The sequence below is a fragment of the Macrobrachium nipponense genome, chromosome 11 (genome assembly GCF_015104395.2).
Source record: "Macrobrachium nipponense isolate FS-2020 chromosome 11, ASM1510439v2, whole genome shotgun sequence".
Lineage (NCBI taxonomy): Eukaryota > Metazoa > Arthropoda > Malacostraca > Decapoda > Palaemonidae > Macrobrachium > Macrobrachium nipponense.
In genome coordinates this window covers 79,312,019-79,384,107 of record NC_061087.1, presented here as the reverse complement: position 1 = coordinate 79,384,107, position 72,089 = coordinate 79,312,019, and the positions used below count along the sequence as shown (strand labels likewise).

At 36.6% G+C, this 72,089-nt stretch overlaps 10 non-coding genes across 10 annotated transcripts; all 10 read left to right on the top strand.

Annotated features, from left to right (window-relative positions):
• The first annotated feature begins 19,482 nt into the window (after positions 1 to 19,482).
• Positions 19,483 to 19,554, top strand: Trnae-uuc (transfer RNA glutamic acid (anticodon UUC)). The gene has a single exon. It is a non-coding gene; the product is annotated as a tRNA-Glu (tRNA).
• A 388-nt stretch (positions 19,555 to 19,942) lies between these two features.
• Trnae-cuc (transfer RNA glutamic acid (anticodon CUC)) lies at positions 19,943 to 20,014 on the top strand. Its single transcript has one exon. It is a non-coding gene; the product is annotated as a tRNA-Glu (tRNA).
• Positions 20,015 to 20,518: 504 nt separating this feature from the next.
• Positions 20,519 to 20,590, top strand: Trnae-uuc (transfer RNA glutamic acid (anticodon UUC)). The gene has a single exon. It is a non-coding gene; the product is annotated as a tRNA-Glu (tRNA).
• A 4,020-nt stretch (positions 20,591 to 24,610) lies between these two features.
• Trnae-cuc (transfer RNA glutamic acid (anticodon CUC)) lies at positions 24,611 to 24,682 on the top strand. The gene has a single exon. It is a non-coding gene; the product is annotated as a tRNA-Glu (tRNA).
• A 7,947-nt stretch (positions 24,683 to 32,629) lies between these two features.
• On the top strand, positions 32,630 to 32,701 carry Trnae-uuc (transfer RNA glutamic acid (anticodon UUC)). Its single transcript has one exon. It is a non-coding gene; the product is annotated as a tRNA-Glu (tRNA).
• A 377-nt stretch (positions 32,702 to 33,078) lies between these two features.
• Positions 33,079 to 33,150, top strand: Trnae-cuc (transfer RNA glutamic acid (anticodon CUC)). The gene has a single exon. It is a non-coding gene; the product is annotated as a tRNA-Glu (tRNA).
• Positions 33,151 to 34,464: 1,314 nt separating this feature from the next.
• On the top strand, positions 34,465 to 34,536 carry Trnae-uuc (transfer RNA glutamic acid (anticodon UUC)). Its single transcript has one exon. It is a non-coding gene; the product is annotated as a tRNA-Glu (tRNA).
• Positions 34,537 to 37,043: 2,507 nt separating this feature from the next.
• On the top strand, positions 37,044 to 37,115 carry Trnae-cuc (transfer RNA glutamic acid (anticodon CUC)). Its single transcript has one exon. It is a non-coding gene; the product is annotated as a tRNA-Glu (tRNA).
• Positions 37,116 to 38,441: 1,326 nt separating this feature from the next.
• On the top strand, positions 38,442 to 38,513 carry Trnae-uuc (transfer RNA glutamic acid (anticodon UUC)). Its single transcript has one exon. It is a non-coding gene; the product is annotated as a tRNA-Glu (tRNA).
• A 1,653-nt stretch (positions 38,514 to 40,166) lies between these two features.
• Trnae-cuc (transfer RNA glutamic acid (anticodon CUC)) lies at positions 40,167 to 40,238 on the top strand. The gene has a single exon. It is a non-coding gene; the product is annotated as a tRNA-Glu (tRNA).
• The last annotated feature ends 31,851 nt before the right edge of the window (positions 40,239 to 72,089 follow it).

The following is a 72,089-nucleotide window of genomic DNA, read 5'->3' as shown; positions in this document are numbered from 1 at the left end:
ACGCTCACGAGATTATAATAATAATAGTAATAATAATAGTAATAATAATAGTAATAATAATAATAATAATAATAATAATAATAATAATAATAATAATAAGTACACTAATGCCAGTGTGCATAGTTATAAAAATAATATATACGATAATATATTGCTTAAGCAATGATGATAAGAAGATTGCAGTAAAAAGATAAATTGCTATTGCAGTTCATTTATACTAAAGTAGCATACCGTAATTTATGCTTATGAATTAACTATCAAATGTGATAACACAAAGAAATTCAAAGTAATAGCGTTTACGTACATGTATTGAGTCATCTTAGAATTTAAATAATATACCGGAGATAAACACACGATGAAAAGAATAACTTGCAGTAAAGCAACGTATTTAACTGGCATTTACAAAATCGATATTCACTGCAGCAGTATTAAAATAAAGACCTGGATATGTTTAAGTAAAGAACTGGTTAATATTTCTTTAATAATCCCGAAAAAATACAATTTAACATAATATGCATGGTAAAATAATAATTTGAAAAGTATTTGCAAAATTACTAAACGAATAACGCACAACAGAAACAAATTTAAAGCCGATTTTGGTTCACTAACCTTGAAAACTGGTAACGAATACAATACATGATGCTGTAATCAATACGAAATATCTGTAAAATATTGCAATAAAAAATTTGCAGCAGAAGGCAATTAAACCTCTCAAGAATTATAAAAATTACACAATTCTCTCCCCCATAACAGCTGCCTCTTAAAAGAAATACATGCGAGTACGAACATGGGAAAAAATTGGAGTGCTTCTCAGTAAGTGCCAGTCAAAACACCTTTGGATTAGTTTTCATCCTGACAAGCCATTGAGTTGAGCTCATCGCTGCAATCATTAGGGGCAGTGGGACATGCATTAAAGAATTAGGCGGACGAGGAGATGTGTCACATATGCCTTGTGTATAGATCATCATCATCTCTCTATCGCTTTGTACCTTCTACCCACCTTCTGCCCCATCTTTACGCCTCTTTCTCTGACCAACTCCTCACATTCCCTTACTCCTACCCATGGACATACCCCAGCCTGGCCATCTCATCCTCCACATGCCCTTTTCCTTGCTCAGACTGTACATCCATTTAACCTTTTCTCCCGCAGATCACAACCATCTGTCACGAAACATAAACGCCATTTTCATATGATCTTTATTTGTTTTTCATCGTCGTTTTTCGAAAGGGCGAGGCAGTTACAGAGGCCATTAATTTCGTCCACTCATAAAGCGAGGGGCAGGATGATGATGACGACGACGATGATGATGATGTCGTGGAGACAGACCCCGTCACAAGAGAAGGAAGTCACGCGATGACAGTGAGAGATCTGGATGGAAGTGTCAACAACAGTGATTGGTCGTGGGAGGGAAGGAGTGCCGGGGGGGGGGGGGGGGGGGGGGGGGGGGATGTGAGTTGTAGGGTAGGGGTATGTGAGTAGGGGGACGGAGGGGAGGGGGGAAAAGACGGGAAGAAGGGAGGCGAAGCATGTATACGCGACAAGAGACTGATATTTTCATTTGCCAGTTTCACTGGGTCGTATGACAAGGATGTTCTCGAGCACGGATTGTTTGTTGCTTCGTTTAAGATGCTTCCATCAGTTTCTTGGCTAATTGTTATTGTTTTTTTTTCGTGAAAGGCAAGATTGCGTTGTTGTGACTTGTCTTTCATCATCTTATAATAACAGTTTCATCTCATATTTATTGACGAATCGGTACAGTTACGGTGAAGACTATGTAATATACATACTAGATGATAATAATAATGCAAACTATGCCATATCGTAAAAATCATAAGTATGGGAGGACAAGTGGCAGCGCTGGAATTAGATAATGTTAGTAAAGATTAAACACCATTGATAATAAAGAAAAAAATTGCATATGCATCAGTATTAGAAGCTTTCCATGAAATCAGTGATAAATGAAGACGAGTATTACGTCCATTTAATTTTATTTTTATTTTTATTTATTTTTATTTTCAACTTGAACTTCCGGATTTCGTTTTTGTTGGCAGTATTAGAAGTCGCATCATAAATTTAACATCGAATCAAATTAAGCGAAACTTCTAAATTACTTTAATTTTTATTTACCATCATTCTTTTGGCGTGCAGGTTTGGTACGATGTAGTTAATGTTATTGAAGAATATTACAATATAATAAAAACTAAATAGATGAAGAATTTAAAAGTGAATCAGAATTACTGCTACAAACCTAATGAATCTTATTATTAATATTTTATCATTATTTAGGTTGCAGACTTAGCACGCATGTTTATCGTCGTAGAAGAATCACCAGGGATTAATGAAAATACTAACATCTTTGTTAAAAACTTAAAAAAAACTTGGGTTATAATATCAGCAGCCGTCATGAAATATTTACAAGCAAGTCACAGACTTGTTTCAAATTTATTATCTATCGCTAGCTATTTTAGTTCACAGTTTCTGTATCTCAAAGTTATTGGCACAGCCAAATCACGAGAGATGTGGAAGGACCAACAAAATCAAGGAAACGAAGAGGCCACCGCGACCATAATATGAACCGGGTGGTGATTTAGACCTTCAGGGGGAAGCTGGCTACCTTGTAGAAGCTTAGGGCGAACTACCTTATCTCTCTCGACATCAAAGATGCCGCTGTTTTTGTAATCTTGAATTCATGGACATCTGCGACTCGTGATTCCCTTGTCGCTTATCTCCTTTCGGTAATTTAGTTTTTTTGCCTCTTCTTTTGCGTTTTATGTCTTATTTTTACTTTGGTGCTCTTGTTCCTTCCCCAACCTAATATTAATCTCTTACGCTTTCCCTTTGTTACGTTGTCTCATATCCCATGGGTATTGCAGTAGTTTAGGCCAATTATATATATATATTTATATATATTTATATATATATATATAATATATATATACTATATATATATATATATCATATATATATATATATATATATATATATATATATATATATATATATATATTATATATATATATATATCTATATATATATATATACTATATATATATATATATATATAAAACTATCATATATATATATATATATATATATATATATATATATATATATTATATATATATATATATATATATCTATATAGATATATATATATATATATTATTTTCTTTTTTCTTATTTTCAAATCTTTTCTCTATCTCTCTCTCTCTCTCTCTCTGTCCTTTATGTCTCATCATTTGGGGTCATTATCTGAAATATAAGCAATAATGTTTATGGATTCCTGCCTCATTCCTTTAATACACAATCGTAGCCAGCGTCGGCAGGCAATTCCGTTAATGCAACTTTTTTTGTTTTGTTTTTTGTTTTATTGTTCTCTTGTTACTTTTGTGGTTATGTTTAGTGTACTACTGAAAAGACTTCAAGTTTTTTCTGGCTGCGTCTTTTATTATAGTAGCAAAAATACGTGCAATTTTTCTTTTCTTCGAGATGAACATTTAAATTTTTTGCCATTTCTCTCATAAAGTTCATGTTTCTATATATTTCCTAAAGCTATTGCAGTGTTTCTTATCACTATTTTCGTTATTTCGGAACTCTCTCTCTCTCTCTCTCTCTCTCTCTCTCTCTCTCTCTCTCTCTCTCTCTCTCTCTCTCTCTCTGCTATTGTTTGTAGCTGCTATATTCATTTGCTCCCATAAGCAGGTCTCTGTTTGATTTTTAGCCTTCGAACTTTGTCAACCCATCCAAATCTCTCTCTCTCTCTCTCTCTCTCTCTCTCTCTCTCTCTCTCTCTCTCTCTCTCTCTCTCTCTCTCTCTCTCTTTGACAGTAGTAGAGCAATACGTATACTCTCCTTAGATTTCCAAAAGGCCTTTGATAAAGTTCAACACGAGAAACTAATGACAAAAGTTAGAGCTTTAGTAGGAGACAGCAGACTGGATAGAAGACTGGCTACAGAGTCGTAATAAACGGTGAAGAATCAGAATGGCAAGGGGTGATGTGACAAGCGGAGTTCCTCAGGGTTCTGTCCTTGGCCCGCTCTTGTTTTTGATTTACACTAATGACATTGATGTAGGCTTAACTAGCAGGTTAACTAAATTTGCAGATGACACCACGCTAGGTGTAAATGCAGCAGACCCATATACAGTTGAAATATTAAGAAGTGAACTAAGGAAAATAAGAGAGTCATTATTACCAAGGGCTTAAAATCCACAAAAAGCCCAAATAAAGGCACAGAAACTAGTGGAATATTCAAGACGCAGTTCAATCACAGAAACTAGGAAACGATGTTGAAGCACTACAAATCAATAGCGTTAGACCTCATCTTCATATGCATAATATATACGACTTAGGAACACAACGATTGCGAGGACATCTAATAGAAACATTCAAAATACTGAAAGGCATAATGAAAGTAAACAGTAACCTCTTCACATTAAACGGAAACTAGAACTGAAGAGATACAACACATCTCATTGTGAGAACTTCTTTACTTACAAGATATGTGACACATAAAATAAACTGCCTCCAGAAGTTGTAAACAGCAGCAGTGAGGAAGAGTTCAAAAGAAAGTTATACAAAATCATTAGGACACTGAATAGTAAAACCTGCTCCTTGAGATGAGTGAGCACGTGAAGTCTCCTCGGATGGACTAATAGTCTTTGAGACATCCTAATCTCTCTCTCTCTCTCTCTCTCTCTCTCTCTCTCTCTCTCTCTCTCTCTCTCCGTACAATACCCCCCAAAATTTTTTCAGCTCCAACATGAAAGATTGATATAAAGCATTAAACACTCTCGCTGTCTCTCTCAGAAAGCTCATGTAAAACAGAGAGAGGAAACTCAGATTTTCAGCCCGAAAGTATGAAATAAAACAGTACTACACGGTCGTGGTCTGAACGTTCAGCCGTGTATTCTCTGTGTAGAAAAATCAGTGGAGGTCAATTCAAAGGGAGATAAAACGGAAGGAGAAAATCCAGGCAACGATGTCTACCTCCAAGAATCGTGTTTCATTCGACTCCTGAAGGGAACTGGTGCCTAATGTTTTCCTTGCCTATTCCAATCGTTACAAATCGTTTTAATCTCTATTGTTTCCCTTTGCGTGATATATATATATATATATATATATATATATATATATATATATATATATATATATATATATATTGAGAGGTCGACGGTTCGTGCCTGTCGGTCAGCAATTCTATTATCGCTTAATAAATGTGAAAATATTAATTCCGGGGTAGAGCGAATTAGATATTAAAGGATATTTGTAGTTCGATATATGTATATGAATCACGGTAATGTGATATGACGTGTATATATTATATATATATATATATATATATATATATATATATATATATATATATATATATATAGATAGATAGATAGATAGATAGATAGATGATAGATTAGATAGATTAGATAGATAGATATATATATATATATAATATATATATATATATATATATATATATATCCTATATATATATATATAATCTATATATATATATATATATATATATAAATATCTATATATATATATCTATATATATATATATAATATATCTTATATATATATTGATATATATATATATATTAATATATATATATATATATATATATATATATATATATATATAACGATATATATATATAATATATATATATGATATATTAATATATATAATATATTTATATATATATATATATTATATATATATATATATAATAAGTATATATATATATATATATATATATATATACAGACATTATACATATACTATATACATTTACATATACACATATATACATATGAATACATATATATACATATATACATATATATGTATATATATATATATATATATATATATATATATATATATATATATAGTAAACCTTCTTAATAGGCTTTTTTTAGACGCAAGTCCAACAAATGCAATGATCTCCCGACCACATAAAAAGCAAGACTTGGTTTGCTTTGAAAAGAATAAAAAGAAATAAAATAATACTTATAAATCACTGTTACATAGCAATGCGCATTGTACAAAATGCTGTTAGATTTCCAAGTGAAAATGTAAACAGTTTTATAGTTAAAACAATATTAGATTAAGGTTGGGTCTTATCCAGAAACCTTTAACATGACAGATTTTAATGGCATATAGTGAGCATATTTACACACACACACATATAAATATATATTTGTATATATATATATATATATATATATATATATATATATATATATATATATATATATATATATATATATATATATATATATATATATATCTATATATATATATATAGAGAGAGAGAGAGAGAGAGAGAGAGAGAGAGAGAGAGAGAGAGAGAGAGAGAGACTTGAAACTTATGTACAGTAATAGTTTTCGGCGATGTCCGTAAATGACTTAGGAACGTGCCTAAGGTATCTAAAACCCATCACTTTAGTTCATCTTCTTAATGGGTGTCGCAGACTGAACTCTCCCCTGCACCCCTCACCTACCCCTTACCCCTGTATCCCTCTCTTACACCTAGGACTCCGAAAATCCTGCGATCATCGGAATTACCTTCATCATCCCTCACTGCCATCGTCGAATTCCCTTCTTCTCGTTGTGTTGTTAGTGATAAATGCCGTCCTTAATATTCGCCGAGATCTCCGTGACGCCTAGGATACTGTCCAGTTTCCCACTTGCAAAATATTTCAGCCACAGAGAGAGAGAGAGAGAGAGAGAGAGAGAGAGAGAGAGAGAGAGAGAGAGAGAGAGAGAGAGGGCGCTTATTGGTTTTAGCGTATGTTTGTACGTGTGGTGATTTGTTTACTTAGAGATTGTATATTTAATGAAACGATAAAATCAAGTATGCTTTTGTGTTGGTGTAGAACGTTTTTATTTATGTTCATATACAATTTGGCCTGCGCGCGTGTGTGTGTATGTTTTAGAGATTACCCAAACCTGCATTATTCCTCATCTATTGGCACCGTTTAGAAGAAAGGTTAATTTTATGAATGATTCTAAACCCTTTGTGCCCTGGGTTCATTAGGAATAATGAACATGGATTATCACCTCAATCGAACATTTGGGTTAAGCCTCTCTCTCTCTCTCTCTCTCTCTCTCTCTCTCTCTCTCTCACATACACACTCATACAGCTTTTTTCTGATTTGAGTTCGTTTATGTAAATCGCAGCGGCTTAACAACTGAAGTAATTTGATTCTTCGCATATTGTAGAAATATGAGATATTAATGGTTTCATACTTTATCGTAAGATCATTTTCATTCTGTCGAAAGTAAGTCGAAATACAGACTTTTGTATACATATGGAAGGATGGATATGTTTGTTTGAGAAACTGTTCACATCATAATGTTTATATATAATATATATATGTATATATATATATATATATATATAGATATATATATATATATATATACACATATATATAATTAGCATGTGTATAAAAATTTTTCCAGGTTTCTAAACAGATCACAAGCGTCTTTGCTCGATAGCTACCTATGGTAATTTGGCCAGGGGGATTATTTTTTGAATAATCATTTGAAAAACTGACCGGCGCTTCCCTCCTCCCTAACCCCCTTTCCCCCTCCCACCTCTTGGGGAGGAGAATATAGAACAGATCGCCTGCATTTTGAAGCTGATATGATCAACTAAATGACCTTTTGTGTCGCTCAAAATTAGGACTGGGAAGTAAGTCCCCTTTATCTATCTTCCGGCCCTCCTCTGTTTCCACTTCCCGGGACAAACAACAAGGGCGGCACAACCCTTCAGCGCCATTTGATGCCAATTTGGGAAATAACCTTTCTTCGTATTCCGCAAATGGAGCTTAATTCACATTTGTCTTGTCCGGTTATTTATTGACCCAATCATCGTCCGAGCTTTCTCTCTCTCTCTCTCTCTCTCTCTCTCTCTCTCTCTCTTAAACTTTTTACGTGCTCTTAATCACCTCCTTCACCCTTTGCTTTTACATTCCTGCTTAATCCCCTTTACGTCATCTCTCTCTCTCTCTCTCTCTCTCTCTCTCTCTCTCTCTCTCTCTCTCTCCCCTCTTCTATGGAATCCTCTTCATCTCCTGTATTTACATTTCTTCTGTTCCCCTTTCACCCGCATATCTTTGTTCCCACGAATTTTTCTTCGTCTTTCCTTCATTAATCTTACTTATTCCACCTCCTCTTTGTGTGCGCGCTTCCGCTGCTAAAATATATAGTGGTTTGTCTTTGCTTCCGTCTGCATAATTAGAGCTTTTTTTTTTTTTAATCGTTTCGTCCATTTGCTATTCCGATAATTATGGCATTTTTATCCCGTTTTATGAAATAATGTTCACATCATAATTGGTCTTAATTAGTTTCACAGATACGGGGAAGGGGAGCTCTTTTCGTACATATTAGTACCCGATGTTCAAACACGACCCATACCAACACACACATACATACATACATATACATGTTAATATTATAATATATATATATATATATATATATATATATAATATATATATATATATATATATTTATGTATGTATATATAGAATTTTATTTGTTTAAAAACGTATTACCACTAAATTGAAATCATAAAAATAGAAATATGAAAATTAAAACAATAAAATAAAAATATGAATTTACAGTAGAAGTAGACCTCTGACAAAAGTTACCTTTTTGCCAAGGAGGTCTATTTCATTGTAACTTCATATTTTTATTTTATCGTTTTAATTTAGTGTAATGTACACACACACACACACACACACACACACACACACACACACACACACACATATATATATATACACACACACACACACATATATATATATATATATATATATATATATATATATATATATATATACATAATCGCTGCTAACCTTTTGATCCTTAGAAAGCAACGAAACCACAGCTGAACAAACTAAAGTTCAAGTTGAACGTTAGTTATCACCTTATGTTCATAGGGGTACATATTCCGAATGCTCAGTGGCCTGTATACAGCTAAGTATCCCTTTTAGCATATTCATAGTAGTATTAGAAGCCCTTAAATGTTAATAGAAAAATATCCGAAGGAAAGATAATGACTAATTGAAATGTAATATTCCATCTTGTAATGAGGAAAATTTAGTACTATATTCAATTTACGTTATATTATTTAGTTTACGGGTACAGGATACGGGGCTAGTTCTAATTCCTATATGTAGTAATTTATGTTCTATTATATGCTTTGAAAATAGAGGGAATAAATGTCCGGTACCCTGCCCCTATTTTGCACTTAGTCATATGCAGAAGAGAACTTTCATAACGTATACAAATAGTCCATTTACTCATCTCCGTTCATGTCGTTACATAGATATGCCTTACAAGAGGATGAAATGGAAACAATTTTCCAAGATTCTCTCTCTCTCTCTCTCTCTTCACATGGCACAGATGATCATGAACCAGTGTGGAAGAGTTTAAAAGAAAGCTATGTAAAATCATTAAGACACTGAATGAACAGTAAAATCTCTTCCTAGAGATAGGTGAGTATACGATGTCTCCTCGGATGGACTAATAAGTCTTTGAGACATCCTAATCCTTGTAATTCCTTGTAACACTCTCTCATCAGTTTACCGCTATTTTTCATGGAATGATTGTTAGTGAACAAGTACGATGGGTTGATGAATTCAGCATGATGAATATATTTTTTTACATACTCTTGTGTTTTACCTGAAACTAAAATAAACAAAACTAAGGAAGGTCAGCACAGAACAACTGAAATCCGGATCGGACAGAACCGCATCGGAGAAAGTAAAGGTATTCTTGTAACATGTTCTTTGACAAGGGACAGTAGCTGACAATACAGTGATACTAAGTTCAATTGTTTCCTATCCTGGCAAATTTTAGAAGACTGGCATATGGTATGTCTTAATGATCTGATTAGTATTTGTTAGCATTTGTGTTAAACATATCTCATAGCGTGATGGGTTGACTTTTCATTCGTCGTCCAGAACCTCTCATATTGCATTATAAATAATTTTTTTTCTTTTTAGAACTACTTTTCGAAACTAGATCGCATTACAAAAAGCTTTTATGTATTACGTTAATAGGTTACTTTTTGTTTCGTCTGTTGTGATCTTGATAGTGGTTCTCAGTATGTGATCCAATACTTTGTTTGAGGGCATTCGTAACTTTCCAAGTGTCCCCGATGTGACAGTTGCCTTTGTTACAAAGTACCAGATATAATACTTCTAAAAAGGATGACGATATAAAATTCCATGGACTTTCTTGCCATCTGAAAGTGAAATCATTTCTTCTGATTATTTTCTTTAAAAATGCAAGAATTTCGCTCTCTCTCTCTCTCTCTCTCTCTCTCTCTCTCTCTCTCTCTCTCTCTCTCTCTCTCTCTCCTATATATATATATATATATATATATATATATATATATATATATATATATATGTATGTTTATTATATAAACACCTTATCTATTTTCTCTGTCTGTCCGTCTACCACTCATTTACGAGAACTTCTTTGAAGTCCATTGAGGCGTCACTACCAAACGCCGATCTTTATCGAATTCAATAGATTTCGGTAGGCCTACGGCTTGAAATGACCTCTGACCTTAATTTCCGAGCGTTTGCACATCACACGAGCGTCAATTGACTGATTGGCCTTTCGGAGCCACTCGTGTATGAGATCCATCAAAAAGCAGGGGTAGTATGAGGAAGACGCTTGATTAAAATCACCCTGGGAAATCTTCTGGATGCTGAAGGTACCATCTGGGTGACCCTGGAGAAGGAGGAGGAGGGGGAGAAGGAAGGGAGGGAAAAGAGAGATTATTATCTGGAGTGATCTTTTTTTAAGGTGAATTTGACATTGCAATATCGTTATGTTTATCGTCGTTGACCGTTCGGTTTGCATTAGCATGTAGGCTCTGCCATTACGGGTCCGTGTCCAAATACAGTATAATGGTAAAGGGTACGTGATTCTTATCGTGAACCTTAGGACTCTGATCAATAACCGAGACAGTAAAGACATAATAATACATTTTAAAACTTTATTGCCACGTCATCATTTCTACGAAATATTCGGACTTGTTTATGGAAACGTAAGACACAATTGTGCAACCAACTTCAGGTCATCTGGCCACTTTAGTTTTTATTTTTTTTTAATGGAAGGTAAGCGCAAGGTTTAAAATCCCCGTGAAATGTTAATGAACGTGTGAAGCATTACCGGAAAGTGTTGAACAGAGGACAATTGACTTCACAGAAAGTATAATTGCCTGACTTCATTTTGCTTATATTTGGAAGACAGAAAACTGAATTTTCTCTCTTGCGATAATCTGGCTCTCTAGTTTTTACATAAAGTAAATGACTTTTTCCATATTGCCTTGAAATGATGAAATTGAAAACGAAATATATTTTAGTAACTTGTTTTCCCTGGAATAATTTGCCCTGTATGATAGCTTATCAACTTGTTTGTACTTGATAATAAATGAATATTTAAGGTTATTGTGAGATCTTGAACCACTCGAAAGCTTCTGAAATAGTCTCATCTGGAAATCATTGGATGGTGATCTGAACACCTTCGTGATGCATGGAAATTTAAGATAAGTTTCAGATAACTACGAGATGTTAAAATGAAGCTTATTTAAACTTAGCCTTTTAAGTTTTAAAACTATTTGATCTTATAAAATAGTTATGTGATAATAGGTTCCGTTTCTAAATTTTATTGGTAAAGCACCTTTAAGAGTTTAGATGTGTTTCTGTATCGTGAAGAATTTGAAGTTTTTGCTGCAGAACGATGAAATAACATTACGTGCAATCACGGTAACGTGAAAGCTTTTTGGAAGGTTTTGATACATTACTCTGAAATGGTGAACAAAGTGAAATAGACATCAAAGCAAGATATCGTAGAACCTATTTTCTTTTTAATATAAAATGGCAAGATTCGATTCCCATTTGCCTTTGATCTTGTGATGTAAAAGGAAAATCTAGGATAGCGGAAAAATGCTGACACTAATTAATGCAGGTCTTGGGATGGGATGGTTTCAGAAATCGTGATTTCTGATGGGTTTCGGGAACAGTTTCAGGTCGAGACAAATACCCCCCACCCCGCCGCCCCCCATTAATTAGGGTTAAAAAATGCAACCTTTCCCCGTCCCCATCCCCACACCACCTCCATACCCCCACCCTACCCCCAACTCCACAAAGCGATCTTTATCTTTCTTGAAATCTGGTCACTTGTTTTTCAGTCTGAAGGACAACCGTCCGTTATTTCGTCCAAAAATCATGATGAAACAAACATACACAAACATAACTTTTGAGTCAGTGGTCAAATTAAAAGTCTAGAAAATATGAAATGGTTTTAAAAAGTTGATTATGGGAGACTTAATTCTATGTCCTTGAACACACTAGGGTGAGATTTTATTACTACGGTAGGGTATAAATAATAGCTTATAAAAAAAGAAGAAACGCAAGGATCACAGCAATATAAATGTTTTGCGTTGTTTTGTTACTATTATATGCAAATTATCGTAATATTGTTGTATCATTTAAAGTTATCTTAGTTTGGCTTTCATAAATTAATTATTTCTCTATAAGGAATTCATAATTTTATTCACATTCACTTGCTCTTTAGGTATGTTTGTTAAATATATTCCTTTGTTTTAAACTGCCAATTGTGTACATAATATTAGCAACGAAGAACAGTGAGGGTAAAATGAGAATCGATGGTCTGACGCCTCGTTTTCTTTTAGCACTTACGTATCATATAGAACAAAAGCATTTTATCATTACGTCATCTTGATTACGATAAATTAAATCAATACCATATGGTAAGAATTTCTGCATTAATGTTTCTGCAGACTGAAGATTTTCAGTGTAAAGCTTATCCAAAAATCTTAAGAAATTGAGAAGTTTTGGGTCATTGTCTCTAGTGCAAAACAATTTGGAAAAGGGACAAGTATATTTAAATGTAGTGTTAACAATACCGAAGAAATACGCTCGATCGGCGTTGGTATAAAACCAAGGGGCAAAACCCTTTAGGGGATTAGTGTTGTCAGTGCAACTCACGTGATAAGCAGTAGGTATTACTAAAGCGTGTTTGGTTCATCCCTTCCTTAGATGCACCTAATTTTTTAACCTTTTACTTTACCTGTGTTTCAGCTTCTTTTCTTTACCCTAACTGTCCAACATCGTTAACAATTACCTATTAATGCCACTGTAGTTTTTCTCCTAGTTCCCCCATTGTACTTAACTATTATTTTCTGACACTCTTTATCTTGCTGTCCAGCCACTCTAACTTCCTCTTCTTACTGTCTTAATGCTAACTGGTCGAAAGTGCCCCGTTGCTTAGCTTACCAGCCTGAATTTGATCAAATCAACTTCATAAAACGAAGCAAAATCCTGATCCGAAAATAAAAAAAAAGGAAAATAAAAAAAGATGAAGGATAGCCCTTAATCACTTTATGTACAACAGAGGTTTTGGGGTTATGGCTGCGAAAGATTAAGGAGCGATTTGATAAATGATCCATTTCAGGATTACGGCGGATCAGGGTTGGGGGAAAAGGGAGCGGGGAGTTTAATGACCTAAAAAGTATCACTTAATTTATCTGGCTCAGGTGGGCGTAACAATGTGGCTGCGCTTTCCTTCTTTTCTCGTTCTTTTTTCCACCGTGTGAGAAAATCAACGCTTTAGCAGTTTTCTTATAATAATGAGGTAGCATTTTTTATCTCCTTCATAACTTAAGAGGAAAACGCTTTACTTGCAACGCTATAGCTGTTTGAGTTTTCCTCGATTATTTTTATGTATAGGAAAGAAAAATGGGAGTAAATTGCTTAGTTTAGACTTATTTCCCGTTTGTTAAAGTATGGGTTGACATTTGATAATTTTTTTAATGCCAAAGAAATTTAACAGTAGTATTACGGTATGTCTGGTTTTGTCTGGCAATGTATTTCCTCTCTGCTTACTTAACATAGCAATTTTAAACAGTTTATCTACCTTTCTATTTGGTTTGTCTTTGACATGATAAAAACCATAAAACAACCTTGTTATTTCTGTGTTGTATTTAAACATACTAAAAAAGATAGTATTATTCTTAACTTATGATGTTAGAGAAAGCAATGGTTTTTCTTTGAAAGTAAAGATATTCGTTGACTTGTTTCTAATCACGCCAATCTCTCAGAACATCATTTATTGCCCAGTGATAATAATTCGCAGACATCCTTATATCGTATGTTGTTTTACGAGGAGTAAATGAAAACGAATTTTTAAATGTTTTTATTCTTTTACTTTAAATAAGAGTTAAGTGACAGTAATATTCATTTAGCTCCCGTGAAGGCTTGAACTTTCATCTAAGTTACGTGATGTTCACTCCGCGTTGCCGTCAGTGCTACGTACGAGTGAAAGCTTCGTTCCTCCCTTTCCGAAAACCGTGCCAACTGAGTGCCTACCGGCTGCCAGACGTTTAGCATACTTTCATAGAAAACTCTCTCAGGCCAGAGAGGTGGAATTTAAGTCACCTAATTACGTAATATTATAAGTCAGAAAATATTCATATAATTGGCGATTGATTATGGGAAACCGATAAGTGAAATTTTTTTTTTTATTATTTTCCCCACTCTCACACGCCGTAATAGAAGTAATTTTAGTCCCGTCCTTACGTATGTATGTACGTGAGAAGAATGTTTATCTAGCCGATGATGATATTTGCAGGAAGGAAATAATTGAAGAAAATAGTATTTCACTTGCAGGATCGAGTTAACTTTCGAACAATGCACGTAACTATGCACAGAAATCGTACGATATCGTTTTGTATAAAAGTTTGATTAATGCTATCAGCAGGTAAGCGCATGATCTCCGAACTTGAGAACGTGAATAAGATTGGAATTAAATAATCTCAAAGCAGTTATGGTTTTTGCCAGTAAATCTAGTTGATGCTGTCATATTTTTTCAATCATAATCAGTCCTTACAATACCCTAATGTAAAATGCATAAAACTATGGAACGTATCTTTTCATAAATTTTTCCCAATAGTCATGGGTAGAAGCCTCACTTATGAGACCTTTTTCAAAACATACTGCTCTTTTATATGCGGTTTTATGGGAGATGGGGTAAGCTTCAACGGTTTCACTAGTCTTGTGAAGTATAAAAATGCTTGGTCAATAGTGTAAATATTAAAAGCTACATATATAAGTTAGGTTAACGCCATTTGAAGTGATTTTAGGGTAAATTCAGAGAGAACATATCAAACGCCATTATGCATCATCCGGTTGTGAAACGAATGAAGTATAACTGTTCAATTTCACCACATTCAAGCACGCGCGTCTTTAGATGAGTAAGGGCAATGTCCAAAAATAATTCTTAAGTTACTCATGGCATCTATTTCGTCACCCCTAGACGCTGCACCTTTTTCAACAGAACTCCCGAGAACAGAGAAACTCATCTTGCGCACACTTGTGTTTTTTTATTGAGCTTTGGAACTTACGTATCTTATAAGTTTCGATCCTGCTAATGAAATCATAAAACGGCAAGTCTAGTTAAAAATTCTAAAAGTGATTTCAGAAATATGCAGTGTGTATTTCGTTCATTTCAGTACTCGAAGGAAACAAAATGACCCCACAAATAAACACAGATAATTTCTAATGCTGTGAGTAAAATATATAGAATGTGATTTTTTAAATGCGAAGAATGACATTCCAAATAAATAAATAAAAATTATGATTAAATGTGATAAAAACAAAACTTATTTTCATCCAAAAAGTGGTACACAGGGTACGGATCACGCTGGACGGTGAGTAACAACAACCATTAGAAGAGAGAGAGCGAGAGAGAGAGAGAGAGAGAGAGAGAGAGAGAGAGAGAGAGAGAGAGAGAGAGAGAGAGAGAGAGTGAGTATGGGGACCATTTTTGCAGAAGACACGTACGGAATAATGATTTTGCTTGAAAAATAACTTTCATTAGAGGGCTATCACGAACGGTTGGGAATTACTGTCGATGTGAGAAAGAAAATACTTTGTCATATTATTTTACAGTTACTTAATACTAATTAGTAAATTAGCTTTATGTTTACCAACACATTAGTTTTCATCTTCATACCCTAAATAAATTAGTATGCCTCATTATTTATCGTTTCATTGCAAAGCACAAATTAATGGCTTAAAAATGCATGCAAATTGCGAACCATTATGCAATCGACATAAATACACCTTTATGGATTATTGTAGTTAATTTTAAGAATTATCTACTTGTAAGATCATTACATTGAAATCAGTTGATGTTGCGCACTTGTAATGGTGCTATCAGTATCAGAGGAAATTTTTTTAGAAAACTGATATCTAATGAAAATGAAAGTAGATGATAGATACGAGACCTTTTAATACATAATGTTATTTGGTCATATGATACCTTATAGTAAGTAATCTTATGTGGTCTAATGGCTAGGATACCTGGCTTTCAACCAGGAGGTCCGGGTTTGATTCCCGGCATCGGAACACATTTTCTGCATGATTAACATTTCATGAAGTAAAAGCATAGGTGCTGGAGATTTGTACTCATGGTCTAATCAGTCGCTGGTGCTTGGAATCGTTGTCTTTCACACAAGTGATCCGAGTTCTTTGTCAGACATGGAATGACTGCAGGAATGATTACTGCACCCATTAAGTTCCTTATGGTTTAGTGGCCAATGATATCTGACTTACTCTCTAGAAGTGTATGTTTGAAGCAATTTATTTTCTTCAGATGAAGGCTTTTGCTGCTGTGCATGACCCTGGATGCATAGGCATGAATGTAGGAATAGGAAAGTTATTTCATGAGATATTTGTACCTGAAGAAGCAAAGGATTTCGTTATACTCGTAAGCGACATGAACTATATAAGGAATCAGTCTTATGTAGTCTAGCGGTTAGGATACCTGGCTTTCACCAAAGGGGTCCGTGTTCGATTCGCGTCATATGAATGTGTTTTATGAGAGATTAACATCTAATGAAACACAAAGCATACTCATTAGTGGTTTCTATTTGCAATCTAATCAGTCGCTAGTGATTAAAATCCTTGGCTTTCACCCAAGTGATCTGGGTACTTCAGCAGATGTGCATTGGTAGCAGGAACGGTTTCTGCACCTCAGTCCCATTTGATCATGTGGTTTATAATTTTGGGCTTTCACTCGGGAATCTTATGTTTTAGATCTATCAGCAATAAGAAACCATTTTTTATTGAAGGTGGACTGGGTTAATGTATGTTACCCTGTATACATAGTAGGCATGACTCCTGTGATGGGAAAATTATTTTCTTGAGATTTTCATACCTAAGGAAGCAAATGATTTGTTTATAAATGACACCAGTTTGAAATCGATACAATTACATGTGGAGTAGTGGCTACGCAACCAGGCTTTCACCTAGGATGTCCAGGACTCCAGATTTGACTGCAGGAAGAGGAATATATTTTCTGAGATTAATATCTAATTAAGCAGAAAGCATATGGTTAAAGATATGTATTAATTGTTGGAATTGTTGGCTTTTACTCAAGAGATCTGGGTTCTTTAACAGTCAAAGAATGATTGTAGGAATGATTCCTGCATCCTTTCAGTCCTGGATTCAATGGCCAATGATCTCTGACTTTCACTCGAGAATTATAGGTTTGAATTCTAGGTGTAGAAAGAAACAAAAAAATTGTCCAGACAGGGCTTTGCTAATATAAGTTACCCTGGATGCATAGGCACAACTCACGTATAGGAAAATTATTTCTGAAATTTTTAGATCTAAAGAAGCAAGGGATTTGTTTTTAAATGACATGACTTACACTATGCTGCAATCCTATATGGTCTACTGGCTAGGATACCTGGCTTTCACCCAAGGGGTCCGGGTTCGATTCCCGGCAAAGGAATGTGTTTCCTGAAGGATTAAAGTCTAGAGAAGTAGAAAGCAGATATGCTAAAAATTTGTGTTCATGGGTGAAATCATTGGCTCAAACCCAAGAGATCTGGGTTCTATGACAAACTTGGAATGATTGTAGAAATGATTTCTGCACCCCTCAATACTGGGTGGTTTTGTGGCCATGAATTTCTGAATTTCACTCAAGAATTTTAGGCTTGATTTCTGGCCAAAATAAGGATAATTTTTTTTCAGATGAAGGCCTTTGCTAACATCTGTTACCCCAGATGCACAGGTATGACTCTTGGTATGGAAAAATTATATTTTGATCATTTTCATACCTAATGAAGCATGGGATTTGTTTATAAATGACCTAAATTAGCTAATTAATCAGCCCTATGTGGTCTAGTGGCTAGGATACCTGGCTCTCACCCAGGAGGTCCGGGATCAATTCCCCGCATAAGCACATGTTTTCTGTGAGATTGATATTTAACGAAGTAAAAAGCACAAGCGCTAGAGATTTGTATTCATGGTCTAATAAGTTCCTGGTGGTTGTAATCGTTGCCTTGCAATCAAGGGATCCAAATTCTTTGACAGTCATGAAATAATTGCAGGAATGATTCCTGTGCCCGTTCAGTCCTGTATAGTTTAGTGACAGTTGATTTCTGGCTTTCACTCAAGAATTGTTGGTTTGAAGCAATTTCTTTTCTTCAGATGGATGGATAGGCATGACTGCAGTAATATGAAAGTTATTATATGAGACTTTTATTCCTTAAGAAGCAAAGGATTTGTTTATAAATGTCACGAATTATGTCAAATCAGTTTCTGTTTATAATCTAATCAGTCTTTAGTGGTTAAAAATCCTTAGCTTTCACCCAAGTGATCTGGGTACTTATGCAGATGTGCAATGGTAGGAGGAACGGTTTCTGTACCTAATCAGTCCCAGTTGATCTTGTGGTTTATAATTTTGGGCTTTCACTCGGGAATCTTATGTTTTAAGTCTATCAACAATAAGAAATAATTTTTTATTCAAGATGGACTGGGATAATGTATGTTACCCTGCATCCATAGTAGGCATAACCCCTGTGGTGGGAAAATTATTTTCTAGAGATTTCCATACCTAAGGAAGCAAAGGATTTGTTTATAAATGATATCAATTAAAAATCGATACAATTACATGTGGTTTAGTGGCTACGCCACCAGGCTTTCAACCAGGAGGTCCAGGACTCCAGATTTGATTGCAGGAAGAGGAATATATTTTCTGAGATTAATATCTAATAAAGTAGAAAGCATATGGTTAAAGATATGGATTAATGGTTGGAATTGTTGGATTTCACTTAAGAGATCTGGGTTCTCAAACAGTCAAAGAATGATTGTAGAAATTCCTGCACCCGTTCAGTCCCAGATACTTCTATGGCCAATGATCTCTGACTTTCACTGGGGAATTATAGGTTTGAATTTTAGGTGTAGGAGGAAGCAAAAAAAAATTTTTTCCAGACGACGGGCTTGGCTAATATAATTTACCCTGGACGCATAGGCACTACTCCTGGTATGGGAAAATTATTTTCTGAGATTTTTAGATCTAAAGAAGCAAGGGATTTGTTTTTAAATGACATAAATTCCAGTATATTTTAATCCTATGTGGTCTAGTGGCTAGGATACCTGGCTTTCACCCAGGAGGTCCAGGTTCGATTCTCGGCATAGGAATGTATTTTCTGAGATTATTTACATATAATGAAGTATAAAATATATTATATGCTAGAGATTTGTATTCATGGGTGGAAACATTGGCTCAAACCCAAGAGATCTGGGTTCTATGACAATCTTGGAATGACTGCAGAAATGATTTCTACACCCCTTCAATACTGGGTGGTTTTGTAGCCATGAATATCTGGATTTCACTCAAGAATTTTAGGCTTGATTTCTAGTCATAGAAAGGATAATTTTTATTTCAGATGAAGGCCTTTGCTAACATTTGTTACCACAGATGCACAGGCATGATTCCTGGAATGGAAAAAATTATATTTTGATAATTTCTATACCTAATGAAGCAAGGGATTTGTTTATAAATGGCCTAAATTAGTTCATTAATCAGTCCTATGTGGTCTAGTGGCTAGGATACCTGGCTCTCACCCAGGAGGTCCGGGTTCGATTCCCGGCATAGGAACATCTTTTCTGTGAGATTGGTATTTAATGAAGTAAAAACCACAAGCGCTAGAGATTTGTAATCATGGTCTAATAAGTCACTTGGGGTTGTAATCATTGCATTATAATCAAGAGATCCAAGTTCTTTGGCAGTCATGGAATAATTGCAGGAATGATTCCTGTGCCTGTTCAGTCCCGTATAGTTTAGTAGCCATTGACCTCTGGCTTTCACTCAAGAATTGTAGGTTTGGAGCAATTTCTTTTCTTCAGATGAAGGCCTTCGCAAATGTACGGATCCTTCTATGGCCAATGATCTCTAACTTTCACTCGAGAATAATAGGTTTCAGTTTTAGGTGTAGGAAGAAGCAAATTTTTTTTTTTTTTTCAGATGACTAGCTTAGCTAACATGAGTTACCCTGGACGCATAGGCACTACTCCTGGTATGGGAAAATTATTTTCTGAGATTTTTAGATCTAAAGAAGCAAGGGATTTGTTTTTAAATGACATAAATTCCAGTATATTTTAATCCTATGTGGTCTAGTGGCTAGGATACCTGGCTTTCACCCAGGAGGTCCGGGTTCGATTCCCGGCATAGGAATGTGTTTTCTGAGGGATTAAAGTCTAATGAAGTAGAAAGCAGATATGCTAGATATTTGTACTCATGGGTGAAATCATTGGCTCACACCCAAGAGATCAGGTCTCTTTGACAGACTTGGAATAATTGTAAAAATCATTTCTGCACCCGTTCAATCCTAAATTTCACTCAAGAACTTTAGGCTTGATTTCTAGCCAAAATAAGGATAATTTTTTTTTTTCAGGTGAAGGTCTTTGCTAACATCTGTTACCCAAGATGCACAAGCATGACTCCTGGAATGGTAAAATTATATTCATATATTTTCTATACCTAATGAAGCAAGCAAGTCCTATGTGGTCTAGTGGCTAGGATACCTGGCTCTCACCCAGGAGGTCCGGGTTTGATTCTCGGCAAAGGAACATGTTTTCGGTGAGATTGATATTTAACAAAGTAAAAAGCACAAGTGATAGAGATTTGTATTCATGGTCTACTTAGTCCCTGGTGGTTATAATCGTTGGCTTTCAATCAAGAGATCTAAGTTCTTTGACAGTCATGGAATAATTGCATGAATGATTCTTGTGCCCGTTCAGTCCTGTATGGTTTAGTTGACAGTGATATCTGGCTTTCACTCAAGAATTATAGGTTTGAATCAATATCTTTTCTTCAGAAAAAGGCCTTTACTACTATACGTTAACATGGATGTATAGGCATGTCTGCAGAAACAGGTAAGTTATTATATGAGATTTTTATTCCTTATGAAGCAAAGGATTTGCTTAGAAACGACATGAATTATATGTCAAGTCAATCATATGTGGTCTAGTGGCTAGTATACCTGGCTTTCACCCAGGAGGTCATGTTCGATTCCCAGCATAGGAATGTGTATTATGAGAGATTTATATCAAATGAAACACAAGGCATACTCACTATCAGTTTCTGTTTATAATCTAATCAGTCTCTAGTGGTTGAAAATCCTTGGCTTTCACCAAAGTGATCTGGGTACTTCAGCAGATATGCAGTGGTAGCAGGAATGGTTTCTGCACCTAATCAGTCCAAGTTGATCTTGAGGTTTATAATTTTGGGCCTTCACTCGGGACTCTTATGTTTTACATCTATCAGCGATAAGAAACTATTATTCAAGAAGGACTGGGCTGATGTATGTTACCCTGGATCCATAGTAGGCATGACTCCTGTGATGGGAACATTATTTTCTTGAGATTTTATACCTAAGGAAGCAAAGGATTTGTTTATAAATTACATCAATTAAAAATCGATACAATTACATGTGGTTTAGTGGCTACGCCACCAGGCTTTCAACCTGGAGGTCCAGGACTCCAGATTTGATTACAGATTGAGGAATATATTTTATGAGATTAATATCTAATATAGAACAAAGCATATTGTTAAAGATATGTATTAATGGTTGGAATTGTTGGCTTTCACTCAAGAGATCTGGGTTCTTTAAAAGTCAAAGAATAATTGTATGAATGATTCCTGCACCTGTTCAGTCCCGAATGGTTTTATGACTAATGATCTCTGACTTTCACTCGAGAATTATAGGTTTGAATTTTAGGTGTAGGAAGAAGCAAAAAAATTTGTTTTTCCAGATGATGGGATTGGCTAATATAAGTTACCCTGGACGCATAGACACAACTCCTGGTATGGGAAAATTATTTTCTGAGATTTTTAAAACTAAAGAAGCAAGGGATTTGTTTTTAAATGACATAAATTGCAAATTGACTCAATCCTATGTGGTCTAGTGGCTAGGATATCTGGCTTTCACCAGGAAGGTGAGGATTCGATTCCCGGCATAGGAATGTGTTTTCTGAGGTATTAAAGTCTATTGAAGTAGAAAGCAGCTATGCTAGAGATTTGTATTAATGGGTAGAAACATTGGCTCAAACCCAAGAGATCTGGGTTCTTTGACAAACTTGGAATGATTGTAGAAATGATTTCTGCACCCCTTCAATACTGGGTGGTTTTGTGGCCATGAATTTCTGAATTTCACTCAAGAATTTTAGGCTTGATTTCTAGCCAAAATAAGGATAATTTTTTTTCAGATGAAGGCCTTTGCTAACATATGTTACCCCAGATGTACAGGCATGACTCCTGGAATGGGAAAATTATATTTTGATCATTTCTATGCCTAATGAAGCAAGGGATTTGTTTATAAATTAACTAAATTATTCAATTAAACAGTCCTATGTGGTCTAGTGGCTAGGATACCTGGCTCTCACCCAGGAGGTCCGGGTTTGATTCTCGGCAAAGGAACATGTTTTCGGTGAGATTGATATTTAACAAAGTAAAAAGCACAAGTGATAGAGATTTGTATTCATGGTCTACTTAGTCCCTGGTGGTTATAATCGTTGGCTTTCAATCAAGAGATCTAAGTTCTTTGACAGTCATGGAATAATTGCATGAATGATTCTTGTGCCCGTTCAGTCCTGTATGGTTTAGTTGACAGTGATATCTGGCTTTCACTCAAGAATTATAGGTTTGAATCAATATCTTTTCTTCAGAAAAAGGCCTTTACTACTATACGTTAACATGGATGTATAGGCATGTCTGCAGAAACAGGTAAGTTATTATATGAGATTTTTATTCCTTATGAAGCAAAGGATTTGCTTAGAAACGACATGAATTATATGTCAAGTCAATCATATGTGGTCTAGTGGCTAGTATACCTGGCTTTCACCCAGGAGGTCATGTTCGATTCCCAGCATAGGAATGTGTATTATGAGAGATTTATATCAAATGAAACACAAGGCATACTCACTATCAGTTTCTGTTTATAATCTAATCAGTCTCTAGTGGTTAAAATCCTTGGCTTTCACCAAAGTGATCTGGGTACTTCAGCAGATATGCAGTGGTAGCAGGAATGGTTTCTGCACCTAATCAGTCCAAGTTGATCTTGAGGTTTATAATTTTGGGCCTTCACTCGGGACTCTTATGTTTTACATCTATCAGCGATAAGAAACTATTATTCAAGAAGGACTGGGCTGATGTATGTTACCCTGGATCCATAGTAGGCATGACTCCTGTGATGGGAACATTATTTTCTTGAGATTTTATACCTAAGGAAGCAAAGGATTTGTTTATAAATTACATCAATTAAAAATCGATACAATTACATGTGGTTTAGTGGCTACGCCACCAGGCTTTCAACCTGGAGGTCCAGGACTCCAGATTTGATTACAGATTGAGGAATATATTTTATGAGATTAATATCTAATATAGAACAAAGCATATTGTTAAAGATATGTATTAATGGTTGGAATTGTTGGCTTTCACTCAAGAGATCTGGGTTCTTTAAAAGTCAAAGAATAATTGTATGAATGATTCCTGCACCTGTTCAGTCCCGAATGGTTTTATGACTAATGATCTCTGACTTTCACTCGAGAATTATAGGTTTGAATTTTAGGTGTAGGAAGAAGCAAAAAAATTTGTTTTTCCAGATGATGGGATTGGCTAATATAAGTTACCCTGGACGCATAGACACAACTCCTGGTATGGGAAAATTATTTTCTGAGATTTTTAAAACTAAAGAAGCAAGGGATTTGTTTTTAAATGACATAAATTGCAAATTGACTCAATCCTATGTGGTCTAGTGGCTAGGATATCTGGCTTTCACCAGGAAGGTGAGGATTCGATTCCCGGCATAGGAATGTGTTTTCTGAGGTATTAAAGTCTATTGAAGTAGAAAGCAGCTATGCTAGAGATTTGTATTAATGGGTAGAAACATTGGCTCAAACCCAAGAGATCTGGGTTCTTTGACAAACTTGGAATGATTGTAGAAATGATTTCTGCACCCCTTCAATACTGGGTGGTTTTGTGGCCATGAATTTCTGAATTTCACTCAAGAATTTTAGGCTTGATTTCTAGCCAAAATAAGGATAATTTTTTTTCAGATGAAGGCCTTTGCTAACATATGTTACCCCAGATGTACAGGCATGACTCCTGGAATGGGAAAATTATATTTTGATCATTTCTATGCCTAATGAAGCAAGGGATTTGTTTATAAATTAACTAAATTATTCAATTAAACAGTCCTATGTGGTCTAGTGGCTAGGATACCTGGTTCTCACCCAGGAGGTCCGGGTTCGATTCCCGGCATAGGAATAAGTTTTGTGTGAGACTGATATTTAACGAAGTAAAAAGCACAAGCGCTAGAGATTTGTATTCATGGTCTAATAAGTCCCTGGTGGTTGTAATCGTTGCCTTGCAATTAAGAGTTCCATGTTCTGTGACAATCATAGAATAATTGCAGGAATGATTCCTGCGCCCGTTCAGTCCTGTATGGTTTAGTAGACAGTTATATCTGGCTTTCAATCAAGAATTGTAGGTTTGAAGCAATATATTTTCTTCAGAAATAGGCCTTTGCTACTATACGTTAACGTGGATGTATAGGCATGACCGCAAGAATAAAAAAATTATTTTATGAGATTTTTATTCCCTAAGAAGCAAAGGACTGTTTAGAAACGACATGAATTATATATCAAGTCAGTCTTATGTGGTCTAGTGGCTAGTATACATGGCTTTCACTCAGGAGGTCATGTTCGATTTCCGGCATTGGAATGTGTTTTATGAGAGATTTATATCAAATGAAACGCAAGACATACTCACAAGTAGTTTCTGTTTATAATCTAATCAGTCTTTAATGGTTGAAAATCCTTGGCTTTCACCCAGGTGATCTGGGTACTTCAGCAGATATGCAGTGGTTGCAGGAATTTTTTCTGCTTCTAATCAGTCCCAGTATATCCTGTGGTTTATAATTTTGGGCTTTCACTCGGGAATCTTATGTTTTAGATCTATCGGCAATAACAAAAAAAAAATTTTTCAAGATGAACTGATCTAATGTATGTTACCTTGGATGCATAGTAGGCATGACTCCTGTGATGGGAAAATTATTTCTTGAGATTTTCTTTTGTAAGTGTTACGGCCTCTGAGAGAGGTCCGCTTCAGGTTTGCGACTCAAAACGATGGCTTCTCAAAAGGAGAACTGCGATTGCAGATGTCTTCTTGACTCTGTATTGCAGAAAATAATGTCTATCCTTGATACTTGAAGGGTAGGAACTCCCTAAAACCTCTAGCAGAACGTCTCTTCTCTGAAGTCTCGCTCAACGTCGAAATAACTCGGTCGTCCACTCCTGAAGACGACTTGACCAGAATTCAACCAACTCTCGAGCGACTTTTCCTCTGATGCTTCGTCCTGGTTCCTTCTTCTCTTATCTCTCTCTGACAATCTCAGCTGCTGATCTCTCACTGATAATCTGATCTGCGGCTCTTACTGAGGATCTCTCTGTGTGACTAACTGATGATCTGCATTCTCCTACTTCGTCAGAAAAAGGCCTTTGCTACTATACGTTAACGTGGATGTATAGGCATGACCGCAAGAATAAAAAAATTATTTTATGAGATTTTTATTCCCTAAGAAGCAAAGGACGTTTAGAAACGACATGAATTATATATCAAGTCAGTCTTATGTGGTCTAGTGGCTAGTATACATGGCTTTCACTCAGGAGGTCATGTTCGATTTCCGGCATTGGAATGTGTTTTATGAGAGATTTATATCAAATGAAACGCAAGACATACTCACAAGTAGTTTCTGTTTATAATCTAATCAGTCTTTAATGGTTGAAAATCCTTGGCTTTCACCCAGGTGATCTGGGTACTTCAGCAGATATGCAGTGGTTGCAGGAATTTTTTCTGCTTCTAATCAGTCCCAGTATATCCTGTGGTTTATAATTTTGGGCTTTCACTCGGGAATCTTATGTTTTAGATCTATCGGCAATAACAAAAAAAAAATTTTTCAAGATGAACTGATCTAATGTATGTTACCTTGGATGCATAGTAGGCATGACTCCTGTGATGGGAAAATTATTTCTTGAGATTTTCTTTTGTAAGTGTTACGGCCTCTGAGAGAGGTCCGCTTCAGGTTTGCGACTCAAAACGATGGCTTCTCAAAAGGAGAACTGCGATTGCAGATGTCTTCTTGACTCTGTATTGCAGAAAATAATGTCTATCCTTGATACTTGAAGGGCAGGAACTCCCCAAAACCTCTAGCAGAACGTCTCTTCTCTGAAGTCTCGCTCAACGTCGAAATAACTCGGTCGTCCACTCCTGAAGACGACTTGACCAGAATTCAACCAACTCTCAAGCGACTTTTCCTCTGATGCTTCGTCCTGGTTCCTTCTTCTCTTATCTCTCTCTGACAATCTCGGCTGCTGATCTCTCACTGATAATCTGATCTGCGGCTCTTACTGAGGATCTCTCTGTGTGACTAACTGATGATCTGCATTCTCCTACTTCGTCCGTCGTATTTATACGGCATTCTTGGTGGCAGGGCCTCGTCACAGATTCCCGAGATTACGGGAACAATTTAGAAGAATCTGGACGGAATATTGCATCATATTTCACTGTGTTTCTCACGACACTTCGGCGCCTGTCAAGTTCCACAAAACTCCTGCCGATTCTAGAACCATCATGAGAACATGCACCTCCAACACGGGTGCGAAAACCTCCTTGCTGCCGAACTTCTCGAAAATGAGTTTTCCTTTCCTCTATCTTTCTTTGCTATAAAGCAATTACCGTTACACGTCCCCCCAAAAAAGAGAAAAAAATGAAATCAACTGATTTGATGTTTTTCCAAAGAGAAACAAGAATTAAACTGCAGGGGAACAATTCTGCATAAAGCTTTAATACTTCTCATTCATTCAACCACTCGTGCCAAAATAGAAAACGGTCATTAGGCTACTCATTCTGAAAACTAGAGACTATTATCTATCACATTATTCTTTCCTCTTACTTTTTCCGTTTTCTGAACTCTGATTAAAACTTTGAAATACTAAAACACCTCTTGTGTTTTTCTCAAAACTAATTTCTCTCAGTAACTAATTTCTCTCAAAACTAATTTCTCTCACATAGAACACTGGCGGTGGCCATGGTACTGGGCGTTCTTTATAGTTCTGAAACAAATTTACATTCATTGACTTTGCTCTACTCTTACCCATATTAATTCTATAATGTATATTTCCCCTCTCCTCTAACTCCAAAAAATGACCTTCGAACTTATAAGGTAAAGAGGGATTTTCCTTCTGGACTGGTACTAAAACTTTATCTCGTACACACAAACTTCTTTCTTTTGCTCTAAGATCATGTTTCCCTTTAGTTTCCCGTTGCCTTCCTCTCGCGTTCTCTTTCGCTAAGTGCCAAGCGCTTCGGTTCTCCTCCGCTAGTTGCCAAACATCTCTTAAATTGTTTTTATAATACTCTAGATTAGTTATGCAATCTTCTCTACCCTTACTTACAGATAAAGGTCCGACCATATCGATACCTACATCCTCAAAAGATTCGCCTACTGAAGGAATATTACACAACAGAACTCTGGGAATTACTTGATTCAGAATCGGTTTCCTGGCAATTTGATATTTATGACAGCTTAAAACATACCTCTTCACGTCACTTCTCATTTTAGGCCAAAAGTATGCCCTACTAATTCACTTGAAAGTTTTATTTACTCCTAAATGTCCTTGCTCATCATGTGCTAACTTCAAAACTAATTCACGAAGCTTCCTAGGAACCACTAATTGTTCGGTGATTTCCCCTTTACTACCTGACTTAGGGCTAACATAACGACACAAAACCTTGTCCTTTAAACAAAAAGTTTCCTTACACACATCATCGAGATCATCACCCAGCTCACATTAAAAAATTTGGGTTAGTGTCTCATCCTCTCTCTGCAACTTGACTAGCTCATCCTTATCCAAAATGTTAGAGCCTAATTCATCACCGTAACTAGTACTAGATACCGGTACATTTACTACATTACCCTCGACAGCTACGCCTTCCTTTTGGCTATCACTGTCAACAATAGAGTCAGGTTTCTCTGCCACAGTAATGCCAAGATCAACCTCGCTACCTCTATCACACTCGTTTGAATCCATGAACTTACTCACGTTTGAATCCACGAACTCACTCTCGTTCGAATCCACGAACTCACTCTCATTCGAATCCACGAACAAATTATGACCGTAGTCTACATCTGTATCTAAACCATTTCAGGCACTGGAATATCCCTCACAACAGGATTCACATTCTTGGATAAAGCTAAGTCATTACCGACAATAATGTCAACGCCATCCACGGGCAAACTGTCAACTACTGCAAGTTTCACTTCTCCTGACACTACCTGACTTTCTAAGTTCAACTTCACCAAAGGACAAAGAACACGAGTGTTAGGAAATCCACCTAACATGACTTTTTCTTCCATATTGATTTCTGCCCTGTTTGGCACACACACTCTCCTAATCAGTGAAACAGCAGCTCCTGTGTCTCGAAGCAAGACCACTTCTCTCAAACACACTCCTCCAAGAGAGGAAACTATGCCTTCTGACAGAAATTCACCAAAAATTTTCCTAATTTCTCTCATCACATCATTCCTATTTGACGAAAGGTTAACTAGAGACACTGGTTTCTTACTGTCCTTCCTTTCCATTGCACAATTTCTCGCTAAATGCCCTTTCCCATTACATCGGAAACAAGTTTATTCTGAGCCACTAGATGCCATTTTACTCTTACAAACCTTAGACGTATGACCAGGTTTTCTGCATGTATAACAGGAATAGTCACTTTTACTCGCATTGCTATTACTAGAACTGAAACCTTTACTGCTTTGTACTCTACCAGACGAAGGATCATTTCATTTCTTTCTAACACTCAAATTATGAGTTAGACTATATTCGTCTGCTAACCTGGTTGCTCCTGCAAAAAATACTTCTCGCCTGTCCTCTATATAAAGCTTAATCTCAGGGGATACGTTATCTTTGAAGTTTTCTAACAACACTAAATTCTTCAAACCATCAAAATCATCAACTTTAGCAGAAGTTAACCAATCAAAAAACAACCTTTCTAACTTCTTACCGTAATCTACATACGTAATATTCTCATCCTTTCTCAAATTTCTAAATTTCTTACGGTACACCTCCGGTACTAACCTGTACGCGCTAAAAACAGTTTCTTTCACAATATCATAATTATCACATTCCTCCTTAGACATGCAACTATACACAGTAAGCGCCCTACCACTCAAAACTGACTGTAAATATAAAGTCCACATTTCTTTAGGAGAACCTACTCTTTCCATTAACTTCTCAAAACACATGAAATATTTCGTTACATCTTCCTCTTCCAACTTTGGTACTAATTTCAGCACTGCACTCATACCTAACGTATCAGCTTCGTTTTCGTTCTCGCCTGTCCGACTGTTATGAGTACTTTCCCTTAACCGAGCAATTTCCAACTCATGCATATGGTCCTTCTCTCTCTCTTCCTGCTCATGTTTACATACCTTTTCTCTTTCTTCCTGCTCCTGCATACGTACCTTTTCTCTTTCTTCCTGCTCATGCATATGCTTTTTCTCTCTCTCTTCCTGCTGCATTACCAACATTTCTCTCTCTTGCTGCATTTTCATTACTTCTCTCTCTTGCTCCATTTTCATTGCTTCTCTCGCTTGCTGCACTTCCCTCTCAGCTGTTCTTTCCTCTCTCTCGGCCGCTCTTTCATCTCTCTCATACTTCTCTCTTTCTTTCTTTTCAAAATACTCACGGAGATCATTCCCCTCTAGACCCAGGTGCTTACCTAACTCAATAAACTCTTTCACCATCTCACTCATTCTGGCTCTTTCTATATTCTCCCTGTTTCAAACTGTTATGGTGTCAAAATATACTGGCAAGGGTCGCCACAATGTTACGGCCTCTGAGAGAGGTCCGCTTCAGGTTCGATATTATGATAAAAAAAAAAAATCAACACCAACAGTTGAAACTGGTGATTACAAGCTTACTAACAAAGATAAATGCAGAATGGTGTCTCCTATTTACATAAAAAGGTAAAATCTTACAATGCGTGAACTAGGGGAACAGTGAGGTAATTCAAATACTTGCTGGCCAGTTTTGCAACTCGAAACAATGGCTTCACAAAAGGAGAACTGTGATTGCAGGCGTCTTCTTGACTCCGTATTGCAGAAAATAATGTCTATCCTTGATACTTGAAGGGAAGGAACTCCCCAAAACCTCTAGCAGAACGTCTCTTCTCTGAAGTCTCGCTCAACGTCGAAATAACTCTGTCATCCACTCCTGGAGACGACTTGACCAGAATTCAACCAACTCTCGAGCGACTTTTCCTCTGATCCTTCGTCCTGGTTCCTTCTTCTCTTATCTCTCTCTGACGATCTCTGCTGCTTATCTCTCACTGATAATCTGATCTGTGGCTCTTACTGAGGATTTCTCTGTGTGACTAACTGATGATCTGCCTTCTCCTACTTCGTCTGTCGTATTTATAAGGCATTCTTGGGGATGGGGCCTATGGCTAGCGTCACAGACTCTCGAGATTACGGGAACGATTTAGAAGAATCTCAACGGAATATTGCATCATATTTCGCTCAGTTTCTCACGATACTTTGGGGCCTGTCAAGTTCCAAAAAACTCCTGCCGATTCTAGAACCATCATGAGAACAGGCACCTCCAACATGGGCGTGAAAACCTCCTTGCTGCCGAACTTCTCAAAAATGCGTTTTCCTTTCCTCTATCTTTCTTTGCTATAAAGCAATTACCGTTACAGTAAGGAAGCAAAGGGTTTGTTTATAAATGATAGCAATTGAAAATCGATACGGTTTCATATATGGATTAGTGGCTACGACTCCTGGTTTTCAACCAGGAGCTCTAGGACTCCAGATTTAATTGCAGGAAGAGGAAAATATTTTTTTGAGATTAATATCTAATAAAGTAGAAAGCATATGGTTAGAGATATGCATTAATGGTTGGAATCGTTGGCTTTTACTTAAGAGATCTGGGTTATTAAACAGTTAAAGAATGATTGTAAGAATAATTCCTGCTCCCGTTTAGTCCCGGATACTTCTATGGCCAACGATCTCTGACTTTCACTCGAGAATTGTACGTTTCATTTCTAAGTGTAGGAAGATGCAATTTGTTTTCCATATGAAGGGCTTGGCTAATAAAAGTTACCCTGGATGCATAGGCACGACTCCTGGTATGGGAAAATTATTTTCTAATATTTTTAGAACTAAAGAAGTAAAGTATTTATTTTTAAATGACGTAAATTACAATATGGTTTAATCCTATGTGGTCTAGTGGGTAGGATACCTGGCTTTCACCCAGAAGGTCCGGGTTCGATTCCTGTTTAGGAATGTGCTTTATGAGAGATTAATATCTAATGAATTGCAAAGCATACTCATTAGTGGTTTGTATTTGTAATCGATTCAGTCTCTAGTGGTTAAAATCCTTGGCTTTCACCCAAATGATCTGGGTACTTCACAAAATGTCCATCGGTAGGAGGAACGGTTTCTGCACCTCATCAGTCCCAGTTGAACTTGTGGTTTATAATTTTGGGCTTTCACTCGGGAATCTTGTTTTAGATCTATCAGCAATAACAAACCATTTTTTATTCATGATGGACTGGGCAAATGTATGTTACCCTGGAAGCATAGTAGGCATGACTCATGTGATGGGAAAATTATTTTCTTGAGATTTTCATACGTAAGGAAACAAAGGATTTGTTTATAAATGACATCAATTAAAAATCAATACAATTACATGTGGTTTAGTTGCTACGCCACCAGGCTTTCAACCAGTAGGTCCAGGACTCCAGATTTGATTACAGATAGAGGAATATATTTTCTGAGTTTAATATCTAATAAAGTAGAAAGCATATGGTTAAAGATATATATTAATGGTTGGAATTGTTGGCTTTCACCTAAGAGATCTGGGTTCTTAAACAGTGAAATAATGATTGGAGGAATGATTCCTGCACTCATTCAGTCCCAGATATTTTTATGGCCAATGATCTCTGACTTTCACTGGAAAATTATAGGTTTGAATTTTAGTTGTAGGAGGAAGATAAAATTTTTTTTCCCAAATTAGGGGCTTGGCTAATATAAGTTACCCTGGGCGCATAGGCACAACTCCAGGTATGTGAACATTATTTTCTGAAATTCTTAGATCTAAAGAAGGAAGGGATTTATTTTTAAATGGCATAAATTACAACATGGTTTAATCCTATGTGGTCTAGTGGCTAGGATACCTGGCTTTCACCCAGGAGGTCCGGGTTCGATTCCCGGCATAGGAATATATTTTCAGAGAGATTAACATATAAAGAAGTATAAAGTATATTATATGCTAGAGATTTGTGTTCGTGGGTGGAAACATTGGCTTAAACCCAAGAGATCTGGGTTCTTTGACAAACTTGGAATGATTGTAGAAATGATTTCTGCACCCCTTCAATACTGGGTGGTTTTGTGGCCATGGATTTCGCTCAAGAATTTTATGCTTGATTTCTAGCCATAGAAAGGATAAATTTTTTTTCCAGATGAAGGCCTTTGCTAACATTTGTTACCCCAAATGCACAGGCATGACTCCTGGAATGGGAAAATATGTTTTGATAATTTCTATACCTAATGAAGCAAGGGATTTGTTATAAATGACCTAAATTACTTAATTAATTATTCCTATGTGGTCTAGTGGCTAGGATACCTGGCTCTCACCCAGGAGGTCCGGGTTCGATTCCCGGCATAGGAACATGTTTTCTGTGAGATTGATATTTAATGAAGTAAAACGCACAGGCACTAGAGATTTGTATTCATGGTCTAATAAGTCCCTGGTGGTTGTAATCATTGCCTTGCAATCAAGAAATCCAAGTTCTTTGACAGTCATGGAATAATCACAGGAATGATTCCTATGCCATTCAGTCCCCCGTATATTTTTAGTTTGTTAGCCATTGATTTCTGCTTTCACTCTTGAGTTGCTAGGTTTTGAAGCAATTTCTTTTCTTCAGAAGAAGGCCTTTGCTACTGTACAACTTTAACGTGGATGGATAGGCATGACTGCAGGAATATGAAAGTTTATTTATATAAGATTTTTTATTTCTTAAGAAGGTTAAAAGGATTGATTATGAATGTCACGAAATTATATGTCAAATCAGTCCTATGTGGTCCTAGTGGCTAGGATACGTTGGGTTTCTTTCACCTAGGTCCAATTCGATTCCCGAGGCATTGGGAATGTTGCTTTTATGAAGATTAATATCTAATGAATCACAAAGCATACTCATTAGTGGTTTGTATTTGTAATCTAATCAGTCTCTAGTGGTTAAAATCGTTGGCTTTCAGCCAAATGATGTGGGTGCTTCAGCAAATGTGCATTGGTAGGAGGAACGGTTTCTGCACCTCATCAGTCCCATTTGATCTTGTGGTTTATAATTTTGGGCTTTCACTCGGGAATCTTATGTTTTAGATCTATCAGCAATAACAAACAATTATTTATTGAAGGTGGACTGGGCTAATGTATGTTACCCTGGATGCATAGTAGGCCTGACTCATGTGATGGGAAAATTATTTTTTTGAGATTTTCATACCTAAGGAAGCAAAGGATTTTTTTGTAAATGACACCAATTTAAAATCGATACAATTAAGCGTGGTTTAGTAGCTACACCACTAGGCTTCACCTAGGAGGTCCAGGACTCCAGATTAATATCTAATAAAGTAGAAAGCATATGGTTAAAGATATATATTAATGGTTGGAATTGTTGGCTTTCACCTAAGAGATCTGGGTTCTTAAACAGTGAAATAATGATTGGAGGAATGATTCCTGCACCCATTCAGTCCCAGATATTTTTATGGCCAATGATCTCTGACTTTCACCCGAAAATTATAGGTTTGAATTTTAGTTGTAGGAGGAAGCAAAAAATTTTTTTCCCAAATTAAGGGCTTGGCTAATATAAGTTACCCTGGATGCATAGGCACAACTCCTGGTATGTGAAAATTATTTTCTGAAATTCTTAGATCTAAAGAAGGAAGGGATTTATTTTTAAATGGCATAAATTACAACATGGTTTAATCCTATGTGGTCTAGTGGCTAGGATACCTGGCTTTCACCCAGGAGGTCCGGGTTCGATTCCCGGCATAGGAATATATTTTCAGAGAGATTAACATATAAAGAAGTATAAAGTATATTATATGCTAGAGATTTGTGTTCGTGGGTGGAAACATTGGCTTAAACCCAAGAGATCTGGGTTCTTTGACAAACTTGGAATGATTGTAGAAATGATTTCTGCACCCCTTCAATACTGGGTGGTTTTGTGGCCATGGATTTCGCTCAAGAATTTTATGCTTGATTTCTAGCCATAGAAAGGATAAATTTTTTTTCCAGATGAAGGCCTTTGCTAACATTTGTTACCCCAAATGCACAGGCATGGACTCCCTGGAAATGGGGAAAATTATGTTTTTGAATAAATTTTCATATACCTTAATTTGAAAGCCAAGGGATTTGTTTATAAATGACCATTAAATTTCACATTAATTAATTATTCCTATGTGGGTCTAGTGCGGCTAGGATACCTGGCTCTCACCCAGGAGGTTACCGGGTTACGATTCCCGGCATAGGAATCATTCTTTTCCTGTTGAGATTTGATATTTTAATGAAGTAAAAAGCAAACAGGCGCTTAGAAGATTTGTATTCATGCGGTTCTAACAAGTCCCTGGTGGTTGTAAATCATTTGCCTTGGCAATCAAGGACATCCTAAGTTCTTTGATCAGTCATGGAATAATGCACAAGGAAATGATTCCTTGTGAGCCCTATTCAGTCCCATATATGTTTTAGTAGCCATCGATTTCTGGCCTTTCACTCAAGAATTGTTTTAGGTTTTGAAGCAAATTTCGTTTTCTTCACAAGAAAAGGGCCTCTTTTTTGCCTTACTGTTAACTATTAACTGTGGATGGAATAGGCGATGGACTGCAAGGAATATGAAGAGTTATTATATAAGATTTTTTATTTTTCAATTTAAGATTAAGTAAAAAAGGGATTTGTTTATAAAATGTCCACGAAATTAATTTAATGTCAAAATCAGTTCCTATGTTGGTCTAGTGGCTAGAGGAATACCGTGGGACTTTCAGCTTAGGTCCAATTCGGAATTTCCCTGGCATGGGAATGTGCTTTTATGAGAAGAATTAATAATCTAATGAATCCACAAAAGCCATACTTCATTTAGTGGTTTCTTATTTGGGTAAATCTAATTCAGTCTCTTAGTGGTTAAAATCGTTTGGTCTTTCACCCAAATTAGATGGTGGGTTTGCTTCAGGCAAATGTGCATTGGTTAGGTAGGAAACGCGGTTTCTTGCACCTTCATCCAGTCCCATTTGATCTTTGTTGGTTTATATAATTTTGAGGGCTTTCACCTCGGGAATTCTTAATGTTTTCAGAAATCATTCAGGCAATAACAAACCAATTATTTTATTCATGGATGGAACTGGGCTAAATATATGTTACCCTGGATTACATTAGTAGGCATGACTCCTGTAATTGGGAAAAATTGGGAAAATTTTATTTTTTTGAGATTTTCATACCGAAAGGAAATCAAAGGAATTTATTATAAATGACATCAAATTTAAAAATCGGATACAATTTAACATATGTTTAGTTGGATACGCCACCAGGCTCCCTTCACCGAGGTAAGGTCCAGGGAACTCCAGATTTGATTTAACAGATAGAGGAATATATCTTTTCTGAGATTAATTATTCTAATAAAGGTAGAAAGGCATATGGTTTAAAGATATAATATTAAATGGTTGGAATTGTTGGCTTTTCACTTCCAGGAAAAAGATCTGGGTTCCTTAAACAAAAGTTCAAAGATAATTGATTGAGGAATAGATTCCGTGCACCCCGTTCCAGTCCCAGATATTTTCTATGCGGCCAATGAATCTCTGACTTTCACTCCGAAATTAATTAGGAGTTAGGAATTTGAATTTTAGGTTGTAGGAGGAAAGCAAAAAAATTTAAAAAAAAAAAAATTCCCAAATTTAAGGGCTTGGACTAATATAAGTTACCCTAGGACGCATAGGCACAAACTCCTGGTATGTTTTGAAAATTATTTTTTCTGAAATTTTTTCAGATCTAAAGAACGGAAGGGATTTATTTTTAAATGAACCAAAATAAATTACAACATGGTTTAATCCTTATGTGGTCATAGTGGCTAGGATACCTTGGGCTTGTTTCACCCCAAGGAGGTCCGGGTTCGATTCCCAGCATAGGAATGTATTTTCTGAGAGATTAACATATAATGAAGTTTAAAGTATATTATATGCTAGAGATTTGTGTTCATGGGTGGAAACATTGGCTCAAACCCAAGAGATCGGGGTTCTTTGACAAACTTGGAATGATTGTAGAAATGATTTCTGTACCCCTTCAATACTGGGTGGTTTTGTGTCCATGAATTTCTGGATTTCACTCAAGAATTTTAGGCTTGATTTTTAGCCATAGAAAGGATAATTTTTTTTTTCAGATGAAGGCCTTTGCTAACATTTGTTACCCCAAATGCACAGGCATGACTCCTGGAATGGGAAAATTATGTTTTGATAATTTCTATACTTAATGAAACAAGGTATTTGTTTATAAATGACCTAAATAACTTAATTAATTATTCCTATATGGTCTAGTGGCTCGGATACCTGGCTCTCGCCCAGGAGGTCCGGGTTCGATTCCCGGCATAGGAACATCTTTTTTGTGAGATTGATATTTAATTAAGTAAAGAGCATAGGCACTAGAGATTTGTATTCATGGTCTAATAAGTCCCTGGTGGTTGTAATCATTGCCTTGCCATCTAGAGATCCAAGTTTTTTGACAGTCATGGAATAATCACTGAAATGATTCCTATGCCCATTCAGTCCCGTATAGTTTAGTAGCCATTGATTTCTGGCTTACACTTAAGAATTGTAGGTTTGAAGCAATTTCTTTTCTTCAGAAGAAGGCCTTTGCTACTGTGCGTTAACGTGGATGGATAGGCATGACTGTAGGAATATGAGAGTTATTATATAAGATTTTTATTTCTTAATAAGTAAATTATTTGTTTATAAATGTCACGAATTATATGTCAATTCAGTCCTATGTGGTCTAGTGGCTAGTATACCTGGGCTTCAGCTAGGTCCAATTCGATTCCCGGCATGGGAATGTGCTTTATGAGAGATTAATATCTAATGAATCACAAAGCATACTCATTAGTGGTTTGTATTTGTAATCTAATCAGTCTCTAGTGGTTAAAATCGTTGGCTTTCACCCAAATGATGTTGGTGCTTCAGCAAATGTGCATTGGTAGGAGGAACGGCTTCTGCACCTCATCAGTCCCATTTGATCTTATGGTTTATAGTTTTGGGCTTTCACTTGGGAATCTTATGTTTTAGATCGATCGGCAATAACAAACAATTATTTATTGAATGTGGACTGGGCTGGCTAATGTATGTTACCCTGGATGCATAGTAGGCATGACTCATGTGATGGGAATTTTTTTGTTGTTGAGATTTTCATACCCAAGGAAGCAAAGGATTTGTTTATAGATGACACCAATTTAAAATCGATACAATTACGTGTGGTTTAGTGGATACGCCACCAGGTTTCACCTAGGAGGTCCAGGACTCCAGATTTGATTACAGATAGAGGAATATATTTTCTGAGATTAATATCTAATAAAGTAGAAAGCATATGGTTAAAGATATATATTAATGGTTGGAATTGTTGGCTTTCACTCAAGAGATCTGGGTTCTTAAACAGTGAAAGAATGATTGGAGGAATGATTCCTGCACCCGTTCAGTCCCAGATATTTCTATGGCCAATGATCTCTGACTTTCACTCGAAAATTATAAGTTTGAATTTTAGGTGTATGAGAAAGCAAAAAATTTTTTTCCCAAATTAAGTGCTTGGCTAATATAAGTTACCCTGGACGCATAGGCACAACTCCTGGTATGTGAAAATTATTTTCTGAAATTTTTAGATCTAAAGAAGGAAGGGATTTATTTTTAAATGACATAAATTACAACATGGTTTAATCCTATGTGGTCTAGTGGCTAGGATACCTGGCTTTCACCCAGGAGGTCCGGGTTCGATTCCCGGCATAGGAATATATTTTCAGAGAGATTAACATATAAAGAAGTATAAAGTATATTATATGCTAGAGATTTGTGTTCATGGGTGGAAACATTGGCTTAAACCCAAGAGATCTGGGTTCTTTGACAAACTTGGAATTATTGTTGAAATGATTTCTGTACCCCTTCAATACTGGGTGGTTTTGTGGCCATGAATTTTTGGATTTCACTCAGGAATTTCAGGCTGGATTTCTAACCATAGAAAGGATAAATTTTTTTTCAGATGAAGTTCGTTGCTAACATTTGTTACCCCAAATGCACAGGCATGACTCCTGGAATGGGAAAATTATGTTTTGATAATTTCTATACCTAATGAAGCAAGGGATTTGTTTATAAATGACCTAAATTACTTAATTAATTATTCCTATGTGGTCTAGTAGCTAGGATACCTGGCTCTCACCCAGGAGGTCCGGGTTCGACCAGGTATAGGAAAATCTTTTCTGTGAGATTGATATTTAATGAAGTAAAACGCACAGGCACTAGAGATTTGTATTTATGGTCTAATAAGTCCCTGGTGGTTGTAATCATTGCCTTGCAATCAAGAGATCCAAGTTCTTTGACAGTCATGGAATAATCACAGGAATGATTCCTGTGCCCATTCAGTCCCGTATAGTTTAGTAGCCATTGATTTCTGGCTTTCACTCAAGAATTGTAGGTTTGAAGCAATTTCTTTTCTTCAGAAGAAGGCCTTTGCTACTGTACGTTAACGTGGATGGATAGGCATGACTGCAGAAATATGAAAGGTATTATATAAGATTTTTATTTCTTAAGAAGTAAAGGATTTGTTTATGAATGTCAAGAATTATATGTCAAATTAGTCCTATGTGGTCTAGTGGCTAGGCATATGGTTAAAGATGGTTGGAATTGTTGGCTTTCACTCAAGAGATCTGGGTTCTTAAACAGTGAAAGAATGATTGGAGGAATGATTCCTGCACCGGTTTAGTCCCGGACACTTCTATGGCCAATGATATCTGACTTTCACTCGAGAATTGTATGTTTCATTTTTAGGTGTAGGAGGAAGCAATTTTTTTCCAGATGAAGGGCTCGGCTAATATAAGTTACCCTGGACGCATAGGCAAGACTCTGGTATGTGAAAATTATTTTCTGAAATTTTTATAACTAAAGAAGCAAATTATTCATTTAAAAATGACATAAATTACAGTGTGCTTCAATCCTATTTGGTCTAGTGGCTAGGATACCTGGCTTTCACCCAGGAGGTCCTGGTGCGATTCCCGGCATAGGAATGTATTTTCTGAGAGATTAACGCATAATGAAGCATAAAGTATATTATATGCTAGAGATTTGTATTCATGGGTGGAACATTGGCTGAAACCCAAGAGATCTGGGTTCTTTGACAAACTTGGAATGATTGTAGAAATGATTTCTGAGCCCCTTCAATACTGGGTGGTTTTGTGGTCATGAATTTCTGGATTTCACTAAAGAATTTTAGGCTTGATTTCTTGCCATAGAAAGGATATTTTTTTTTTCAGATTAAGGCCTTTGCTAACATCTGTTACCCCAGATGCACAGGCATGACTTCTGGAATGGGAAAATTATAATTTGATTATTTCTATACATAATGAAGCAAGGGATTTGTTTATAAATGACCTAAAATACTTCATTAATCTGTCCTATGTGGTCTAGTGGCTAGGATACCTGGCTCTCACCCAGGAGGTCCGGGTTCGATTCCCGGCATAGGAACATCTTTTCTGTGAGATTGATGTTTAACAAAATAAAGAGCACAAGTGCTAGAGATTTGTATTCATGGTCTAATAAGTCCCTGGTGGTTGTAATCATTGCCTTGCAATCAAGAGATCCAAGTTCTTTGACATTCATGGAATAGTTATAGGAATGATTCCCCTGCCCGTTCAGTCCTGAATAGTTTAGTGGCCATTGATTTTTAGCTTTCACTCAAGAATCTTTGGTTTGAAGCAATTTCTTTTCTTCAGATGAAGGCCTTTGTTACTGTACGTTAACTTGGATGGATAGGCATGTCTGCAGGAATTAGAAAGTTAGTATATGAGATTTTTATTCTTTAAGAAGGAAAGGAATCTGTTTATAATTGTCACGAATTATATGTCAAATCAGTCCTATGTGGTCTAGTGGCTAGGATACCTAGGCTTCACCCAGGTCCTGTTCGATTCTCGGCATAAGAATGTGTTTTATGAGAGATTGATATCTAATGAAACACAAGGGATACTCACTAGCTGTTTCTGTTTATAATATAATCAGTCTCTAGTGGTTAAAAGTCCTTGGCTTTCACCCAAGTGATCTGGGTATACTTCAGCAGATGTGGATTGGTAGGAGGAACGGTTTCTGCACCTAATCAGTCCAAGTTGATCTTGTGGTTTATAATTTTGGGCTTTCACTCGGGAATCTTATGTTTTAGATCTATCAGCAATAAGAAAACATTTTTATTCTAGATAAACTGGGCTAATGTATGTCGTTTCATCCATGCGCATATAACGCCAATCATCTGGCTGGAGTTTCAGCTCTTTCATAATATTGGTATGAGAAATTTGGTACCTTTGTCCATGTTGACCGCTGCTTCTTTTTCTTTTCCTTGAGCGCTATCACCATCCCAATTGGTATCACCTCATCTTGGGTAAGAGACATGTTCCTCCTTCTCTTCGTGCCGACTGAGGTTGTCTGTCTCTTTGGTTTGAACGTGTAAAAGCTCCTCAAGCATGTTGTGTTGGAGGTTTGATGAGTGTGTTGAACAACATGTTTGACCGTGTGAAACCAGATGTTCTAGAATCTAGATAGTTCCATGCAGTCTACCGGCTTAGTTACCAAGCTGTCAACCAAATGTTAGAACTTGATTCCTGGTATTTACAAGATATTTTCCATCATGGATTTATATAATGAAGTAAGGGATTTCACGATGAAAGGCATGAACCTACGTATATCCTAGTGAAGTCTGGGACTTGATTATGAAATTCATGAAACTAAATTACATTAATTTCCTTTTGGATAAATGAAGAAGATGCATCGGTAAAGAATTCCTCATTGGAATCTTATTTGAAAAGGCGATAATACCATAACTGACTTCATGACATTGGATTTGGATTGAAGCTACGAAGCTACAAGTAGTCTAATATGCATTACTGGTTATAATACTTGACACTCACCCAAGAGGTGTGTTTTATCCAATACAGTATTATCTAGTGAAATAAACGATTTTCTTGTGAGGGCATATTTCCTCGCTAGATTTGGCAGATATTAATGTTATCCTAACGATGTATTTTCTTGAAATATTTTCAGTATTGTTACCTCCCACTGACAACAAAATCTTTGGATCACCAAGTAGTATACGAAGTGCCAAAGAAAATTCCAAATTAACACCAATCATCTCGGTTATTATTTTCAAGTAACGCTGACGTGATACGAAATAAACACCGCTTTGTCTCAGTTTCTGCGTATTTTAAAGAACCCGTTAAAAATCACTTTTCAGAAGCCGGGCAGATTGACAGCGGGTTAAGGCCAGTTTATAGCCCTCTTGTTTCGGATTTACATCACGGTCATAGCCATCTCGTAGAATCCCCAAGCAGGCATGTAAATTCAGTTGACAAAGGACACCCTGGCTGTAGGAAACCAAGGGAACCAATCCCTCCACCCACCTTTTTAACACCTAGAACTCATCTTGACAGCCTCCAAATATGTTTTGGGGTTTCCATGCAGTATCCACCCTCTCCATTTTCTCTTGTTTAATGGCTTCTGCTACAAGAATCGTACTACTGGCCATGCCATCGTTGTTGCAAGCTTGGGTCATGAATTAATGAACGACGACAAAGCGACGGAGTAATTGAAACTGTCACTCGAAATTAAAATAAAAGGCGGCGAGGACAAAGGACAGTGAAGAAAGAAACGCCGAAAGTGGAGTTGAGAGCAGTGTTAAGATCTCTATTTTCATAATTCCCACGGCAGCTAGCAAAATAAGAAAGAAGTATTTCTTTTGCAGAGTTAGCGGATTCTCTCTTCTCGAGGAACGTTACATTGGTTGATTGATGAATGCTGTTTTATTTCTGTTTTCTCTTCCATTATATGTGCTACATATAGATACTCTTTTTGGCAGATTACCATAGAGTGGATTCTCTGGATGTTCAGGTTCATCACCTTGACGTGAATTCTCTTCCAGACATATTTAAGATTACTGAGTAAGCAAACGCCCTAATTTTTCTGAGTAATCTCTAAGACACCAAGTGTCCATTTCGCACGATCATTAAGATTGAAACCCAGTAAGTCAAAATTATGAAATTATTCGCGTCAGTCAATTTTTCGTCCTTTTCCTAAAATTTCATTATACCCCTGATGACCTAAGCAGAAAATTAGTTACCTGGCAGCTTAAATATTTTGGTGAATAACAATAATGATGGAGAAAGGCAAAGGGCTATACCATTTTCACCCCCAAAAGACATGTAAAGCCACATCCTCCAACAAAAGGCCTATTCTGTAACTGTGTGTTATCTCTATATATCTGTTTGTCTGTTTATTTATCTATATCAGTATAAAATACAATCTGAATCCACATACTTTTCATTTGTTGTTAACTGCACTTTTAGTTATATCTTTTGTACATACCTACATGTCAGCTAGGATACTAAATTTCGCAGATCTATTGTTTGCTACTTCTCCGCCTTGAACCTATTAAGATGAGCGGCAACTATTTAAATTGAAAAATATAAAATCAGTGTTCTATCACTAAGACCACGTTTACGTAGGTCAGTGATATGAACATGTTGGCAACCAGTAGAGAATTAAACTTTTTTTCTCTTTTCCCATACAATTTGAAGCCCACAGCAAAAATGCCATTAGACTTTAACTGCTATCAAAAAAAAAAAAAAAAAAACATTTTGTATTAGCTTGGTATCGTGTAGAAAATTCAAAAGATTTTATTGCTTTATTTTTAATATTTTCTTTTTTCCTTCAAAGTATATATTTTTTTTTCATTCAAGCAAAATCTAACTGATTTCAACTTATGCGTTGTTTCCCTTTTTTAACATACTGAAATATATATATATATATATATATATATATATATATATATATATATATATATATATATATATATATATATATATATATATATATATATATATATATATATATATATATCAATTCAAGCTACAAATGTCCTTTAATATCTAAATTCACTTACCTCCCAAATGATATATTTTCATATATGTACCGAAGGGGAATTTTTTAAGTTGATAACAATTTCGTCCCCCCATGGGATCGAACCACCGTGGACGGGGACGAAATCAGGAACAGTCAGTGACGCTATCCAATCGGATAGCGTCACTGACTGTTCCTGATTTCGTCCCCGTCCACGGTGGTTCGATCCCATGGGGGGACGAAATTGTTATCAACTTAAAAATTCCCCCCCTTCGGTACATATATGAAAATATATCATTTGGGAGGTAAAGTGAATTTAGATATTAAAGGACATTTGTAGCTTGAATTGATATATATATATATATATATATATATATATATATATATATCATATATATATATATATATTATATATATGAAATGCTTTCCCCTATATACTTAAGACTCAATCTAGTTTGCTAAAGCAGTATTAAATTATTTCCATTCGAAGCATACTCTACCATGTATGTCTGTCTGTGTGTCTGTCTGTCTGCCTGCCTGTCTGTCTGTCTGTCTGTCTGTCTGTCTTCTTCAGCCTTTCATCTGAATGGGAGACCTGTTGACTTAAAATCTCGAAATTCCACTTGATTCCTGACCCTTTCCACTTCATTTTTGCACGTCCTTCTACACTGGGCCCTCCTAGTGCTCTTTTTCCTCTTCTTTCCCTCTCCTCACGTCTTCATCTTATTTACGCATCACATCTTTCCCTCCGTTTCCCATCTCTCTCCATATCAAGTGTGTCTAATTTTCTCTCTAATCTTTCATCTCTGGAGAATCGTCACTAAAATTCTATAGGAAAATGTCCTTTTGTGTTATTTCGTGTATGTGCATATTTCTTTCAGAAAAGCGTAATTGTTCTGGATCTGGGCAGTGTGTGAGTGAGTTCAAGACTGCTTGGAATGTGTTTTTTCCAGCTTTACTTACATATTTTTCAGTATTGTGAAATTTGTAATACAATCAAAGTATAATTGATTTATAGCTGCTCGAAAATAAGACATTTCTTCAATTTTCTAAATTTCTCGGTTAGATTTCTAAATTAGCTTCGGAGAATGAGATGGGATATTTTATACACCAAAGATAACTGATAATTATAGAAAGTTTTGCATTTAGTATGTAATTTATAAATGGAAGTAGTTTTGAATCCTGAGGGGTAAATTCAGTTTGTGAAGCTGACTTGTACAAAAAACTAGAAAAGTTACTAAGATTTTTGAACATATAGAGTCGGTTTGGAGCTATTTCCCAAAGGCTTATTGTATGTTGCTATTATCACTTTCATAATAATCATTATATAACTGTTGTAGTTTTTTTATTTCTTCACCATCTTATTGGTGTATATTTTTACTGTCCTTTATTTGCTTGGAGTCTGTAATAATGTATAGTTAAGCAAATTTAATCAGAAGCAAAATTAGACCAAAAGATGCCATTAAAAAGGCTCAGAGTAAGCGGCAGGTTGGAGACTTACCATCAAAAGAACAGAGAGAGAGAGAGAGAGAGAGAGAGAGAGAGAGAGAGAGAGAGAGAGAGATCCGTTATGTCTGCGTCATCTCTGATCCCTTAATGGTACTAGACTGTAATCCCGGTATTAGTCCCCACCCCTCCCCCAACCGGTCCAAGGTAAATCAATTTCTTATGATGAGTGTTTAATCTATTTTTTCATTCTCTTGACCCTCTGCCTCTCTAGTGGGTCTTCGTCAATTCCCAACATCAAACACATTAGCTGGAGGAACAAAAAAAAAGAGAGATTTAGTTAACTATCGGGTCCTCTATTCTTTGGAAGTCGGTGATTCAGTTGTGTATTCTTCCTTCGTCCCTCCAAAGCACTCTTCCCCAGCCTTCCTTCCTTTAGTTGACTTGATTCCCCTTTTATATATCCCCCATCCCCAGTGGGGAGACTCGCTAGATATGGCATGGAAGTGTGAGTCATTTGATACTATCTCAGGGGTGAAAAGCCTTTTATTTTTTTTAGAGAAACCTTTATTTATTTATTTTTTTTTTTTTTTAGAGAAACGAAGTTCGTAAAAGTTTTAGCTTTTGCATAAAATAGAGGAAGCGAGCGCACCCCGCTCTGAATTATCGTCCTCATTGGTCAAGCGATCACAAAGGAGGTTCTATTCCGGGAGACAGTTTCATACTTAATAAGCAAAGGACAAAAATTTGGAAGGATGAAAAAGTTGTGTTTACAAAGCTCTAGGGCAGGATCTCCCAAACTCTGTTGACGTTCCGGCGATGATGATTTCACTCTGAAATATTTTACGAAAGGTAGCTAATTCTCTCTCTCTCTCTCTCTCTCTCTCTCTCTCTCTCTCTCTCTCTTTCATTTATGTATTCTTTTTTCCAACAAAGTATCAATCAGACCTTCATTTCTTTCAACCTTCTCTCCTGCCTACACCATCCCCCCAATCCCTACCAGTCCCCTACCTTTCTTTCTCCCTATGGCAATAGATCAACAACATCTCCCCTCTCTCCTCCTACCCTCTCCGTATCCCTGTTCTGCCCCCTCCCCCCTAAACATTTCCCCATCCTATATTTCTCCCCAGTCCCCGTCTCATCTCACCGCCCGGCTGACTTCCGTTTGATCCGAAGCGGAAAGTATTAAAACATTCGCCGTTTATTACTTCATTTGCAATGCAGACTCGACTTGTTCCTCCTCACCAATATCTAGCTCTGGGGGGAGATAGAATTGACTGAGAGAGAGAGAGAGAGAGAGAGAGAGAGAGAGAGAGAGAGAGAGAGAGTAGATAACTGGTACTAGATTAAAATGAAAGGTAGGAAACAGTAAAAGAAAGGGAAAAGATATCTAAAACTGAAATAAATGAATGGTAAGACAGAGAGAGAGAGAGAGAGAGAGAGAGAGAGAGAGAGAGGTCTGATGTTGAAAATTTAAGAGCTAAGAGGGAGACATCATGAAGGGACAGAGCTGAGAGAGATTAATTTTGAATTACATAAGATCACAGGATGAGGGGAAAGGATAAAGAAATATAACGAACGAAAACGTAAAACAAATTCTTTTAAGCAGCCGTCCATACGAACAGGTAGGAACAACGTGGTTGTAATTAAACTGGAACAGAAGACTAGAATAAAGCATATTACCAAAGTATTAATGAAGAGGAGAGGAATTCAAGATCATGAATAAAAACGAAGGTAGAAAGTAATATAAAATTCCTTTTACTAATTGTTTGTTATTAAGAGACAAAAATTTACAAAAAGATATATTCATTAAGAAAAAAAAAACAGAATAAATATAAAGACATACTTGCAAGTATAGAAAATTATTTAACATGATAAATATTTGTCATTTAGAGTCAACAGCGAAACAATGGAACAGCAAGGAGAAGTAAAGTAAAGGAGATAAGAAGGAAGAAGGAAGATGTTGAGGAAGGATATCACCAGCGGGCAGGCTCTTAACCAAAAAGAAGAAAAAAAAGATAGATAAAGAGTATTGGATATCAAAGGCTTAATAATTGTAAGGCTGCTTATTACCGACCAAAGGATGTATGACGACATTGATGAGAGTAATGAGAGGAAGAGATACAGCATCAATGAGCGGGAAAGAATTGATGCTTGAGGGATGAGAATTTTGTGACGAGAAGAAAAATCTTTACTTCTTTTTTATACTAAAGTCCAAATATCGTAAAATATGTCTGTTCATATATAAGAAAGAAAACATACTTTTTTCTGTGGCTCATTTTTTTTATTATTTTTTGTTTTGTTTACTTGGAGTTTTGTAACATTTTTATATGAACTGAAGTATTTAATATATGTTTATTCGATGATCCAAAATGAACGTCTGTAAGATTTAACCGTATATTCAAATGGAGATGCTAACTAAGATATCAGTGTTTTATAAAAGGAATCAAAATCGAGTTAGTCAGGGATTTTAATAAAGGTTGAGATATATTTTATTGATGACTCGAAATAGAGTCTAACCCAAGTTTTTTTCTTAATAAGGATTTGGAAGCAATTTTTCTCAATAATTCTATCGCAGATTCCGACGCGATTATGTCTAATTCTACAACAGATTCAGACAAAATATACTCGTTACGTGAGTAAAGATTGCGGCCCGTTGTTGCTGGTAAATCGAATTAAAGATACAGACAGCAGATTCTCATGAGACAACTTAATACAATCCAAAATCCCTGACACTGAAGCTTATCTGGATTTGAATTTGGTTCTAATATATTGCTAGGAATTGGTTTGAGCCTTCTTGTTCAGGCGCTGTCTGCTTTCAGCCGCCAGTTTTTTGTTTGGTTTAGGATAAAGATTTTCTCTGATAATGATGATTATTTGACACTTTTTCAGTTTATCATGATAAATATACAAACAAAAACCGAATAATAATTTCTATAAAGTTATAACTGTAAAGGGTTGATTAACATCTTCACCGAAATGTCTGCTACCTTCTTCTCCAGATAAAGCTGAGAGAGAGAGAGAGAGAGAGAGAGAGAGAGAGCGTTACAAAGTGTCCGACTTGTTAGTCCATCCGAGGAGACATCATGTGCTCACTTATCTCAAGGAGCAGGTTTTACTGTGTATTCACAGAGTCCATATGATTTTGTCCAGCTTTCTTTAAAACTCTTCCATACTGTTGCTGTTTACAACTTATGGTGGCAGTTTATTCCATGTGTCACTTATACTGTATGTGAAGAAGTTCCCGCAATGAGATGTGTTGTATCTCTTCAGTTCTATTTTCCATTCATTATTTCGTGTCTAGTTTTTGTTTAACGTAAATAGGTTACTGTCTATTTTTGTTTTGCCTTTCAGTGTTTTGAATGTTTCTGTTAGTTGTCCTCGCAATCGTCGTGTTTCTAAGCCATACATGTTCAGGCTCTCTAGTCGTCTTTGGTAACCTATTTGCCTGATGGATGGAATTTACTTTGTGGCTCTTGCTTGTACCCCTTCTAATCTATTTATATTCTTTCTTGGTGTTGGTGACCAAAACTGTACTGTATTTTCAAGATGAGGTCTAACAATGGATGTGTAGAGCTGCAGCATCGTTTCCTTGTTTCTGTATCTGAACTGCCTCTTTATGTATCCCACTAGTTTTTGTGCCTTCTTTTCAGCTTTTATGCACTGTTTTGTGGATTTTAAGTCCTTGGTAATAATGACCCCAAGGTCCTCTTGTTTTATACTATTTAAGTCATTCCTATTTGTAACACTTTATACTTGTCCGAGTTAAAAGGCATTTGCCATCTTTAGACCACTCTCCTATTTTCTTTAGATAATATCTTAAACTTTCCACTGTATTTGGGTCTGCTGCAATTACACCTAGTTTGGTGTCATCTGCAAATTGGCTATCCTGCTAGTTAAGCCTACATCAATGTCATTAATGTTAATAAAAAACGAGAGGGCCAAGGACAGAACCCTGAGGAACTCTGCTTGTTACATCTTCCCATTCTGATTTTTCACCATTTATTACGACTCTCCGTTTTCTATAAGTTAGCCAGTCTTTGATCCAGTCTGCTATTTCTCCTACAATTCCTAAAGCTCTAACTTTTGCCATTACTTTCTTGCGTGGAACTTTGTCAAAGGCCTTTTGGAAATCTAAGTATAGTATATCTATTACTCTACTACTGTCGTAAATACCAAGCATCTTATGAAAAAACTCCAATAGGTTTGATAGGCAGGATCTGTTTTGTCTGAAACTGTGTGGACTGTTTAACAGCAAGTTGTTTCTATCTGCATGGACTCAAAAAATCTTACAAAAGACCGACGTTAGATAGATTGGTCTATAATTTCCCGGCTCTTCTCTTGGACCTTTTTTTAAACTGGGGGCACATTTAACTAGTTTCCATCCTTTCGGTGCCTTTCTTTGTTCTGCACTTTTTCTGTAGAGTTTATGTAGGTGAGGAACTATCTCCTCTTTTAGTTCTTCAATTTCTCTTGGATGAATCCCATCCGTGCCAGGGGATTTGAACTGCTTGAGTTTGTCTATTTTGTTTTTAATGCCTCTTCTGTAAATATTGTTTTGTCCAACGGTTCTGCCCCTTCATATTTAACAGCAGGTTCCGGTATTGAGGTAATGTCTTCAATTGTGAAAACACTAGTAAAAAACTTATTTAATAATAATTCTGCTTTTTAACATGCGCAAAGAATTCTTTTGGGTTTTCCTTACAAACAGATGCAACTCTCTTATCCTCATTTATCTTTGCATTTCTTACTAATTTGTCCACCATTCTACAGAGTTCTTTAAACCTGCTTGCTTCTTCTGGTGTTTGGTGTGGGTTCATTGATTTGTGCAATCTGTCTCTTTCTCTTATTCTATTTTTAATTTCTCTGTTGAACCACTTAGGGTGAGGGTTGCCATTTGTTAGTATTTGTATTAATAGTACACATCTAGAGTGTTTTCTCCTAGAAAGGCTTCCCAGTACTTATCTATGCCTGTGTTCTCGTCGTAATCTAGATATTTAACGTACTCCTTTTGCGTTTTTAGTTCCTGTCGACGATAGTCTAATCTCATTAAAATTTTCTTCTCTTTTTTTATGTTGAACATGAATTTGAAACAATAATTTTATGGTCGCTTTTGCCTAGATTTGCACCTACTGAAAGGTCAGACATTACGTTAGCTTCTGTTGATAGGACGATGTCTAGTATGTTGCTTCCTCTAGCAGGTTTGTCAACTAATTGGTGGAGGATTTCATTTTTCACAAAATCTGAAAGTCTCGTTCCTTCCACGTTTTATGCGGAGGTCATCGTATCCCAGTGTACTGCTGCATTGAAATCTCCCATTATGATGCAGGGTTTGTTGTTTATTTCTTGTCCTAACAGTGCATATAGCTCCTCATCGGACGTTTGTGGTTGGTGGGGAGGTCTGTACACTAGTGTTAGTCATCACCTTCTTTCCTCCTTTAGGCTGTTTATGTTAATGCCAGTCACTTCATGCATGGTTGTAATTTTACACTTTATTGGACTGAGGTGGTACACGACATATAACATAACGTCTCCACCTTTTTTATTGAGTCTATCTTTTTTGAACAATTTATATCCAGCTATCTGGTACTCTCCTACTAGGTATCTTGTTGTCTCTTGTATCCATGTTTCTGTGATACCTATGATGTCTAATTTTTCACTTGCTACCAATGCTTCGAAGAGATCTGCTTTGTTCCGAATACATTGTGCATTAAACTGCGCAACTCTGAGGGACTTTATCTTCTCTTTTGTCCTCAGTGGCTTTATTAGTTTCCCTTACTGGCACTGTTTCCTGCAGGGCTATTATTAACCAGATTCTGGGTGCTTACCGACTTCTTCCATGAATGATCAGTTCACTGAGGTGTTTCAGAAGGTGTTCGTTGAGAAGGTTTCTTCCTTCCACATTCAAGTGAGTTCCATCTCTTTCATATACTATCCTATTCCGGATAAATATGTCCCAAACCAAACACCTTTTTCTTGGCATATTAGATCCAGTCTGTCATTGATTCCATTTGCCTTGCTAAGGGAGCAAGTGGCTTACATCGGTTCTGGGCAGATGTCCTATAAAAATGTCGTTATCAGTTTTCTGACGGATGTTCTCTACAACATTGGCTACAAGACCTTCTGTCTGACCAGTTCTTCCATCTATATATATATATATATAAAAAAATTTCCTCCTCCCTGCGCTATGATTACACTTTTTCTATTTGCCTTGATTTTTTCACTGCCACGGCTATATTCTTTGCCCCTGCACCTGGTAAGCTGGCATGAAATTAGAACATTGCTGCTACAGAGCGTTCAAACACACTCGCAAACAAATATATATATATATATATATATATATAATATATATATATATATATATATATATATATATATATATATATATAATACACAAGAGAGATGTGAAGCAAAAACTTCAACTATCAGAGAGAGAGAGAGAGAGAGAGAGAGAGAGAGAGAGAGAGAAGGCGATAAACGCGTTAGTCTGCATATGAGATGAAAGGGAAATGAGCTGCGAAGGGATGAAGTAGGGAAGTGAAACCGTTAATGAACTGCATTATGGGAGACGAGATCCGGAGGCCAAAAGGAGATGGAGACGCTCCGCGTATTCATAAAATAGGACGCTGCGCTTGGCTTCGCCTCCTTCTGATGGCTCTCCTTTTATGTCCTTCAGAGATCCTTCTTGAGGAGATTCTTATTCTCTCGTGCCAACGAGGAGGAGGCTCGAATTTTTCGTAAGGGGGAAACTTCTATACTTATTTGTTCAATTTGTTTGTTTACGTTTCACTTCGTAGCTAAATTGGGTTTATGTTGAAATTTTGGTTTGTTTACTTTGAAGCTAAAATCGATTTATGTTGAAATTTTGGTTTGTTTACTTTGCTGCTAAATTGGGTTTATGTTGAAATTTTGGTTTGTTTACTTTGATGCTAAATTGGATTTATGTTTAAATTTTTGTTTGTTTGTAGATAAATCTGTAAATTTCATATATGTCTATTTGTAGCTACGCACGTTTTTATGTATATATACATTACTCAAAAGTGCATATATAAAGATATTATTATATATATAATTATAGAATATAGATTATATATATATATAATATATATTAAAGAGAGAAATTATATCTAAATATAATACATACATATACATAATATATATATATATATATATATATATATATATATATATATGTATATATATATATATATATATTATATTGTATAGTTTATATTAATACAAGGTGCTTCATGGTGCAACAGAAGCAGGAATGAAGTCAAACCAAGGGCTACTTATTTACAGCGAATATGCCGGTAGAATTTGAACTTCTATGGCAAAGCACTAACGGAAACTCACAGAGAAGGCGCCTTAAAAGTTATGAGCCCACGCTTCTGAAATTTAGGTCTAAAGGTAAAAAAAGTTAAGCCGAATAAATTTTCCTTCAACTCTCAGCATGATATATATACATACATATATATATATATATATATATATATAATATATATATATATATATACATACATACACACATACCATATCCTTAGTATCATTGGAAAGCGGAGCATTGAAAGGATATTATCCTTTTGGTTTAAGAGTCATTTGATGTCACTGAGGGTGCTTTGCCCCACTCCACGCCCCACGGATCTGGCATATGTGACTAAGGCATCAGGCCTACTTTTTTGGCTTCCCTTACACTTACTGACTAATCTCAGCATAACTCATCTTCATAATACCAATGGTCATACGAGCAGTAAAGCTTATGGATACCAACGCTAGGTCTTCTTGGTATTTTTACAGGAGAACCACAAGATACAACCGGTGCCTTCTCTCTAAGGCCGGGAATTCACGTTCAGGTTTACCTGTCAGTCCACCCACGACCATTCGACGGATGAGCGTCCCCACGTAAAGAGTAGAACTGTCAATCGGACAGCCAACTCGAGGTGTCGAGGTCATTGCCCTCAGTTCCCGCCTAGCCTTCGTCATGGCAACACTATTTGGCAGCCATGGAAACTCCGCTGGCTGATAAGGAGTGCGAGCTACATAAACTTGCTGCTGCGGCGATTCACTTAAAAATAGGAGAGAAGCAAAAAGGCGTAACAGAGTATGGTCTGAATTGCTTATTAAAGAGTAGTCTGTTCTCATACAATATTAATGAATAAGGTTAAATTAGACCTGGAGGTTGATTCAGTTATTTATGAAATGGACCGTGAAGCCCACTTTCACTAGTAACACCCTTAGTAAAAAGTTAGGACACTGGTCTACGCCTACACCAAATTATATTTGCCACATGGAAATAGTTTTTATTTTTTATTTATGATAATTTAGACTCACGACGGTCTGCAAATAGCGCTACTTAGTCTTAACAGTGAAATTGATTAGGCCTATACATAGTTTATTCATATTCTTGTGCGAGCGTCTGAGATCATTTCCAGGCGAAATCCAGCAGCGAAGTGTCATAAAATCGTTGGTTACCCTGTAAGTCGGCCGAAAGGACGTTACTTAGGCAATTCCATCAGTTCATCAGTTTTGGCGGGTGGACTGACTCCGCCCACAAACTCGTCCACTTACGTTTTAACGTCAATTTCGATGAACGGTCAGTTTCGATGACTGACGGGGAGACTGACAGGTAACTTGTGCTTGAATACCCGACCCAAGACATTTCATCAATCCATGGGATTAACATCATCCAAAAAATGCTTCCAGATAACGGAAATTAAATGGAATTGTTAAAAATTGCTCAAGAAATTTATTGTTGATTCTCTCATTTATAATGGAAATGAGGTTTAGATATTATTTGTTCATAGATTTAATGTAGATCTTCTTCACTGGAAACAAGAATGAGCAGTTTTTTAAGAAATAAGTTTGTAAACTAACTGTGGATACATTGTGCTTGATATGTTATTAGGAAATCTTTTCAAGATTAGGGATATAAATTCAAATGATGCTTGACTATGAAATATTTCTGAGTCGTCTTTGTGAAGAATAATTAAATTTAAATGATACTAGATTATGAATTACACCTAATTCCTCTTTCCATGGAGGTTAATTCAAATACTTTCTGAAGACTTGATTATATAGAAAGGTTAGTAAAAAATTATAAAATTACTTTTAAACATTATCTTTGCAACATTATCCTCATTGGAAAAATAATAATTATGCGTGTTTAAGAAGGTTATTATCAGAGTAAAAATGGGATACTTTGCGCGGTGAACCTTCAAGAACCACACACAAGTGTAAATTGAAAAAGCTTAAAGTTATGGTCGAGAATGGGATGACAACGGCCGGGAGATGAGAATATGATGAGGAAGATGGCGGTGTTTGGAGGTGACAGCGGCGTTGAGAGATATTGGAAAGGCACTTTTCACGATTGAAGATTTGATGTTGATTGAAGGGCCCCGTCTATTCACTCTTCATCCTTCGTCCCTCCTTCCCTCACCTCGGCTATGGGGGACGGGAATTGGGGAGCCTGTTGGCCCTATCATCGGGTTTTGCCAGGTTCCATTTTAGTTGTGATGCTGTTTGGGGTTAAAGACCGTGTATATATATATATATATATATATATAAATATATATATATATATATATATATATATATATATATATATATATATATATATATATATATATATATATATATATATTATACATACTACTATATATAATATATATATACATATATATATATACATACTATATATATATATATATATATATATATATATATATATATATATATATATATATATATATATAAACACACACAAGAGTATACACACATAGCGAAACGGTGTTAATGTTCATAAATCTGAAAAAAATCTGATGTTATGGAGGATAGGCCAAATTCATCGGCTCATGTATACATACATACATACATACATACATCATATATATACATACATACATACAGCGCCTCAGTGGCATGGTCGGCAAGGTATTGGCTTGCCACCTCGGTGGCCACGAGTTCGATTCTCGGGCATTCAACTGAGGGGTTACAGATGTGTATTTCTGGTGATAAAAGTTCACTCTCGACGTGGTTCGGAAGTCGTGTAAAGCCGTTGGTCCTGTTGCAACGCAAAAACGCCATACAAACAAACAAAACCGTATACATGCATACATACCTACATACACTGGCCGATGCATTTGGCCCATCTTTCAAAGTATCTTTTTTTTTCAGAGTTAAGACCATTAAAACCGTCTTGTTTCGTCTTCTATGAATTACCTAACCTAACAGAAAAATATCTATTGGTTTGGCTTGCCTTCATCATCGTCATTATCGGGAATCGTCTTTTTTCCTTAGGAAACAATGAGGCTTTTAAGGCTCCATGGCAAACGCATGGCTTTTTTTATGTGCCATACAAACATATCGAGGTAGGTTTCCAGCCTGAGTGATTGGAATGAATGAAGACTTCGTCTAATATAACTATCCAGGGAATCAACAAATAAGATGACGTGCGAACCAAATAATACGAACATAGGCCCCAGGGAAAGAAGGATACTAGGAACTGCTATAATACACCACTTCCACTTTCTCCCCGACTGGTCGATGGCATAGGAACCTTGCCCTGCATAGAACCGCAGAAAGTAGAGTAGCACTTGCTGTTTTGATCTAGAGCAAAATTTGAAACTGCATAGAGCCACAGAAAGTAGAGTAACACCTGCAGTTTTGATCTAGAGCAAAATTGGAAACTGCTTAGAGCCACAGATAGTAGAGTAGCACTTGCAGTTTTGATCTAGAGCAAAATTTGATACTACATAGAGCCACAGAAATTAGAGTAACACTAGCAGTTTTGATCTAGAGCAAAGTTTTAAACTGCAAAGAGACTTTTCATTTGCACTTTCCCTTACCCCAAATCCTTTACATCATTCCCACTCCTTAATACCAGCTGAATGGCCCTAAGGATTTATAATAATATAAAAGCCAAATTCAACATAGGCCTAAATAAAATTAGTCGTATAACCAGCGAAATCCCCAAACATAATTAAAACTGCAATGGGATTATATCTAGTTCTCCTAGCATTCCTAACTCAATCCCCTCCCCCACCTCCACCATCTTACTTCCTCTTCCCTTCCTTTTGTAGTCCGTCTACGCTCTCCTTGCTGTCTGCAGCCTCTCATTAGGCCTTATCCTTATCAGTTTAATACTCTTTCATCAGCTCCAGTGGACGGTTAATTGTGGAAAATACCTTCATTTCATTGAAATGAGAGAGAGAGAGAGAGAGAGAGAGAGAGAGAGAGAGAGAGACTATGACTTGGAATCCAAGGAGACATAGAAAATCAGTAGGTTAGAAAGATAAAAGATAGAGAGATTGCGAGTGAGCAACAGACAAACAAATAGGCATAACAAGCTGCGCATGTTTGGAAACTATTAGTTGTGGCGAAGTAGAGAGAGAGAGAGAGGAGAGAGAGAGAGAGAGGTGAGAGAGAGAGAGGTGGGGGGGGGGGAGGGATGGGCGTTCATTTTATCTCCAAGACTCCCATATCCTTCCAAAAGTTTCCACCTCAAATGATAATCCCCGCCGTGAGATTCCTTGCATTAGGGATGATGAAGTCCTCGTCATTCTCATTAAAGGCCGAAGTATGACAAGAATTTAATCCTCATTGCCGGCGATAACACTCATCATGAATCAGCCTCATGGTGGTCGGAAAGAAAGGAGGACAAGATTACCGGTTTCCGAAAATTAGGGTCACAAACCATTTGACGAGAAGGAGATTTTCCCAGATGGGCGACGGAATAAAGTATCCCTGGTGATGCGTTGGAAAGTTCCAGTGATGTGAAAAATCAACAAAAGTTTTCGTTCGTTAGATAAGAAGATTATTCTACTACTGCTCCTTATGATCATAGTAATGAGGTGATGGGATCTTGGGATCTTATGGTGTATAATTCCAGTAATATGTGGAAACCATCGGCGTTGTATTTGTCTAAGTATGAGAACGTTTTACTGTTGTTGGTGCTACAACAACAGCAACAGCAGCAACGATAATAATAATAATAATAATAATAATAATAATAATAATAATAATAATATAATAATGATAATAATTTTCTTATTTCTGTAATTTTTTAAGTTGTTCGTATTGATATTGTTCTCTTTATTATTATATTCCGGACTTAGGCTTTAAACAGCTGCAGCAATCACAGATACTGAACACCGAAAATATGACAACAAAAGGTAGGTTCAAAGCTCCACCTATCCTATTTCAGTGGACAAGTCGATACTAACAATAAATCAACAAATAATAATAATAATAATAATAATAATAATAATAATATAATAATAATAATATTGGAAGGAGACCCTCTTTCAAACAAGTTTTATTGAAAGATATTGCTGCATCAGCAATATCTTTCAATAAAACTTGTTTTATTGAAAGATATTTCAATAAAACTTGTTTTATTGAAATATAACGTCGATATTAAAAGAACTGTCCAGATTACTATCTGTACGTATATATTTACAACAAACTTTAAATTAGTCAATTCGGTGAGTTTCAACGAAGCACATTCTATTATTATTATTAATTTATTATTATTTATTATTATTATTATTATTATTATTATTATTATTATTATTATTATTATTATCACTGTCGTCATATTCGACTGGGTGGTTTTTATAGTGTATGGTTCCGGGTTGCATCCTGCTTCATTTGGAGTCCATCACTTTGCTCACTATGCGTGCTGGTTCTAGGCCAACACTCTCTGCATGAGTCCTGGAGCTATTTCAGCCTCTAGTTTTTCCAGGTTCCTTTTCAAGGATCTTGGGATTGTGACTACTGTTCCTATGATTAAGGGTATAATTTCCACTGGCATATACCCATATCTTATTTCTATTTTCTATATATATATATATATATATATATATATATATATATATATATATATATATATATATATATATATATTGTGTGTGTGTGTGTTTGGTATTTACACTTTTATGTTAGCCTCGGATTCCTGTTTTTTTTTTTTTTTTTTTTTTACAGCATTTGAGACCGAAATTATACTTTTATTTCTCAGTCTCATCAGTAAGAACATTCCTTTCACCCTTGGGTCTTGGGCACCTCTTTTCATTTCTGTTAAAAAAAATGCCCTCTCGTTGGAGAAAATGGAATTCTGAGAGAGAGAGAGAGAGAGAGAGAGAGAGAGAGAGAGAGAGAGAGAGAGAGAGAGCACCATTATCATGAAACTTCGACTGCATATTTCCAGCCGTTCATTTTTTAAATATTTTGACGACTGGAAAGTTATGACCCCCAAAGGCTATGCCGCGCGCAGTTTTGACGGGATTACGGAAAGAAATGGCGGGAAAATCTCTCTTAAAAAACGGCGCGTTCCTGGAGAAGTTTGTGGGGGAAGAAAAGGACTAAAATATACGGCGAAGAACCTGGAGATTATTGCGCCTGGCTGCTGCTGCAGTTTAGGGTACGACAGCTCCATTTCGGAGGTAATACTGGCGATTGAATTACGTAACAGTTTTATTTTATTATTATATCCCCTTTTGCTATAGTTTGTGCCACTCTGCAGGCTGGTTTTCCTTTAGAACCCTCTTAAGTTTATAGGCTTCTTGACTACCTCTTTAATTACCTGTTGTCTATTACCTGTGTTTGGGAAATGCCATTTCAACCTTACCTCCTCAAAGCTAGAAGTGCGGACAGTGATGTTATGGCCAACGGCACAAGTTGCATTGTTATGGAATGAGACAAAGTTTCCGAACTATCAGATTTACAGGTAGAGCCTTAACGAGCGGAAGTTCTTGGCTTTGTACAAGGATGTCATCAAGGGTGTGTTTGGATATACCGAAGGACACCTGAATGTATACTGTAATAATGACGAAGTGATAATATCAAGAATAATAGTCGTAAATATCAGGTTCCTAATACTATATTCATATAGAGTCTTCTAAAAACTAAAAAATTATGAGGAATGTGCATCTATCTCGCCTAGCAGTTCGATTTTCAAGCTGTATCAGTGAAAGAGTTTTTCAGATTTTCTTTGACGTTTATACATGAAAATATTTGTTCTTTGATGTAACATTAAAAGTCAGCCATTTGTTATAGAGCTCTTGCTCTTCCTGGTTGCCATGTGTTTTACACAAGTCCGTCACTATGCCAGGATCAGCTCTTGTACCAAGGTGGCCCTGTATGTCTAGTGAGGTTTTACAAGGATTAAGAAATGTCATGTAAGCCTCCAAATTCTTCCTAACCAATAATAGTAGTAACAATAATAATAATAATAATAATAATGATAATAATAATAATGATAATAATGAATTGTATATCTTACCCTTTTGCTTACCATTCAATGAAAGCATTTTGGGTCTTCTTGGATACGTTTAATGACTGATGTTCATAATGAAGTTTTAAAAGGTGTGTGCAGATTCTTAATTAACGACGCACTCTTTCATAGATGGTTGGCCCGGTGAGAACTTTGCAAACAAGGCAAGCGCTTGAGTGTGTAACCCAGATTAGGATCGCGTTAAATCAAAGGTTGCCCATTGCAAGATTGCAAACCGCATTAATTTTCGCTCGCAAAATCTCTGGGTCTGAGAATAGAAGTTTTTGATATTTTAGAATTAGCTTAGTTTTGATAACCTCGTGAATTTTGCAAATGTTTTGTAGTTAATCTTTTGCATTCTTGTAAATATCATTTTAGAAATTTCCGGTTGGCATACTTCAACTGATTAAAAGGTCCTCTCTCTTTCTCTCTCTTTAATAACGACGTTGTATAAAACCATTCTTTACCTTTATCTTTAATTGCTCATTGTTTGTGCTTAATTTCCCCCCACCCCCCATTCCGACCTATAATCCATTTATACATATTTGTCGTTATTTTATTTTTTCCGATACATAAAATTTTAATCTTTCTTATATAATTCTTTTTATATTATTACTTTTGTAAACGACCATCTTCTATTTCTTTTATTTGCTGCTTATACTCTTATTGTTCAATAGCATTATTGTCTCGGTTCAAACCAATAAGAGCCATTTACCCCCAACAAAAATAAATTTGATCTCACCTTTGCGAACTATTGGGAGTGTTCTTTCTATATAACCTCGCCATGAGTTTTCCTTTTGGAATTGAGTCACATCGTCGGATCTCTCTCTCTCTCTCTCTCTCTCTCTCTCTCTTACTTAAAATTCTCATGATCCTTGTCTGTCTGCTCCGTCTGTTTTGTTCTCCCTTTCTTAACTTACAGTTCTCTCTCTCTCTCTCTCTCTCTCTCTCTCTCTCTCTCTCTCTCTCTCTCTCTCCATTTTGGACTTGTGTTTTCAATCTTTTGCATTATTAGGTTTTTTAATGTTAGACCTGAAGACTTCCTTCGGTTTATCTCTCTCTCTCTCTCTCTCTCTCTCTCTCTCTCTCTCTCTCTCTCTCTCTCTCTCTCTCTCTCTCTATTGTCTAAAACTTATCATCCAGCCTCACTTCCACTGAAGAGAAATATAGTAAGTATCCGCCAATACTAGACCTTTCATTGATGTAAAAGAACGATCCACTCTCATCTTCCATGATTACTGACTCGGCAGAATCAGTACCTTTCGTTATTTGAATAACGAAGCTTCTTTTCACAGACTTTAGGCCTACACGTTCCCTGATGATATTGTATTTTAGTGGCCGACTTTCGTTATGACTTGAACTTTCTAGCTTCTTAGTTTGACATAGTATCTGCAACATGCATCAGTGGATAGGAAAATTGCAGCTCTTTCAGTGTCTTTTCATTGTTTGGTCGGTTCTTGATGTGTTACTGTAACACTGGTCTGTCCAGTATATTAATGGTGACCACCAAGAAATCCTTCAGCCGTTGATACATAATTCCATTCGATATCAGTCTGGGAAGAAAGCGCGCAATGAAACGGATGGGAACAATTTGGGCCTTTCCTTGAAATATAAGTTTTTCTTAGCGGTGAGTTACGTACCTGGTAACTATAGTAGATTCACATCAACCGTGCATTTGATGTCTAGGCCAGTCCCTTGTGACGCTCTTGATTGGCGGTTGCTTAGCCAATCACAGGGCTGGAAACTCTCAGTCTCTTGAGAGAGTTCACATGGGTAGGATCTATGATCCACCTCTCGTTAGGGATACGTCTTTCAAAAGTATCCCTCAAGAGAGGTTTCCACCTCTCGAGAGAAACTGAGTTTCCAGCCCTGTGATTGGCTTATCAACAGCCAATCAGGAGCGTCGTAAGAGACTGACCTAGACATGGAATGCACGTTTGATGCGAATCTACCATAGTCAGCTGCAGGTGGTACCAGCCAGCCAATGCAGGAAAAGGTGTGGGGCTCTCACCTCTTCATCCAAAAAGAATTGAGCTGGCTCCCCACTAACTTTTCATCTCTTCCCAAATCCCCATCTTCCGATTCTTCCCTTTTCCAACGTCGCCCATCCTTCAGTTCTCCTTCGTATGAATCCCCAATCCCGACTGCCGTTTTTCCCAATTGCCTTCCCTCCGACTTCCCTTCGTAGGAGTCTTCCTTGGTCCCAACAAACCTCATATGCATCATCCAAATCCTCATCCGCCAACCCGCTGCTGCAGTGCCCCTTCCTCTGAATCACCATTTCTTCCCCCCCTCCCCCCCTACCCCCCTCAGTGACGCCGCCCTCCTCCTCCTCCTCCTCCTCTTCTGCCGTGACAGAGTGATTGGCCTAATTCTGACGATTGCAAAGAGGATTCTGGGACGTGCTCGTAAACGTCGTCACTGGCCGGGGACACGTGACCAGAATTGCCCGAGGCCAATACGGCTCCGTTTAATCGTTTCCCATTAATTATTTTGATTGGCCATAACGGGTCCCGTATTGAGATGTCTTATCGTCAATGTTAATCAAACTTGATGTAGGTAGGGAGGAGATAGCTATGCGTGTGCGTGCATACATTAGGTGCATATACGAACATGTGGATGTCAGCGAGGAGAGCTTCGTGGAAGCGCAATATATACATAAATGCATGAACACACACGAAGACGCGCATAAACATACACAAATACACACACAACACACACACCACACACACCCCACACACACATATATATATATATATATATAATATATATATATATTTATTTATTTATTTATTTATATATATTTCCAATAAGGACAGCACTGAGCAAACACCGATATGTCTTTTTTTTTTTTTTTTTTTTTTTTTTTTTTTTTTTTTTTTTTTTTTTTTTTTTTTTTTTTTAAAGGTCACCAGTTGCTAAACACCTGTAAGTGACACGGCATCTAAGGCGTCAATACTCAGTAACCTAGATCTTGTGACGCCAGTTCTAATTGACATAATCAGACGGGGCTGCTAAAAAGATCAGCCGTGTGCAGAACGCCGGGACTTATCATTTTCTTTTTTCCGGGAAATCTCCAGCTCATGCGAATTTCTTGAATTGTCAGGCCCGAAGAAGCTACCAGTACATTAGATTTTCCGGGTCAGCACTGAAATCAACTGCATGCATATTTTGTACTTGAGATTTGCTTTTGAAGGGCAGCCTTAGCCAAACGCCAGCATATATATTTTCTTATATAAACAATGGGCAAACACCAGTATATCAGCTCGTAGAATCCGTTCACGAGCCAAATACCTGGTCATGAGATTTTCCTCGGACCATTCATTGGCTAAAGATTTGTATTTGAAATTTGTTTAGGAAACACGTAATTATAAACTTTTCCTAAATAAGTCCCTTGCGGAACTTAAGTTTGAAGTTTTTCAGCTTGGCTAATGGAAACCGTTAGTACATTATACTTCCTTAGATGATCATACGCCTATGTAACATTGAAATGTGATTTTTCTAGAATTTTCGTAGGTTTTCTTAGAGAATGATGCAGAAATCTGATGTCGTTTCCACACTGTTCTGGTACAGACCAAGCTTTTAGATCAAGATAGGGACTTGTGATCAGTATTAAGAAGACTACGCTTCCGTTTACTATTAAATCGGGCAGCCCTGGAGTCGGTACTAGTAGAAACTCTTAGCAAGTTACCATTTAGTTTTTGTTATTGTAATTGATAATGCTACTGCGCCTGATACTATTATCACTAACACGACTTAGTGCTACTGTAGTTACTTCGACCAGACTTGTGAACACATTTTCTTTGGTGTACTTAAAATACCGTATGATGATGATAATAATAATAGTTATTATTACTCATGCACGTCATTTTGATTAACAGTGCATTAACCTTATCGCTGATGGAGTTACTCTGAATAACTTCCACTGTGTACTTTAGAGATATGCCTAGAGAAGGCCTCGGTAAAGCCTTTGCGGCGTATTGTGTTGGAGTGCTCGGGTTGGGAGGGAGACACGGAGGAAAGGAGATAAAGGGAGGAGCTAGAGCTCGGAATAGAGAAATGGAGGGAGTTGGGAGGAAGGGGGGAAAGGGGAGGGGGGGGGGTGTTGGGTTGAGGAAACTAAGTCTTGGTATTGAATGTGCAAACACTGGGGCTTAGGAGTTTGAACGGCTCCCCAGTTTCAACAACTGTTTGCCCGACGCCTCACTATCGTCTGTTGTTTGCTCACCTGATGAAGGACCTTTTGCCACTGACAAACGGAATAACAGAGCCTCATTTACTCTTCAGATAAATATAATGCAATTATCGCCTCGGAATGGAAATAGGAATGAAGAGCCTCCCATTGCTTTTTCATTTGGTACCTGGAGACTTTCTCTCTCTCTCTCTCTCTCTCTCTCTCTCTCTCTCTCTCTCTCTCTCTCTCTGATACACACGTCGCCTTTGTAGATGCCTCATCTCTCTTCAACTTTAATTGTGTTTGTTTGTTTCTTTGAGTGTTTGTAAAGAGGAGAGTATGTAAGTAATATTTATTTATGGAAATGGTCTTACCTATAGCGCCTTAAGGCGGTTAGATAAGTTGTCTTTCGACTGTGAAAATAATAATTGACTGTATTTTTCAGCGCCATCATTTTATAGAGCTAAGGTTGCAGCCGCACCGTCCCGAGGCCTGTCGTTAAAGAGGCTGAACTTGCTTGGAAGACGGCAAGTTTAAACGACGGGTTTTTTTGTCTGTTAATTATAATTATTGTAGTTACACCTACAGAATTGTATACACGAGTAAGCCATCCTTCTTATCATATAGAGTAGGTATTGCAGTCGATAGGTGTATGGTGACCAAAGTTGAATGTACGAAATGTTCCAAAGGTCCTCTGGCAGAGGATTTTAGGAAATGTTCTATCGGGGCCTGAATTTCTGGTCTGATTTCAGTATACTTCTTCCCCGTATTAATTCGGCTACGTGCATCACACGCCAGTGTAAAGCATTGTGATATTTCCTGGCATATCTTTTAAAAAAATTAATCAAATAACGATAGAACTTGTGTGAAAATAATAATGCTCCTGGGTTCGAGTTTTAAGAACAGTTCTTTATATATTGTTTGAAATGTACTACAATATTAGGCAATAGGAAGCACAAACAGAACATTCGGTTACCATCCGACCACATTTTAATTCTAGTCACCATTAGATAGTAGTAGTAGCAGTTAATGGAAGTAAACGCTACTGTCTTAATACATTAAATACTTGGGAATAATAAGTATTGTCCTAAATATTATTATGTTCATTCAATATATTTTTTTTTTATATAATTTGAACAACATAAGAACCTAGAACCTTTGCTTAGAGAAATTTCAGTCACGAATCATACCGAATTTTGCTGGAAAAAAAAAACAGTCAATAATGAAAAATATGAAGTATTTACTATTCATTCAACACTGAAACCTCATGTGTAAATTGCTAAGGAGCCAGAAGTATCAACAATATTAGTTAGCGTACATTTCCATCAGGATTTGCAAGATATCTCACTCCGACCCTGACCATTCGTATTAAAGATTTCTATATAAAAGCTCACAGTGGCGAAATTCTGTTACATAAAACGGAAAGCGTGTCCAATTTTTTTTTTTTCTTGGCTGAACACAACACATATAGTCTACGGGAAAGGAACTCCATCTTTAACTTTCCCAAACTTTCGTAGGAAATGCGCAGCGAAATCATCTATTCTGTGTATTAAAGGCAAGATACACTTACAAAATGACTTGCATATATGACCGCCTTTTTATAAAATAGGCATTTTATTCATGTAATAAGACTTACTACCGATTAAGAACTGTCCTTCTATTGAGGTTTTGGTATAGAGAGAATTTCATTAGAAAAATCATTTTGTGGAAGTTTGCAGCAGACCCTCAGCTGGCATCATGGTGAGAAGGAGCAAGTTGCTGAGAGCAACCATCTTAAAGGCCCTCATACACTGAACGATTGTCTGAACGATTGTCGTTATCGACCCACACGACCCACACACACACTATTCATACAGTATGAACGATCTCCGCACCGATTTCAGTTTGAACAAAGATTTGGTCTCGAGAAGACATGGCATCATCTCTAGAAAAGACGCGCACGATAGCGTTATATCGGCAGACAAACCCATACATTACAAGATCTGTGTATGGCAGACTTAAGTCGCAAGCCAGTAACCTGGTCGTGACAGATTCCCGCTGAGATCGTTCAGACTCAAAGCCCCACCCACTTTAGCATTCAGACAAGCCCATACACATTGTTATTGCGAACGATACAGAATGTCGTTCAGACAATCGTTCAGTGTATGGGGGCCTTAAGAGTCTTGCCCAAAAGTAATTTAAAGAAGTTTTACTCATTAATAAATTCGACATACTAAGTACGTTCCGTATGCAAGTCCGTTTCCCATCGGGCACAGAGAGAGACTTTGAGAACCGGGTTGGAACATTAATACACCAGCAACGAACAAAGTACCATGAAATACATGTTCTTTTGAATGTCATAAAGGTGGGAAAGCTTATTAATCCAATCTGGATTGAACTATCCGCCAAGTAACTGAGTTACTGTCATAAACGGAATTTAACCAGTGAACAGTTAGCAGTATACTTAGTGGAGTGATAACATTGATAAATGAAAGGTGTTTGTGGGCAATAATAGGTTTTATGCATAATATATATATTATAAATATATTATATATATATATATTATATATTAATTATAACTTATTATAAATATATAATATATATATATTAATATATACATATATATAATGTATATTCATGTACACACACACACACACACACACACACACACATATATATATATATATATATATATAGATATATATATATATATATATATATATATATATATATATATTTATATATATATATGTGTGTGTATGTATGTATGTATGTTATACTATTTTGAAAGTCTTAGTATATTACAGGTGGAGCACAATACTCTTTTGAAACTAAATAATTAATGTTATAATTATTCGCACTGTATTCAAAGGACCTAAAATCCATTCAAAACATTAGGAAACACTGAAAACGCTATTTGTAAACGTTGACAGCCAAACACCAGATAAAAGATACTGGTAGACAAACAGTGGTACACAAACAGCGATTGCAAAGTGACATTAGCAATACGACAGTTACAGATCGCTTGCCGGCGTAATTATGCAAACAAATAACCGCGCAGTTAAGAACGAATGCATCGGACGGCATTATAAAGTACAGAGCCTAAAGAATTATGAATACGAGTCCAATAATCTTCTGTCATAGAGGCGATCAGAAATCCATTAGGTGAACGTAAGTTATACGAGGAAAGAAATTAGGATTGATTTATCAATATATTCCCGGTTAAACCATGACTAAAGGGTTGCCGGTTTATCACCGTCTCCTTCATTTTTCCCGCATTTTCCCTCTCCTCTTAAGGAACGGGCTATTACCCATAACTCTCTCGCTCGTGTCCGGAGACTTTTGCTATTCTAATGCAACTATATGTTAAGTCTGGAGCAATGAGAAGCAAAGGAGTGTCAGCCATGTATCTTTTTAAGTTAGCTTTTATAGCGCGGCCGAGCAGCGTTGCCAAGTTGCGATGGAAGTTTTGCCCAAGAGGTTTACCAGTATTCGCCTTCTTTATGGAAATCTCCCTACCTCTTTAGAAGAAATTAGCCTTATTGACCTCCTTTTCAGGGAGCCAGTTGGGAGCATCAAGGGCACAAATCGAAACTCCCCTGAAGTCAAATGAGAATTCTCCTCGCCTTGGTAACCCTGTCGCTAAGTGTGCACTGGCGTAAAAGGTGCTGAATCTGGCCGTGGAACACGGCGAGTTTAATGCCTAAAATGTATCTTTTGTACCGGGGACGATGTAATGATCATATTTCTTTCAAATGGCGCTCGAGGCATTTTCCCTACTGTTTGTTAATGCCCACCCTTCTTCACTGATGGTTTCGAAGACAGTTTCCACTTTTTCTTGTTATTACTTCGTTTTATCTAGTTTCGACATACTGTTATGTTGCTTAAAAATGCATACGCTGTAGAAGAGGTCTATGTTACTTCTAGAAAATAAACCATCTGATTTTTTTATAAACATAGTAAAGTACAACATTGTATGTGCAAGTAGTTTATCCTTTGAATACTTTTTTTTTTATTCTCTGATATATAAATTAACCGAAAGTTTACAGAATAAGGAAATATTAATATGATAATCGTCATTTTCTTAGTATATTCGAATCATGATATTCATTTCTAAGATTTCTTCACAGACAAGACTATTATTAATAAGACCTTTCTTCTTCTTTTCCACCGTTATCCCTACACTAAAGGGTCGGTTGCCTGATGGGTCTTTCCTTACAACATCAGGCATGGTTTATCATTTGGCAAAGGGGTTTTTACGACCGCATGCCCTTGCTGTCATCAGCCACAGTTATTGGCGGTGGGCCTCGACTTTGATTAAAAAGTTCACCTGCAAGGTAGCAGTTTCCACAGTTGTTGACGGTGGGCCTAGCCTTTTGCTAAAAAGTAAGACTGCAAGGCAGCAGTTTCCACATTTATTGGAGGTGGGCCTAGCCTTTTACTAAAAAAGTAAGACTGGTAGGCAGCAGCTGTCCTTTTAGCCGCCTTTTACGACACGCAGGAACTACGGTGGTAGTATTCTTACACCCCTACCACGGGGTGGGTTTTCATTATTCATAAGACCTTTATACTGGATCAAATGATAGAGAAACACAACAAACCCCCAAAATTTTATGTGGTTTTTTCTTACAGATTCAGTTTTGAACAGTTCAACATATTCGTTCATATATATATATATATATATATATATATATATATATATATATATATATATATATATATATACTATATATATATATATGACTGGTAAAAATGTTCTGTTACAACAGAATTCCATCTAATAAAAGGAGCCCATAAAAACACCAAAATATAGAGAGTAAAATACTATATTTCAGAGACTGCTGTCTCCCTCTTCAGGTAGATGAATGAGAAAAGTTTACAGAAAAGGTGATATTTATACCAAGAGATCTATCCACAGGTAAGCCAATTTAGGTCACTCCTGCTGATAATCTTCCTTTAATCTTCTTAAGCATTGGTTGAATGAAAATCTTGTCTATCACATCTGAATCCCATGCTCCTTTTGAGAAGTTCATTACCTGCCTCTCTTTAATTAATGCCGATTCCATCATTTGACTCTTGTACCAGCAGTTGCTGCTATAAATTATATGTGACAAATTCCAGTTTATTCTATGGTTATGTTCATTTATATGGTTGAAAATAGCTGAGTTCTGGTTTCCATAACTAACTGACCGTTTGTGATGTATTAATCTCTGGGGAAGTGATTTTCCTGTAAATCCGATGTAAGATTGGTCACAGTCCTGGCATGGGATTTCGTAAACGCCGTGTACTTGGGGGATGTCTTTTGTTGGACGTTAATCAGGGATTTGGCTAAGGTGTTTCGGTAAGTAAATGCAAAAGGGTTCGATTTTCCGAGGGTCTTAGTCACCATCTTAATTCTGTCCAGGTGTGGAATTTTTATTTTATTGTTTGGTGTATCTCTGGTCTTGTCTTGAGGGAGTCGGTAGAAAAGACCAGAGATACACCCAACAATAAAATGAAAATTCCACACCTGGACAGGATTAAGACGGTGACTCAGACCCTAGGAAAATCTAATCCTTTTGCCTTTACTTACCCAAACACCTTAGCCAAATCCCTGATTAACATCCAACAAAAGACATCCCCCAAGGACACAGGTGTTTACGAAATCCCATGCGAAGAAAATCACTTCCACAGAGATTAATACATCACAAACGGTCAGTTACTTATGGACAACAGAACTCAGCTGTTTTCAACCATATAAATAAACATAACCATAGAATAAACTGGAATATGTCACATATAATTTATAGCAGCCACTGCCGGTACAAGAGTCAAATAATGGAATCGGCCTTAATTAAAGAGAGGCAGGTAATGAACATCTCAAAAGGAGCATGGGATTCAGATGTGATCAACAAGATTTTCATTCAACCAACGCTCAAGAAGAATAAAGGAAGATTATCAGCGGGAGTGACCTAAATTGGCTTATCTGTGGATAGATCTCTTGGTATATTACCTTTTCTGTAAACTTCTCATTCATCTACCTGAAGAGGGAGCCAGTAGTCTCTGAAATATAGTATTTTTCTCTTTATATTTTGGTGTTTTTATGGGCTCTTTTTAATATATATATATATATATATATATATATATATATATATATATATATATATATATATATATATATGTGTGTGTGTGTGTGTGTGTGTGTGTGTGTGTGTGTGTGTGTGTGTGTATACATATACTTATATATAACGTAATATTAATATCTAAAGTATTTAATTCTGTCAATTTATTCATTTAAAAGATTTTAGAGCTCTTATTATATAATTTACGTTATTAATAATGTTATAAGTTTCCTTATCATGACTGAATACAAAATTAAGCTATAAGATTTTAGTTCAGTTAGGTTATTACATCATTTTTGAAGGGTCTTACAAATGACCATAATACCTTTTACAGCTTAATTTAGACAAATATACCTTTCAGATAAAATAGAGCAATATTTGTTCTTGGCGTAAGAGTCTCCGCGAACCTCATTATAACTGATCGAAATGGCCCCGAATGAATGAAAGCCTGGGACCAATAAAGCCTCCACTGAAAAACAGGCAAAATCGCGGTTCTTTTTATTTCCGCGAGGGCTTAATGCGCTTTATACATTTGTCAATACAATGAATAATAATGCAAAGTGCCCCTATCATTTATGCAGGGCCATTCATCTCCCCACTCATGAAAAATTTGCGGGAAATGCCATGGGAAAATGACATATTACCTTTTGTTCTCAAAAGTAGGAACCGCTGCCGCTGCTGCTGCAAGTGCTGTGTTTGGCGTGGGTAGTTGGGGTGGGGGTGGGTGGGGTGGGGGGATGGATTCGATGAATGAATTAGGGAGTACGGTAACAAAATGGGGAGGGGTGATAGAGAGGGGATGAAAGTGGAAGGAGTGATAGAGTGGAAAAGGGGATTCCATAATGGAGGTGGGATGGTGAAAAAGAGTTGAAGATGTGGTGAATGGTGGGTGTGAAAGAGGTGAGGTAAGAAGGGGGATGTAGGGGAATGAAAGGGTTGCAGTGTTAGGAGATTGGGGATTCGGGGAATCGGGTTTTGGATAGGGAAAGGGGGAAGAGTAATATAGGAGGGGATGAAAAGAGAATTCCATGAGTGTAAGCCAGTGAAAAAAAAAAAAAGACTTGAAGGAGATAGAGTGTAAGAGGTGGGGACGAAAGGGTTGAGGGTGAAACGGGAGGTGGGGAAAAGTAGGAGTGAAATGTTAGCAGGTCGAAAGAGAGTTGGTTGAGGGATGAAAGGATGAAAGTGATGGTTGGGAAAGGTGGTGTTAGGAGGAGAAAAGGATCTGAATGAGAGGCGATGAGATGAGATAGTGTGAAAGTGAAGGTGGTGAAATGAGTGGGTAGAAAAAGGGGAGTAACAGAGTGAACAAGGACCGGAAGTAAACTGGTCAAAGTTGGCATGCTGAAAGGATAGGATGCAAAGGTTGGGGAGGCGGGGAGCGAGTATAGACATAAGGGGGAGGGGTAAAAGATAATTATATATCAATGAGAAATTAAAGTTGGTTAAGAAGAGGTGATTATAAGTAAAAGGAGAGAGGAAGTGAAACGAATAGAAGGTTGGGTGCTTAGAAGAATGAGATGAAAGTGAAGCAGTTGCAGGGAAATGGGTAAGTGAACACTAATAGATGAGGGTATTAAAAGAAAGGGTACTGGATGGGTATCATAGGAAAGGGGTGAGGGGAGAATAGGTGAAAGGGAATAGAGTCAAGGAGGCAGAGTGAAAACAGAAGGGGGTTGAAACAGGATAAAAAGGAATAAGGGAGAGCAGTATCCGAGAATAGGTGAAAGGGAATAGAGCAAATGAGACCGGATGAAAATGAAAGTGGGTGAAAAGAGACGTGACAATAATTGAAGGAGGTTGTAACTAGACAACGTGAAAAGGGTTGACTGTCAACTGGAGGGAGTAAAATGGAAGGGGTTACAGACCGATTTGGTGGAAAGTAGGGAGTGGCGAAATGAAGTGGGGCTGTAGGGGGGAGGATAAGGGTATAATACTCGTATTAAACCCCTCCTCCACCCATTCCCTCACCTCTCCCCTTTCCCAAGTCATTATGAAAAATGGACGTTTCTTTCCCCCTGACATTCTGAGCATTTTTCTATTCCATCATCATTCATTTTCTGATCATTACCAACGGCCATTTCATCCTCAGTCGCGTTGTGAATTACACTTCACGATAGTTGCATGCTTACTTTTTTTTTACTAATGTTAGTTTTTTGCAAGTACTGTAGGGGAGAAAGAGTGTTTTCTTCGCTTTTTTACAGCCCTAGCGCACACACACCATCCATTCACTTTATGCTTATTTGCACTGAAACATTTATTTTCTTTGCTGGAATGAATAATTTATTAGTGTGATAAATGATCTCATACACCCTTGGAATGTGAAATTTTTCACATACCATCGTTCATGGTTACAGTCATACATGTCGTTAACATAGATGTGTGCACCCTAACGTTCGCGCCGACACGCGCACACACTTATATATATATAAAATATATATATATATATATATATATATATATATATA